We start from the raw sequence: 72,089 nt of genomic DNA, 5'->3' as shown, positions 1-72,089 counted from the left end.
GTTTTGGATATTCTATGAAGATGCATTTATCCGCTTTGGATTCGAGCTTATCAGACTGAAACTTTTTCACATAAGTGTCGAAACCCCAAACTTTCAAGAAACGACAGTTTAGATTTCTCTAAACCTCAGTCTATATTGTGTCATCTCAACGGAAATACGTGGTGCCCTATTTAAAGTGAATGCGGTTTTCTCTAATGCATAACCCATAAACGATAGTGGTAATTCGATAAGAGACATCATAGCATGCATCATACCAAATAGTGCGTGGCTATGACGTTCAGACACATCATCACACTATGATGTTCTAGGTGGCATGAACCGCGAAACAATTTCCACAGTGTCTTAAGTGCGTACCAAAACTCGTAACTCAGATATTCATTTCTATGATCATATCGTAGACAGTTTATCCTCTTGTTACGACGAACTTCACTCCGAAACAGAATTGAACTTTTCAATATTTCGGACTTGTGATTCATTAAGCAAATACTCTAGTATCTACTCAAATCATCATTGAAGTAAGAACATAATGATATCCACTGCGTGCCTCAGCACCCATTGGACTGCATACATCAAAATGTATCACTTCCAACAAGTTACTATCTTATTTCATCTCAATGAAAACAAGGCCTTGCTCATGTGGTATGATTTGCATGTCACTAGTGATTCAAAATCAAGTGAGTATAAAGATCCATCAGCATGGAGCCTCTTCATGCAATTTATACCAACATGACTCAAGCGGCAGTGCCACAAGTAAGTGGTACTATCATCATTACCTCGTATCTTTTGGCACCAATATCATGAACATGTGTAACACTACGATCGAGATTCAATAAACCATTGAAGGTTCAAGAAAATAGAGTAACCATTATTCTCTTTAAATGAATAATCGTATTGCAATAAACACGATCCAATCATGTTCATGCTTAACGCAAGCACCAAATAACAATTATTTAGGTTTAACACCAATCCCGATGGTAGAGGGAGCGTGCGACGTTTGATCATATCAACCTTGGAAACACTTCCAACACGTATCGTCACCTCGCCTTTAGCTAGTCTCCGTTTATGCCATAGCTTTCATTTCATGTTACTAATCACTTAGCAACCGAACCGGTATCCAATACCCTCATGCTACTAGGAGTACTAGTAAAGTACACATCAACATCATGTATATCAAATATACTTCTTTCGACTTTTGCCAGCCTTCTTATCTACCAAGTATCTAGAGTTGCTCCGCCTCAGTGACTGTTCCCCTCATTACAGAAACACTTAGTCTCGGGTTTGGGTTTAATCTTGGGTCTCTTCATTAGTGCAGCAACTGTTTTGCCGTTTCACGAAGTATCCCTTCTAGCCCTTGCCTTTCTTGAAACTTAGTGGTTTTACAAACCATCAACTATTGATGCTCCTTCTTGATTTCTACTTTCGCAGTGTCAAACATCGCGAATCGCTCAAGGATCATTGTATCTATCCTTGATATGTTATAGTTCATCACGAAGCTCTCACAGCTTGGTGGCAGTGACTTTGGAGAACCATCACTATCTCATTTGGAAGATTAACTCCCACTTGATTCAAGTGATTGTCGTACTCAGACAATCTGAGCACACGCTCAACGATTGAGCTTTTCTCCTTTACTTTGTGGACAAAGAATCTTGTCGGTGGTCACGTACCTCTCAACAAGGGCACGAGCATGAAATCACAATTTCATCTCTTTAGAACATCACTTATGTTCCGTGACGTTACAAAACGTCTTCGGTGCCTTGCTTCTAAGCCATTAAGTATTTTGTACTGAACTATCGTGTAGTCATCAGAAACGTGTATGTCGGATGTTCACAGCATCCACAGACGACGCTCGAGGTGCAGCACACCGAGTGGTGCATTAAGGACATAAGCCTTCTGCGCAGCAACGAGTACAATCCTCGGTTTTATAGACTCAGTCTGCAAAGTTTGCTACTATCAACTTTCAACTAAATTTTCTCTAGGAACATATATAAAAACAGTAGAGCTATAGCGCAAGCTACATCGTAATTCGCAAAGACCATTAGACTATGTTCATGACAATTAGTTCAATTTAATGATATTACTTAAGAACTCCCACTCAAAAAGTACATCTCTCTAGTCATTTGAGTGGTATATGATCCAAATCCACTATCTCAAGTCCGATTATCACGTGAGTCGAGAATAGTTTCAGTGGTAAGCATCTCTATGCTAATCATATCTACTATACGATTCATGCTCGACCTTTCGGTCTCATGTGTTCCGAGGCCATGTTTTCACATGCTAGGCTCGTCAAGCTTAACCCGAGTGTTTTGCGTGTGCAATTGTTTTCCACCCGTTGTATGTGAACGTTGAGTCTATCACACCCGATCATCACGTGGTGTCTCGAAACGAAGAACTGTCGCAACGGTGCACAGTCGGGGAGAACACAATTTCGTCTTGAAATTTTAGTGAGAGATCACCTCATAATGCTACCGTCGTTCTAAGCAAGATAAGGTGCATAAAAGTATTAACATCACATGCAATTCATAAGTGACATGATATGGCCATCATCATGCGCTTCTTGATCTCCATCACCAAAGCACCGGCACGATCTTCTTGTCACCGGCGTCACACCATGATCTCCATCATCATGATCTCCATCAACGTGTCGCCATTGGGGTTGTCGTGCTACTCATGCTATTACTACTAAAGCTACGTCCTAGCAATATAGTAAACGCATCTGCAAGCACAAACGTTAGTTTTAAGACAACCCTATGGCTCCTGCCGGTTGCCGTACCATCGACGTGCAAGTCGATATTATCTATTACAACATGATCATCTCATACATCCAATATATCACATCACATCGTTGGCCATATCACATCACAAGCATACCCTGCAAAAACAAGTTAGACGTCCTCTAATTTTGTTGTTGCATGTTTTACATGGTGACCACGGGTATCTAGTAGGATCGCATCTTACTTACGCAAACACCACAACGGAGATATATGAGTTGCTATTTAACCTCATCCAAGGACCTCCTCGGTCAAAACCGATTCAACTAAAATTGGAGAAACCGACACTTGCCAGTCATCTTTGAGCAACGGGGTTACTCGTAGCGATGAAACCAGTCTCTCGTAAGCGTACGAGTAATGTCGGTCCAAGCCGCTTCAATCCAACAATACCGCGGAATCAAGAAAAGACTAAGGAGGGCAGCAAAACGCACATCACCGCCCACAAAAACTTTTGTTTCTACTCGAGAAGACATCTACGCATGAACCTAGCTCATGATGCCACTGTTGGGGAACGTCGCATGGGAAACAAAAAAATTCCTACGCGCACGAAGACCTATCATGGTGATGTCCATCTACGAGAGGGGATGTGTGATCTACGTACCCTTGTAGACCGTACAGTGGAAGCGTTAGTGAACGCGTTTGATGTAGTGGAACGTCCTCACGTCCCTCGATCCGCCCCGCGAACAATCCCGCGATCAGTCCCACGATCTAGTACCGAACGGATGGCACCTCCGCGTTCAGCACACGTACAGCTCGACGATGATCTCGGCCTTCTTGATCCAGCAAGAGATACGGAGAGGTAGAAGAGTTCTCCGGCAGCGTGACGGCGCTCCGGAGGTTGGTGATGACCTTGTCTCAGCAGGGCTCCGTGCGAGCTACGCAGAAACGCGATCTAGAGGAAAAACCGTGGAGGTATGTGGTCGGGCTGCCATGGAAAAGTCGTCTCAAATCAGCCCTAAAACCTCCGTATATATAGGTGGGAGAGGGGGAGCCTTGCCTTGGGGCTCAAGGAGCCCCAAGGGGGTCGGCCGAACCAAGGGGGGAAGGTCTCCCCCCCCAAACCGAGTTGGACTTGGCTTGGTGGGTGGGAGTCCTTCCTTCCCTTCCCACCTCCTTTTTTTTTCTCTTTGATTTTTCTTCCAATGCGCATAGGGCCCTTTTGGGCTGTCCCACCAGCCCACTAAGGGCTGGTGCGCCACCCTCAAGGCCTATGGGCTTCCCCGGGGTGGGTTGCCCCCCCCCCTCCCGGTGAACTTCCGGAACCCATTCGTCATTCCCGGTACATTCCTCGTAACTCCGAAAACCTTCCGGTAATCAAATGAGGTCATCCTATATATCAATCTTCGTTTCCGGACCATTCCGGAAACCCTCGTGACGTCCGTGATCTCATCCGGGACTCCGAACAACATTCTGTAACCAACCATATAACTCAAATACGCATAAAACAACGTCGAATCTTAAGTGTGCAGACCCTGCGGGTTCGAGAACTATGTAGACATGACCCGAGAGACTCCTCGGTCAATATCCAATAGCGGGACCTGGATGCCCATATTGGATCCTACATATTCTACGAAGATCTTATCGTTTGAACCTCAGTGCCAAGGATTCATATAATCCCGTATGTCATTCCCTTTGTCCTTCGGTATGTTACTTGCCCGAGATTCGATCGTTAGTATCCGCATACCTATTTCAATCTCGTTTACCGGCAAGTCTCTTTACTCGTTCCGTAATACAAGATCCCGTAACTTACACTAAGTCACATTGCTTGCAAGGCTTGTGTGTGATGTTGTATTACCGAGTGGGCCCCGAGATACCTCTCCATCACACGGAGTGACATATCCCAGTCTCGATCCATACTAACCCAACTAACACCTTCTGAGATACCTGTAGAGCATCTTTATAGTCACCCAGTTACGTTGCGACGATTGATACACACAAAGCATTCCTCCGGTGTCAGTGAGTTATATGATCTCATGGTCATAGGAACAAATACTTGACACGCAGAAAACAGTAGCAACAAAATGACACGATCAACATGCTACGTCTATTAGTTTGGGTCTAGTCCATCACATGATTCTCCTAATGATGTGATCCCGTTATCAAGTAAGAACACTTGCCTATGGCCAGGAAACCTTGGCCATCTTTGATCAACGAGCTAGTCATCTAGAGGCTTACTAGGGACAGTGTTTTGTCTATGTATCCACACAAGTATTATGTTTCCAATCAATACAATTATAGCATGGATAATAAACGATTATCATGAACAAAGAAATATAATAATAACTAATTTATTATTGCCTCTAGGGCATATTTCCAACAGTTTCCACCTCCAACTGCCAGATTAGTTATCGGGGACGAGGAGAACCAACCACAACTATAGTGGAACTAACCACTCCTCCAATGGTCTGGTGTAAGCATTTCATGCACCAGGGCTTGCGGGGCAACATGCTTTAGTTTCTACCTATTCAAATATTTTAAACATACAAAAATATAGGAAACAGACGCAACATGAATATAGGTTACCACATTTCAAGTCCATATTTTCAATATAACTCAATAACAAGTCGACTATGTTACCAATAGTGATAATGGGATAAATTTAGGATGCCGATAAGAACCACACGTGTGGTGGCAGCAGCACCCGACCATAAGCTCCACAATCACAGATTGCATCAGGTCACCGTATGCATTCATAAGGGATTAAACTGATGATGTCAGCAGAAATCGTTCGTCTTTTCAATCTTAAAAATGTTTTATCTCTTTATTGTAAATGGTATAGCAACTTCAGTATAAACAGCATGGCAACTTTATTGTAAATGTTATAGCAACTTCAATATGGGATCTATTTTTAAAGAACTTGTCGACACGGATTGAATGATGAAAACAAATTTATAATTGGATTTTTTATTTAAGAGATAAAATATTTTGAAGTCCCAAACACCAAAAAAAATCGCTGATGACATGTGTTTGATGTGGGAAGATGGATTGTTATGGAGATGTGTGAACCATGTTGTCTCGTGCCACACATGTAAATATTATCATTTAGGTTAACTTTTACATATTATTCAGTTTTCAAATTTGTGTGTTTTTTTACTTCACCTCTGCCATGATCTTTGACTGAAAATTTATGACATATTTACAAGTATTATCTTTGTAATAAAAAAATTCTAATTTTCTAAAACTTTGTGTAAACTAGAATGGATGCGTTGGGTGCATACAAGTGCTGCTGCACCAGATATTCTCTACGGCGGTGGAAGATTACTAAATAGTAGGAACTAGAGATGACAAAGTGCAGAAAACTTTGGCCATATAAGAATCTCAAATGTGTTTATACATGTAGATAATACCTAAAAAGACAAGTTGGCTCTAAGTAGATTTTTTAGGGAGTATGCCCAAGGTTGGTTCTCCTTGCCATATTTTTTTTATAATAGGAACATTATGAAGTAGTTGTAGAATTTTACTATTCCCCCGATCCACATTAATTGTTGCCGTTGTAGTAAAACTTTATACTAGAGCAGCGAAAATTAATATGGATAAAAGGGAGTATACAATTTTCTTCCTTTTGACATAGCTTTGCATATTTTGTGCATGTATCTTCTTCTCACGGTAATATATTACCTTTTGCACCCGCTCTATGTGAGTATGGGACTGTTGAGAAGCTCAATGACCTGCATCCACCTCTTGAACCCATATTAATAACTTAGCCAACCCAGCTATATAATAAATCTATTTCACTCCATCCTTAACAAGTTGTCTGTTCTCCTTACCTAGTCAAAAGCCCATGTTTTACCATACTATCCAATATAGAGGGATGACGAGTTACAAGAGCAGGGTCAATAATGTATAATGTCCTATAAATTTTTTTGATGAGTTTTGTGATTGGAAGGATCAGAAAAAATTATCTTAGCTGACCCATCAGATTTGTAAGTATGAGGTGTCCACCACGTACTCAACCACTCCAAAAAAGACGAACAATCAAATACAAGCATCGACGCCCCACAACACAGTGTTGCGGTGAATCCAATGAGCACATCTAGCATGTCATGTGGCTGCCCATACTGCGGCTAGAGTCAGGAGCATCACCGCCAGCCCGCACACGACCAGGAGTGATGCGTAGAGGACGTGCGAGACAACGATTGGGAATAAAGAATGTTTTCGACATCACAGTTTAGAAGCCTTGCACGTGTATTTAGATCATCAGTTTAACTTATATAAAATGTATTGTTTAAAACAAAAATTATATCATTAGAAAATAGAACATCTAAAGTTTTTAATGATATTTTTTTATAATATATGTCTCTTATTAAGTTGGTCAAATTGACGACCTAGGTACATATGCCGGACTTGTAAACTGAGACGAAGGGAGTAGCATTATACCTAGTATGAATTTTCTCCTCTCATATATGTTGTACACATGTTGAGTACGTATATTTGTTGTTGTTTGGTCGCGATGTATGTGTTCAGACATGTTGAGCTAAGACTTTGTTTGGTAGTCTTTATGTGTTAAGATACGCTGAACAATTTCGAATCCAGAATAAACTTTTTAAATGATGAACAAAATTTGAACACTGTTTCAAAAATAAACATTTTTTGAAAACTAAAACAAATATTGAAATTCCGAACAACTTTTGAAAATTTTAACAAGATTTTATAATCCGAATAATTTTAGAAAAAACTGAAAAAATTGAAAATCTTAATATTTTTGAGAATTTTTACAATATTTCGAAATCTGAACATTTTAAAAATTTAAACAAATTTTGCAATTCCGAACATTTTTTGAATTTTAGACTAAATTATCAATTCTAGTCATTTTTGAGAATTAAAATGATAATTCGAAAATCTAGACATTTTTGAAATTTGGTAATATGAACATTTAATAATACACATTTTTTGAAAATAAAAAAAATGTGAAAATTTAAACACTTTCTAAAATTTTAAACTACTGAATATTTTTTGAAACATGTCTTCGCTCGTGCATGGTGATAAGCAAACAACTGTTGGGGTCTTCTTTCTTCGTGCATGCTATGAGGGTTTGAACCAAACTCGTGAATGGTGATGAGGCCACATTAAGACTACCAAACACCAAAATGGGTTGAGAAGTGAACTCTTGCCCTCATGCATGCCTCATGTACCCTACCAAATAAACCCAAAAAGAATAGGAAAGATGGGACCATTGAATGAGTAATTCATGAGGAGTGTGGGCATAATCTTGGACTAGCAGTGTTGGAATGTAGGCTATGGTGCCTCACAGACCTTTAATATATCCTGGACTCATGTGAGTCCGGGACAAGCATATGACAAGTTTGGCCCAATACACCTCTTGTTGCTTAATCACACGTTTCTTTTCTCCTAAGTTACCACCCTAGAAAAATGTCTCTACAAAATTGTTATCATATACATTTCTACTATTTAGTAATCCCTCTCCACCACTAGAAAATATCGGCGCATCAGGAATTCTTATGCACTCGATGCACCCAATCCATTTGACACAAAGTTCCAAAAATTCAATAACAAATTACGCCACACTTGATACTACTTTTAAGCTTGTCATAAATTTTTAAATCAAAAATCATAGGTGAGATCGGGAGCTTCTATTCAATGATGTTAGCGCCGCGGAACCTAACCGACTATCACTCCAGTGCCAAGTGAGCCGACTCATGAAGGCGCAGCGCACAAAATGATATTGTAGTGTGAAAATGCCCCCGAAAAATAGGCGCCATGAGGAATAAAAAGATGCCCTACATTCCTGCAGGTGTTTGGCTAACCAGTCAAGCAACAAGGGACGGAGAACATCGCTAATACTTTAAGAACAATGATATCCGCTCATACATGCTTTTCTTTAATGAAAAGTGAACAAATTTTGAAAGTTCTCATATGCCAAAAATAGTTCATGAACATGCAAAAAATATCATGAATTAGAAATAAAGTCACGTAATAAATAATATTCATGAAATTTAAATAAGTTACTAATTTGAGAAAAAGTTAACGAATTTGATAATTTTCATTGACTGTTAAAAAACATCAATTTTGAAAAAAGTTCATCGATTTTTAAAAAAGTCAAAAAAATTAAAATAAGTTGATTAAGATTTTATAGTTCATTGATTTTGAAAAAAAAATTCATCAAATTTGAAAAGTTCATTGGTTTGGAAGAAAAGGATATTTTTTTATGAAAATTAACAATTTTTAGAAAAGTGCATCAATTTTAAAAATGTTCATTGAAGTTGGAAAATTTTGTAAACTTTGGGGAAAATATAGGAAATAAATTAAGGTGAAATAAAAAAGATAAACTAGATGAAACAGGTCGTGGCAACTTTATTGTAAAAGTTATAACAACTACACTCTAAACATCATGACAACTTTTGGCCCAAAAATAGGATTGTCGAAACATATCAATGTAAGATGCAGTTTTGAAGATCTCATCGACAGGGATTTAACTACAAAACGGATTTATAATTGGATTTTTATTTTGAAATAAAAAAATTAAGTTCAGAAAACCAAAAAAAATCGTTAGTGACATGTGTTTGATGTGGCAAGATAGATGGTTATGGAGGCATGTGAACTATACGTGGGCATTATTCGGGCCGGACCGGGTTTTGGGTCGGAAAAAAAACAATTGTTGTAAACCCAGGACCGAGCCCGACTCGGCCCGATCGTCGGGCCTGAATATTGGACCCAAGCTCGTCCCGAGCACAAAGAAGCCCAACTGGGCCCGACCAACCCGACCCGCCCGTGGTTTAAAATCGATATTGCTCAAGCCCGAGCCGGGCCCGACCCGACCAATGTGCTAAAATTCCAGGCCCAAGCGTGGCCTGATGGGCAAGTTTAGGCCCGGCCTGGCCCGTGATTTTTTGGACGGGTCGGGTCGGCCCGTCCGGACCGGGCTGCCCATGGTAAGGTATAATGTGAACCATGTTGTCTCGTGCCACATATGTGAATGTTATTATTTATGTTAATTTAAAGGCAAACTAACATTACATATTATTGAATTTTCAAATTTATGTGTTTTTTACTTCATCTCTGCCATGATCTTTGACTCACAATTTATGACATATTTACAAGTATTATCCTTGTAATAATTTGTTTTCTAATTTTCTAAAACTTTGTGTAAACTAGAATGCATTGGGTGCATACAAGTCCTGGTGCACCAGATAATCTCCGCGGCGGTGGAAGATTACTAAATAGTAGAAACTAGAGATGACAAAGTGCAGAAACCCTTGTAAAGAAACCACATTAGTGGCGCACCTCAAATAATATTTCATTCTTCTAAACAATGGCCATATAAGAATCTCAAATGTATTTATACATGTTGATAACACCTAAAAAGACAAGTTGGCTCTAAGTAGATTTTTTAGGGTGTATGTGGAAGGTTGGTTGTCCTTGCCAATTTCTTTATAACAGAAACATTAAGAAGTGGTTGTAGAACTTTACTATTCCCCCCGATCCACATTAATTGTTGCCGTTGTAGTACAACTTTGTCCTAGAGCAATGAAAATTAATATGAATAAAAGGGAGTATCTAATTTTCTTCCTTTTGACATAGCTTTGCATATTTTGTGCATGTATCTTCTTCTCACGCTAGTATATTACCTTTCTTGCACCCGCTCTATGTGAGTATGGGACTGTTGAGAAGCTCAATGACCTGCACCCACCTCTTGAACCCATATTAATAACTTAGCCAACCCAAGCTATATAGTAAATCTCTTTCACTCCATCCTTCATAAGTTGTCTATTCTCCGTACCTTGTCAAAAGCCCACGTTTTACTCTACTATCCAATATAGAGGAATGACGAGTTACAAGAGCAGGGTCAATGATGTATGACCTCTGCTATAAAAAAAAATCATGAGTTTTGAGATTGGAGGGCATCAGAAAAAATTATCTTAGCTGACCGATTAGATTTGTAAGTACGTGATGTCCTCTACGTACTCAACCACTCCAAAAAAAGGAACAATCAGAGCTAAACATCAACGCCCCGCAACACATTGTTGCAGTAAATCCAATGAACACATCCACTATGTCATGTTGCCGCCGACACTGCGGCCAGAGTCCACGAGCATTACCGCCACCCTGCACACGACCAGGAGTATTTTTCATGTTAGCGGTACGTGCAACACCGTAGCCATACCTTCGATGATGATGCCACTGACGCGGTTTGTCTGGGCGATGTGATTGGGGCTGACCCGCCGACTAGCGGGGCGTAGTCGAGTCGGAGAGGGGGGGTGCCTCGCCTGAGCCGTTTCGACCATGCAGCCGGCCAAGCGCAGCCGGTTCCCATGAGGAGTCTGCCGTCCTGTGTATGTTTTTAAAGGGGGGCTGGAGGAGTCCTTTCGTTTGGCCTACCCGAGGGTTATCCCCCATCAATATGTGTTGAGACATGCTGAGCTATGACTTTGTTTTGGCAGTTTGTATCTGTTTAGATACGCTGAACAATTTCGAATCCAGAATAAACTTTTTAAATGATGAAAGAAATGAACATTCTTTCAAACATAAATATATTTTGAACATTTTTTTGAAATTTAAACAAAATTTGAAATTCTGGACAGCTCTTGAAAATTTTAGCAATTTTTTTAATTCTGATTAATTTTAGGAAAAATTAAAAAAACTGAAAATTTGAATATTTTTTAAAACATTTAACAAAATAAAAAATAAAAAATTCAATAAAATTATAAATTCTGATTTTTTTGAATTTTAAACTAAATCATAAATTCGAATCAATTTTTGAAAATTAAAATTAAAAATTGAAAATCTGAATATTTTTGTAATTTTGAAAATATGAACATTTAGTAATACACATTTTTCGAAAATCAAAGAAAATTTGAAAATTTAAATGCTTTTAAAAAATTTAAAATTCTAAACATTTTTTGAAACATGTCTTCACTCATGCATGCTGACGAGCGAACGACTATTGAGATGTTCTCTCTTCGTGCATGCTATGAGTAAATTTGAGCCGAGCTCGTGAATGTTGATGAAGCCCTATATAAAGACTACCAAATGCCTAAAAATGGGTTGAGAAGTGAACTCTTACCCTCATGCATCATCCCTCATGTACCCTACCAAACAAACCCAAAAAGAATAAACATGGGACCATTGAATGATTAAATCATGAGCAGTGTGGGTAAGGTCTTGGCTTAAGGGGCTCCTCGTAGTGAGGTTAGTCATGTTGGAATGTGGTCCGTGGTGCCTCACAGACCTTTAATAAGCCTTTAATATTTCCTTTCCTGGGATCGTATGAGTCTGGGACAAGCGAATGACAAGTATGGCCCAATACACCTCTTGTTTCTTACTCATACTCCCTCCGGTCCTTTTTACTCTGCGTATTAGATTTCGGTCAAGTCAAACTTTGCAAAGTTTAACCAAATTTATGTTAAAAAATATCAATATTTACAATACCAAATATATATACTATGAAACTACATTTCATAAAGAATCTAACAATATTGATTTGGCATGGTGAATGTTGATAATTTTTTTTATAAGTTTGGTCAAAGTAGAGATATTTTGATTTCAGACAAAACTTATATGCAGACTAAAAAGGACCGGAGGGAGCGCGTTTCTTTTGTCCCAAGTTGCCACTCTAGAAAATTTTCTCTACAAAAATTTTATCATACATTTTAACTGTTTAGTAATCCCTCGCCACTGTTAGAGAATATCTGGCGCATTGGGACTTCTTATGCACTTGATGCATCCAATCCATTTGACACAAAGTTCCAAAAATTCAAGAAAAAATTATACCACACTTGATACTACTTTTAAACTTGTCATGAAATTTTATATCAAAAATCAAAGCTGAGATCGGGAGCTTCTATTCAACGCTGTTAGCACCGCGGAACCTAACCGATACTGCGTGAAAATCCCCCCCAAAAAGATGCCCTACATTGCTGGAGGTGTTTGGCTAACCACTCAAACAATAAGTGACGGAGAACAGCGCTAATTCTTTAAGAACAATGATATCCGCTCATACATACTTTTCTTTAATGAAAAGTGAACAAAATTTGAATGTTCACATATTCCAAAAGAAGTTCATGAACATGCAAAAAATATCATGAATTAGAAATAAAGTCACGTAATGAAAGAAATTCACGAAACTGAAATAAGTTTACTAATGAGAAAAAGTTCACGAATTGACAAAAGTTACGGATTTGAAAATTTCCATTGATTTTTTAAAAAACATCAATTTTTAAAGAATTCATCGATTCTGAAAAAAAGTTCACCAAATTACAAATAAGTTCATTAAGTTTTTAAAGTTCATTGATTTTTAAAAACATCATCGAATTTGAAAAGTTCATTGGTTTGGGTTATTTTTAAACTAACAAATTTGAAAAAAGCACATCGATTTTAAAAATGTTCATCTAAGTTGGAAAAGTCTATAAACTTTGTAAAAAATATAAGAAATAAACTAAGGAGAAATAAAAAATAAAAAAAGATGAATGAAAAGAAACAGAAAAGGGAAGAAAACACAAAAACAAAGAATTTTTGCAGAAAAAATCGACAACTAAAAAAGTAAGAAAAATAGCTGGAGAAAAGAAATAAAAATGTCAAAACATGTGTTTTTTTTGGAAAGGATGCATCTGCCCGGCCTTAGAATGAGGCCCTTACAGTACAACAAGTAGCTAAGAAAGGACGACGAAAAGCAAAAGACAACACATAAGCAGACTAACAGTACAGATACAAGTCGGCGGCCATACATGCGGTGCTAACAAAAGAAAGCAAGCAGACGAGGGGCGGGGGCTATCGAAGTAGCCGGTGCGACGTGAGCTAGCGAAGTCTCTTATGAAGCACGAGAAGCGAGTACCTCCATGTGCCTTTTGTCTTGAGATCTTGCTAATAGTTTCCATAGCTGCAAGAAAGACGCCAATTTATATAAGAGGTTAGTCGGGTGTCGGATGAATTGCCCCTCAATCAAAGCCTTGTTTCTAGTGGTCCAAAGAGCCCAACCAATGGCCCCAAAGCCCAGCCATGCCATCTGTCGGTCTCTCCCATCGTGCTAATTGCGAGGCGGTAAAATTCAGAAAAACCACTCAGGTTCCAGGTGTAGCCGGTCACCTCTCTACCGGCGTCGACCTGGCCGCGTTCGACCGGGCGCAGGGGAAGTCCATGTGTTGGTTTCAAGGAGTTTATATGATGACCGAGGTAGTATTCAAAGTATTATCCAAAGATTGGTCATAAAGACACAAGGTTGATCAAGACTAAGCATAGGGTAAATCAAGATGATCAACACACAAAGTGTACAAGATGTACCGAGAGGGATCAAGTGATCCCATGGTATGGTAAGCGTTATCCATAACGCTTTTGTGTACTAACCCATGGTATTGGTGAGAGTTCTATGTAGGGTTAGGTGTGTTTCCATGGGTTTGCGTCAAGAGGAAGATCTCATTCAACCTATGAAGGATGAAATCGAGTGGTGATCGTCATCAAGATTGCGGTGTGCAAGTCAGTAGTAGAAAATGACTGATTTGTCCCGGTTCCAAAGGCCCATTAGTCTCGATTCTTGAATCGGGACTAAAGCTCAAAATCTTTAGTCCCGGTTCGCTTACGAACCGGCACCGAATGGTCTCCACGTGGCCGCTGCGCCGAGTCCGGGCAGGAGGTTCTTTAGTCTCGGTTGGTCACACCAACCGGGACAACATGGCATCCACGCGTCAGCATCTTGCCACGGCTGTTTTTTTGAATGGGCAAGGGGGTGGGTTTGGGGGGGGGGGGTTGGAGTGTTAATTTAATGGTTTCATATTGTGTTAGCTAGCTAATAGAGAGAAGTGTCCTCTTTTTCTCCATGCTTGGTCGAACAACAAGTTTTCGTATATCTATCCGACGCCATTACATATGTACAATATAACATCTTTTACAAATTTATCCAAAACATCATCTAATTAAGATCCAATGACAAATCCACATGGCATTCTCTGTCTTTAGGTATGACGTGGTCAACAAAGAATCCCGCCAATTCCTCTTGAATTGCTCGTATGCGATCATATGGTAGGAGTTGATCCCGCATCTCGCAGATCTAATTTAAAGAAGGGGGTCAATACATGCATATATATGAATAAAACTCAACACAATTGTGAATATTATTTACGTACTTAAAAAAATTTCTCACAGAAGATCCGCTCAGAGGTCGAGTGGCAAATGAACTCGCATACGTAGTATGCACATAAAACGGTGTCTTCTTTCTGATACATACACTTTACGAGAATAGAGTTCAATCAAACTGATAAGCAAGCATGGTACTGATATATTGATGAAAATTTGAATCAATTAGAGATGCGCGGAACTAGCTAGTACTACTTACTTTGGGGTGCGTAAATCACAACTCTTTGTTTAGACCGGGAACCATATTGGCGAAATTCGTCCAAACCCTGCGAGGCAAAGAAATGATTACTTGATATCAGAAAATTAACGAAAGTTGCATGCCAATATGGTCTCGATATATTAACTAAACTTACTTCTTGAGCATTGTTGTAATGTCCTCATAATCCTCTTCGGCTTTATGTCTCGAGTCTAAGACATTTACTACTGCCCTGCCAACATTAATGGATAGCAGAATAAAGTGGTCTCTGCGCACACATATATAACTCATCAATTACATTACTTAATTAACCTCGAGTAATCAAAACCGAGTTTCCAGGAAAGACAACAACACTCACTTGAAGTTGTAAGGAAAGATTATTTCCACTTCTTTTATGTATAAGGAACGAGTTTAGCAAGTTCTCCTCGGTCTCTTTGATTGAGTTTCGTACCGTCAATTCATTTACGACATCTGGGCTAATGAACCCAACTTCGACGATTCCTGCTTTTTTTAATTCGACGATCTTCAATCTGCATAATATATATAGTGAGGATAATTATATATACATGCAATGAACGAGCTGAGCTAGAGACTTAACTATAGAAGTAATACTTACACACAGTAGGAAGCCATGGGTTGTTTGTCAAGGCCAGTTGATTGTATAACTGAAATAACTCCTCAAATTAAATAGTAATCATGGGAAGTCCAATGAATTCGTGCTCTGGTTTCACTGCCACATACGTAGCTTTTTTCCCAGACTCCGTGCAGGTTTTCATGTACCACTCATGCAATCTGTGAATCATCGTTGTTAGAGCAGGATTACCAGGTTTGACGAGAGGCTTCCCGTGCACGTATTTATATTGTTCTTTTGTTACATCATCCCCAAGTAATCATCAGGATTGGTAGAGGGCACCATCTTCGGATGATTAGCGACGACGATATCGAGCTCGGGAATTGTTTTCCCACTTGTTCGTTCTTCTAACCTTGCATCACTAGAAGTAGTTCCCGACCGCACCGCTTGTGCATATGTCTTTTTAAGAATGTGTCATAGTTGGAATCCGGCGGAGGCGGTGGTGGACGCTGCAGTTGATCGATAGTGCGCTCCATTCTCACCGGATCTAGCTTCTCCTTCGGAGGTGGAGTTTTCTTTGCAAAATGGGCCCTCAATTCGGCACGACATATCTCCTCGGTTTCCTCCTTGGTCCTCTCATATGGTAACTTTTCCAGAGGCTTGAGAGATGGACCGAATTTCCCGCCTCTGCTTGTACTGCTAGCCGCCGGAGAGAAGGAGCTGTATCTCTTCCGCTTGAGTGAAGGAGGCGGACTGCTGTGACGCGCCGGACGAGCCGGAGCAGTGGCGTTTGTCTTCCAACGTTGCCGACGAGGCGGACTGCTCTGACGCGCCGGAGTAGGCGAAGGAGGAGGCGAAGTGCCCTCACGCGTCGGAGGAGCTGGAGAAGGAGGCGGAGTGCCCTGATCACTCGCCGGAGGAGGAGGGGGAGGAGGCGGAGTGCCCTGACTCGTCGTCGTTGGAGGAGGAGGCGGAGGCGTCCAGTTTGGAAGCTTGTTGAACTCCTTCTACCATAGACATGTACTCCCCACAACACAAACCAGTTGAATCTCCCCTTCACCTGTAGGGTGGTCAAGCTCGAGCTGCTCAAAATTCTCCATTACTTGCTCCACCTTCACAACATCATAGCCATGTGGAAGCGGAAGGCAGTGAAAAGTTTCGTTGGGTTGAGGAGGTTCAATAGAGCCGCCAACCACCATGAAAGTGAGGTTCCGACATTTCATCATAAGCTTGCAACATTGAGCCTCCGTGATAGTATCCACGGGGTAGCTAGGAGCCGTGAAGTCATGCTGAACGGGCTCCGTGGAAGCCACGTTGCTTCTCCGCTGAGATGGTGGGGTACGTTCTAGGGTAGCTTCGTGCTGCTGAGATAGTTGGCAGGCAGCTCACTGGCTGTCAAGTTCCTCTAACTTTTGCAGTCTTGCCTTGATATGTTGCATGTCGCTCAGCTCCACTTTACTCTTTCTCTCCCGGCTTCTGTAACCGCTTGTTTTAGGAAACCCAAACTTCCACGGAATGGAGCCTGGTGTGCCTCGTGTTCGTCCAGGGTGCTCAGCATTCCCTAGGGCCTCACTCAGCTCGCCATTCTCGTTGTTTGGAATGAACATCCCTTCCCACACTGTGGCGATACACTTCTGAAGCTTCATCATGGGTATGGCAAGTTGCTCGTTCGTCCAACAACACTTCCCTGTTTCAGGGTCCAAAGTTCCCCCAACCCCGAAGAACCAAGTCCTTGAACGCTCTGGCCAGTTCAATGTCTGTGGTTGGACCCCTTTAGCAATCAGACCATTCTCAGCTTTGTCCCAGAACGGTCGGGCTTTGAGGTAGCCACCTAACCTCGTGTGATGGTGATACTGCTTATTTGCGTCATTGTTCTTGTTTGTGTGTGACATTTTCTTACTCTTCTCCGATGACTTGTAGGCCACAAATGCAGGCCAGTTATCTCTTATCTTCTCAAATCGACCGACGAATTCTGGAGTCTTCTCGTTGTCGACAAACATTGATTTCAAATCATTCTTCCACTTCCCGAATAGATGTATCATCTTCTTAAGAGCACATGCCTTGACAAGTGGCTCTATAACTGGCTTATTCGGATCTTGCTCTGGCGGTAGGGTGAAATTTGCCTTCAGCGCGGTCCAAAGAAAATCTTTCTGCCTATCGGTGACATAATCACCTTCAGGGACGTCGTCACCCTTAGGCTTTTTTCCATTGCTTGACGCTGATCGAGATGTTGTTCCTAACAATAGCTCCGCACTGAGTAGAATATGCGTTCTTGGTCAGCTTGGGTTCAATCGGTAGGCCATCGGCCACGATTGCTATGATCATGAACTTTTCATCCATGCACAACCTTCTCTTCGGGCCTCGTCTCTTTACCGAAGTTTGGCTCGATCCAGAGGGCTATAAAAGAAGAAAGAATGAAGTGTTAATATATGTACATACCTTCGGGCTTAATTAATATATATACCTCGCCGGACTTTGCAACATCTCCCTCCTCCGTTCGGTCATCGGAGCCGTCATCATGGTCTCCTTCTTCCTCCGGCCTTCGGTCACCGGAGCCATCATGATCATGCCCTTCCTCCTCCATTGTTCGGTCATTCGAGTCGTCATCCTCTCCTTCCAGACCATCGGTGTCGTTGAGATACGACAAATAATCACCCACCATTATCTCCCCCAACAACTGTTCGCTTTCATCCATATATAGTTCGTGCACATAATCATCGAGCATTATCTCCCCCAAAAACTTTTTATATTTCATTTTCAAATGCTGAATAGTTCATAGGTTTCTGAAATTTTATATATTAAGATTTTGTTAAATCTCAGGTACCTCAAATATTTCAAAGCTAGCAACATACATATATAAAACAACACCGGTCGATCTGGCGAGCTACATTAAAATAGATAATTTCTATCTTTCTGATATTATCCGCTTAGTGCTACATGACTAGAATAGATAACTTTTTCTCTTTCACCTCAAATCTCGAATACATCTCTAGTATAATCTACATATGAACAACAATATGCATGGGCGGCGGCGGCTACAGGCAGAGCACGCGCACAGGAGGAGCTCACACTACAAGGAATATGCTACTACACGACGCTATTTTTCGTCGCTACATCGTCACGGTTTTTAATTTACGACGATCTCACGACGGAAAACCAAGCGTCGGAAACGGAGCGTCAGAAATGAACAGCAGCGACGCTTTGATCAAAATTGTCGTAACTTTTACGACGATTCCTGAATCGTCGTAGCCTTTATGACGGTCCTAAATCATCGTTGGCAATCTAACCAATCCTACGTGTCAAAATTACGACGAAATCAAAACGTCATGGGTGAAATCAGCCCAACCCATTTCATTTCATCACATGGGCTGGCTTTTTTTTGGCCTTTTCTTATTGGGCTTCTTTTGGGGCCTTAACATATTTACAACCACTTTTAGTGTTTTTTTCGAATTTTGATTTGTGGCCTTTTATTTTTTATTGATTTTCTTTTGTGGTCATTTTATTTTTGTACTGGTCCCACATGTCATGCTGATCTCAAAAATTAGTCCCACACGTCAGAAATTTCACATTATGTCAAATAAATATCATAACTTGGTCCCCTTGTCAAGTTGCCATTTCATAGGTATTCAAATCACATTCAATATTTCAAACAGGCTAGGAAGCAAATAAAATTCGTCCAAACCAACATTAAATTTGTCTATTACAATCTTTACACTACACCACAACCCAGATACACCTACTACTACCTTCTACTCCCTCCGTCCCAAAATAACTGTCTTGACTTTGTACTAGCTCTAATACAAAGTTGTACTAAGCTTAAGACAATTATTTTGGGACGGAGGGAGTATTACAATACATATGCTACTCTTTGTTGATACGCTTCATAGCTTCACACTTGGCTTTGTACTTCACCTGTGCAAAAAATAAGAATAAGATGTGAATTAACACTGCAGGTATTTAAATAACAGCATTTAAAAAAATGTGAACTAACACTGTAGGTTATCATATACAAGAATAGTAGGTTGTTTAAGTGCAGATGAGGTCGACTTCAAAAGCTCAAATTGCATCGACTACTATGTGCGACAGTTAAAATATACAAGAAATTTGTTCATATACAAGAATAGTTTGTTGTCTGCTTCCAGTGGCACCAAGTATAAACTAGAACCAGAGCTACTATCAATGTAACTACAGGATATGAAACCAGTGAATATCTAAAAACTAGTCACATAAGCGCACCACTTGCTACTCTAAGAACTAATAACAGCTAACCTAAGCTTATGCACATGTGTCTCGGTACAAGAATAACAATTACACTTAGCAATGGTAAATTCGAAATTCGTTTTGCTGCGGCGTACAGACATAGAACATGCCTAGGGGGAGTAACTGTAGATGGAGAAATCTTGGTGCTGAGGATGAACTAACCGATATTTTTTCCGAGAGGACCAAGATTTGTTTATATTTGATGATAAAGCAACAATAGTATCAGCACGAGTTACTTCTTAACATAATACAAGATCCACTGGGGCTGGGGTAGCAAAAATTACCTTTGAAATGTGTTCAGAAGGCCTAAGCTTTGTACTCGCCAACATGCAGCCACTTGGTTGATGACCACTTGTTCCCTTTGATAACAGGACAGTCCCCTGCAAGAATAACACGATGTAAAGAAATCAGTCGCCACATTGCTCAAGAATATATGCATATAATCAGGTCTCATAAATATTCTACTTTCTGCAACAAAAAAGTGTAACTAACAAGGGCAGCGAGCAGGCCACTGAACTAACTAACCGAACCCCCAATTCACACAACCATCCAACCGAACCTCCAATAGTAAAAAAAGCATGATAACTGATGAGCAAATAAAATTAGTTGAGTGGCAGGTTTGCAGAGACCACCAGAACAGATATCATGTCAATGGGCATAACTAAGCAACGATCCAACTGAAGCTTCGATAGTAAAAAAAGCATGATGATTGATGAGCAACTAAAATCAATTCAGAGGCATGTTTGCAGAGACCACCAGAACAGGCATCATGTCAACGAACATAAATAAGCAAGTAAACTACATCAGAAGATTCAAATAACCACAAAAGGCTAACATTAGCAGGTTGTTGACATAGCATACTAGTATGATTTGCAGTTGCTCAAAATCAAATCAATCCCCAACAGCAAACAACCTACACTTTCACACCAGAGCAAGCAATCCACTCCAACGAACACATAAAATCAGTTCAGTGGCAGGCTTGCAGAGACCCCCAAAATCCGCCACTAGACGAACAGAAGAGCTACTGTGTCAACGGACGTAACCGAGCAACCAACCATACATCGGAGCAGGATGTAAGCAAGCACAACGGGGCAGAGACGCACATGAGAGTACCCGTCATGAACGTTCAGTCATCCGACTAGCGCAGGAATCATCGAGCTGATGAACTTGCACGATGGTAGATTACAACACGAAGTGATCTGAGGAGAAATTAAGCTTACCGTCTCGAACATGTAGCTGCTGCTCTGTTCCTTTGTGCGCATCTCCTAGCGCATCTCGAGCAGCTGCTGGTCAAATAGCTGCTGCTGCAAGAAATGGAATTAGGGCATTAGCATGGGGCATTGAGGAATGTAGAACCTCATGGAGCGTATGCAGAAACTTTCTGGGTCAAAGAAACCATACAACTGTTGTTGTTTTCGATCTTGTGTGGAACCGACATTATTTTTTTGCTATGACGGGTTAACGCATTATGGAATTTTACTGACCAACGCAAAAGATATTAGTTAATTACTTACTTAATTATCAAGGATAGACAGTGCCGAAATTTTTCAGATGCATACATGTTGGAATTATGCCCTAGAGGCAATAATAAATGTATAGTTATTATTATAATTCCTGTATCAAGATAATAGTTTATTATCCATGCTATAATTGTATTGAATGAAGACTCATTTACATGTGTGGATACATAGACGAAACACCGTCCCTAGCATGCCTCTAGTTGGCTAGCCAGTTGATCGATGATAGTCAGTGTCTTCTGATTATGAACAAGGTGTTGTTGCTTGATAACTGGATCACGTCATTAGGAGAATCACGTGATGGACTAGACCCAAACTAATAGACGTAGCATGTTGATCGTGTCATTTTGTTGCTACTGTTTTCTGCGTGTCAAGTATTTATTCCTATGACCATGAGATCATATAACTCACTGACACCGGAGGAATGCTTTGTGTGTATCAAACGTCGCAACGTAACTGGGTGACTATAAAGATGCTCTACAGGTATCTCCGAAGGTGTTAGTTGAGTTAGTATGGATCAAGACTGGGATTTGTCACTCCGTGTGACGGAGAGGTATCTCGGGGCCCACTCGGTAATACAACATCACACACAAGCCTTGCAAGCAATGTAACTTAGTGTAAGTTGCGGGATCTTGTATTACGGAACGAGTAAAGAGACTTGCCGGTAAACGAGATTGAAATAGGTATGCGGATACTGACGATCGAATCTCGGGCAAGTAACATACCGAAGGACAAAGGGAATGACATACGGGATTATACGAATCCTTGGCACTGAGGTTCAAACGATAAGATCTTCGTTGAATATGTAGGATCCAATATGGGCATCCAGGTCCCGCTATTGGATATTGACCGAGGAGTCTCTCGGGTCATGTCTACATAGTTCTCGAACCCGCAGGGTCTGCACACTTAAGGTTCGACGTTGTTTTATGCGTATTTGAGTTATATGGTTGGTTACCGAATGTTGTTCGGAGTCCCGGATGAGATCACGGACGTCACGAGGGTTTCCGGAATAGTCCGGAAACGAAGATTGATATATAGGATGGCTTCATTTGATTACCGGAAGGTTTTCGGAGTTACCGGGAATGTACCGGGAATGACGAATGGGTTTCGGGAGTTCACCGGAGGGGGGCAACCCACTCCGGGGAAGCCCATAGGCATTTGAGGGGGTCACACCAGCCCTTATTGGGCTGGTGGGACAGCCCACCAATCCCCTATGCGCCAAGGAAGAAAAAATCAAAGGAAAGAAAAAAAAGGAAGAAGTGGGAAGGGGGAAGGACTCCCTCCCACCAAACCAAGTAGGACTCGGTTTGGGGGGGGAGAGTCCTCCCCCCTGGCTCGGCCGACCCCTTGGGGATCCCTTGGACCCCAAGGCAAGGTCCCCCTCCCTCCTCCTATATATATGGGGCTTTTAGGGCAGATTTGAGACGACTTTCTCACGGCTGCCCGACCACATACCTCCATAGTTTTCCCTCTAGATCGTGTTTCTGCGGAGCTCGGGCGAAGCCCTGCTGAGACAAGATCATCACCAACCTCCGGAGCGCCGTCACGCTGCCGGAGAACTCTTCTACCTCTCCGTCTCTCTTGCTGGATCAAGAAGGCCGAGATCATCGTCGAGCTGTACGTGTGCTGAACGCGGAGGTGCCGTCCGTTCGGTACTAGATCGTGGGACTGATCGCGGGATTGTTCGCGGGGCGGATCGAGGGACGTGAGGACGTTCCACTACATCAACCGCGTTCTCTAACGCTTCTGCTGTACGATCTACAAGGGTACGTAGATCACTCATCCCCTCTCGTAGATGGACATCACCATGATAGGTCTTCGTGCGCGTAGGAAAATTTTTGTTTCCCATGCGACGTTCCCCAACAATACATACATGAAGATGTTGTCCATTTAATTTGCTTCGATACTAACCAAACGTTCAGTGTACATTTCTGTGGTGTGCAATGAAAACAAAACAAGATATTGCTAAATCATTTATCTGCTACAATGAAAGCATGAACATAAGTTGCTTGTTGCACGAAGACTAATGTCTGATTCTCCTTTAACCTCAGTAAGTAAAGGTAAAGCGAGCAAATGGTTGTATTGCTCACTTTGTTTTAGGGCAGCTGCACTGCATGGTGCCCCAACCTGGCTAGTAGTATGTACTACTATTTGTAAATTCAAACATGCTAAAATCCTAAATGGCTAGGGACACAGAGACATTTGAAGAGCTAGTTAGCCCTCATATGTAACTTTTTCATGTATTTTTCTTCATCTAGCTGCCCCATCGCAACAATCATCATTCCCGATGCCACATCATATCCAAGTATCCAGAAAGAGTAGGATATCCTAGTCAGTACAACATGTTTCCTTATAATTACACAACATATAATGTAACGGAGCGGCCGGAGGTGGTGGCGTGGTGCGGAAGGGAGCGACCAGAGCTGGTGGTGGTGGGGAGGAAAGGAAGGAACGCTCGATCGGATCTAGAGAGGCGGCTCGATCGCATCTGGAGAGTGAGGAAGGGTAGGTGGGTGGTTAGGGTTTTAGTTTTTCAAAGAGAGGCTCCACCGTTGGATGTGTGTTGATGGATGGCTTAGATCGCGTCCAATTGGATGATCCGGGTGAAGGTAGTTTCTCATCTCTCGTTGGCCGGCTCAGAACTTGATTTTTTTTACCCAAATCTCTAGAAAAAACTACAGAAAATATCAATTATTTGTTGCCCAATTGGACTACATCACTTTTTCCAAAATAATATACCACTTGAGTATCAAGATGTTTTCGTGGCTAGCTAGCTTGGAGGCACATTGGCCACACAAACATATAGCAGGAGCGTGGCCAGAAGCGACGACGCTTCGACCGAGAAGAAGCAACCCGCTGACCCAGCGGCGGATCACGACATCCACCCACGTCCGAACAAAGACAAGAATCTCTCCCTAATAATAAAGCAAATAGAGTTTCTGGTCGTCCGTCATTAATATTTCCCTCAAAGTTGACTTAAATTACCCACTGTGCCACCCAAAAGTAAAGAAAAATGCTTTGATTTTTTTTCCAAAAGTCGCGGCGTAGTACTTTATTCCAAGGAGATGTTACTATAGAAGCAGCAACCGACTAGCGCTGTAGTGGTTGAGGCATTGCACTTCTAGCCACGCGAGCAGGGTTCGATCCCCCATCTTGCACATGACTCCGTTGTTCTTTTTCATTTTTTTTCTTCTCTTATTCTGTTATCTTCCTTCTTTACATTAATTCGGGGTTTTCAAATTTCAAATACGGCGAGTTTTAAAGAAATGTTTGAGAAATTATAAAATGCATCAGAATTTAATTTTCTAAGGAAATTATAAAAGTTTCATGGATTCAAAATATATTGATGTATTTGTAAAATTGTTTGAAATTGCAAAACAAAATCACAATTTGAAAAATAAATAGTCGGGAAATAAAATCATGTTCTCGATTTTGAAAAAATGATCATTTGTTCAAAATATATTCGGAAATCTACAAAAAGTGTCCATCAAATTTTACAAAATATTACAAAAAGTAAAAAAACACAAATTCTAAAATTTGTTCCCGCATTTTCAAAAAAGTTAAGCGATTCAAAACATGTTTGTTGAGTCAAAAAATGCTCATGAATTCAAAAACTTTTCATGCATTTCAGAAAATGTTCGTACACAAAACAAAAAGTCAAAAAATGTTCGTACAGAAAATACATTTCAGAATATACACACAAAACATATTCGGGAATCTGCAAAAAGTGTCCATCAAATTTTAGAAAATGTTCACAAAAAAGTAAAAAAAACACAAAATTTAAAATTTGTTCCCCAATTTTTAAAAAAGTTATGCGATTCAAAACATGTTTATTGAGTAAAAAATGCTCATGAATTCAAAAACTTTTCTTGCATTTCAGAAAATGTTCGTACACAAAACAAATGTTGGTGATTTTCAAATAAAAATGTCAATTCAAAAACTGTTCACCGATTCAAAGCCTTTTATGTCTAGGATTTGATTAGATTTTCGAAAGTCTTTATATGTCTAGACATTGGAAGTAGCTCTTGGTCGGTGAGATTTGTTTTAAAAAAAATCTCTTACGCAGCATAATGACAAATGTGACATGCAGTAGCAAGCTCATAGCCCTTGGATTTAGCGCGTTGAATGCATTGTCATCACGTGAACATCGCGACCATCATCAACGAGGGTGGGAGAGAAAGTTAAGTGCCAACATGATGAGTCATCATGTTAAAATCACAGGATGCTCATATGTGAGGGTATTGTGTCAATCCTTAAAAAAATATTACGCTTTTTTGGCTAGCGTATAATGTATATATTTCTCCCGTTGCAACGCACGGGCATATTTTCTAGTCCGACTAAAAGAAATATAAATAAGACTTCCTTCACAAAAGTGCTATTCTGAACAGAATAGGAAAATGAATATTGCTGAATTATTTTTGAACTATGGAATGAAGGGTTTTCACATATTTGAGGAATATATGATCCAAAGTATTTATGAGAATTTTTCGAGAATTTTTGAAATGATAGAATAGTAGGGTGCTTCACAAACTAGGATGAGGTGGGATAGAATGGACCCACGAGTGACATGACAACATAGTTAGAACATGTTACGACATTTTTATAATCATCATAAAAGTTACGACGATCTCATCTTATGCGGTTATGACGTTTTTGACTCACATTGTCGTAATTTATTTGTAGATTTGATACCCTCAAACAGTTCACGACGATCTCGGATGAAATCATCATAGATTTATGACGAATTCATCAACGACATATTAAAAAACGTCATGTATGAGCATATTTCTTGTAGTGTCACCGGGGCCGACGGGCTCGGGGCGGCGGCGACGACGGGCTCGGGGCGACGGCGATGACTGGCTCGGCGCGATGGTGACGGGCTCGGGGGCGGCGACGACGACGTGCTCGGGGCATCGATGGAGGCGAGGAGGACTGGCTCGGGGGCGACAGCGACGTGCTCGGGGAGATGTCGACGGGCTCGGGGACGGCGGCGATGACGAGGAGGACTGGATCGGGGGCGGCGACAACGAGGACTTGCTCGGGGGGCGGCGACAAGCAATGGGAGAGTTTTTGGGGAAATTTCAACAACTCTCGCCTATATGCGAAAACCTTCTGTCCCGGTTGGTGGCCAGAACCGGCACCAATACCACCCTTCCGTCCCGGTTGACTCAGGAAACTGGGACTAAAGGTCAATTTTCAGTTACCAAATGATGGGGAAGAAGATACCTTTACTCCCGGTTTGCGGAAACAACTGGGACGAAATGGTGCCATTTGTCCCGGTTTGTCCCACCAACCGACAATAAAGTCCTTTTCTGGTCCCGGTTTGTGCCACAAACCGACACGAAAAGCCTGTGCCTCGCACAGCCGCGGTGTGGTTAGATGTTTAGTCCCACATCGCTAGCCGAGGGAGATGTGTAGGGGTTTATAAGCGCTTGTGCGCACAATGTCTCGAGCTCCTCTCATATGCAGGCTTCCGGGCCTAATCTATCACTGGTTGTGGGGTTTTCTGCGGGCTTGAATCCTGGTCCAACTGTCTAGTTGGGTTTCTAGTCGTATTCACGCCGTGGTGGCCCATTAGTTGACATTTTTTTAAAGAATATAGTTTTTTGTTCATACTTACTGTTTTTTAGTGATTCTTTCATTTTTGAAATTATTTGAACTCCAGACCTTTTGTGTGTTCAAAATGTACCATTCAAAGCCACATCATCAATTTTCAACTAATTCTGACTTTATTTGGTATTTTTCATGCATTTATTGATTTTTTTGAGCTAAATGACCCAGAAATTCAAAATCACTACAAATGAACTCTGAATAGGTTGAAAGTTGGCATGGTATCATCATTTCACCCACATAGCATGTGCTAAAAGTTGAGAGGGTTGCGGCAAAAACTGGACGCACTTAGTGTACAAATAGGACAATCTCTTTCGAAGTATGAGGGTTTCATACGAAAACTCATCTGTTACAAAAGGGATTTCATTTTTTGGAATTATTTGAACTCCAGACCTTTTGTGTGTTCAAAATGCACCATTCAAAACCACATCATCAATTTTAAACTATTTGTGACTTCATTTGGTATTTTTCATGCATTTATTGATTTTTTTGAGCTAAATGACCCAGAAATTGAAAAGCACTACAAATGAAATCTGAATAGGTTCAAAGTTGGCATGGTATCATCATTTCACCCACATAGCATGTGCTAAAAAGTTTAGAGGGTTGTGGCAAAAACTGGACGCACTTCGTGTATAAATTGGACAATCTCTTTCGAAGTATCAGGATTTCATACGAAAATTCATCTGTTACAAAAGCGATTTCATTTTTTGGAATTATTTGAACTCCAGACCTTTTGTGTGTTCAAAATGCACCATTCAAAGCCACATCATCAATTTTCAACTATTTCTGACTTCATTTGGTATTTTTCATGTATTTATTAATTTTTTTGAGCTAAATGACCCAGAAATTGAAAAGCACTACAAATGAAGTCTGAATAGGTTGAAAGTTGGCATGGTATCATCATTTCACCCACATAGCATGTGCTAAAAAGTTGAGAGGGTTGCGGCAAAAACTGAACGCACTTCGTGTACAAATCGGACAATCTCTTTCGAAGTATGAGGGTTTCATACGAAAACTCATCTGTTACAAAAGGGATTTCATTTTTTGGAATTATTTGAACTCCAGACCTTTTGTGTGTTCAAAATGCACCATTCAAAACCACATCATCAATTTTAAACTATTTGTGACTTCATTTGGTATTTTTCATGCATTTATTGATTTTTTTGAGCTAAATGACCCAGAAATTGAAAAGCACTACAAATGAAATCTGAATAGGTTCAAAGTTGGCATGGTATCATCATTTCACCCACATAGCATGTGCTAAAAAGTTTAGAGGGTTGTGGCAAAAACTGGACGCACTTCGTGTATAAATTGGACAATCTCTTTCGAAGTATCAGGATTTCATACGAAAATTCATCTGTTACAAAAGCGATTTCATTTTTTGGAATTATTTGAACTCCAGACCTTTTGTGTGTTCAAAATGCACCATTCAAAGCCACATCATCAATTTTCAACTATTTCTGACTTCATTTGGTATTTTTCATGTATTTATTAATTTTTTTGAGCTAAATGACCCAGAAATTGAAAAGCACTACAAATGAAGTCTGAATAGGTTGAAAGTTGGCATGGTATCATCATTTCACCCACATAGCATGTGCTAAAAAGTTGAGAGGGTTGCGGCAAAAACTGAACGCACTTCGTGTACAAATCGGACAATCTCTTTCGAAGTATGAGGGTTTCATACGAAAACTCATCTGTTACAAAAGGGATTTCATTTTTTGGAATTATTTGAACTCCAGACCTTTTGTGTGTTCAAAATGCACCATTCAAAGCCACATCATCAATTTTCAACTATTTCTGACTTCATTTGGTATTTTTCATGCATTTACTGATTTGTTTTGAGCTAAATGACCCAGAAAATGAAAAGCATTACAAATGAACTCTGAATAGGTTGAAAGTTGGCATGACATCATCATTTTATCCCACATAGCATTTTGTGTTTGCGCCAAGTAAGACCTTTGGGATGGTCTACGGTGTTTGAAATTTAATTTTGCTGAAAAAGCAGAAACTTTCGACCTCAGTGCTGGAATTTTTAAAATTCACTGGAACGTGCCTTTGATCTCAATTTTTTACACAAGATTCATATACAATTTACCTAGATTGTCTTAATTTTTTATAATTTTTGGAGTTACATAAATATTTGAATTATACAGATTACTTCCGACTATTCTGTTTTTGACAGATTCTGTTTTCTTTGTGTTGTTTGCTTATATCGATGTATCTATGGATTGTATCGGGGGGTATGAACCATGGAGAAGTTTGAATACAGTAAATATTACACCAATATGAATAAAGAATTAGTTCACAACAATACCTAAAGTGGTGACGAATAAAGAAAGGGCTAAATAACCATTCAAATTTGGAAACTCTATATAATGCCACAAACAGAAACTATATATATATAAATTGGTCCTAGAAGTACATAATAATACATGCAAGCAGTACATAATAATAGCTAGCATACATATACATATATATATATATATATACAAGTGTTCGCCATTCTGAACACTACTAGTCTAAATCTGAATCTGCATCAGAATGTACCAAAGCTAGTTCTTCGAGGTGACGCTGACCATATCTCACGGTCCTAATCTTGAGGTACAACTCGTATGCAACGTATGCATCTTTTGCTGCATACTCAAGGTTGATAGGGTCAAGTGGGGTCTTCCCACACTTCCTGTGCCGAGCCTTCGGGAAAGCCTTGTTGATATCATGGTACTCCTCGTCGATCAACGCGACAGCCATATCAGCCATCGAAGTCCTTAGATAATCAAGTTGGAATAGGCCTTGGACTTCAATGTGGCACACAGCTGGTATCTCAATACCAAATTTGCGCCTCATATTTGTCTTGTCGTTCGTTATGTCAACGCTAGTGAATCGTATGCCGCTGCAAAGGAAGTCCATGAGTTCTGTACATTGCTTGTCACTAGTGCAACATCAACAAATTAAAATAAACAAATGTTACATACTGCTGTAACAAGGAAAAATGTTTCAATACAACTAAAGAGAAATTTACCATAAAGAAACTGCATATTGCTATCCTATGCAATTCTCATATTGCTATCAAATGGAACATATAAAGAAACTTCATATTGCTATCAAATGGAACCTAGAGTAGATCAATACATGCAATTTTCAAATCCTTGGATCAAAGAAAGCCTATGTTGTAATATATCCAATGGAACCTAGGGAGATCAATATATGCTATCCATTGGAACCTAGGGAGATCAATATATCCAAAGTTGTAACACATATTGCTATCCTATGCAATTTTCATATTGCTATCAAATGGAACATATAAAGAAACTCCATATTGCTATCAAATGGAACCTAGAGAAGATCAATACATGCAATTTTCACATCCTTGGATCAAAGAAAGCCTATGTTGTAATATATCCAATGGAACCTAGGGAGATCAATATATGCTATCTGATGACCCACAAGTATAGGGGATCAATCGTAGTCCTTTCGATAAGTAAGAGTATCGAACCCAACGAGGAGCAGAAGGCTCTGATAAACGGATTTCAACAAGGTAATAACTGATAACTGCAAGCACTGAAAGTAGCGGTAACAAGTGATTGTGTAGCGAGGTGAAACATAGCAAGCAAAAAGTAACAAGTAACAAGTAGTAGCAACGGTGCAGCAAGTAGCCCAATCCCTTTTGCAGCAAGGGACAAGCCTGAACAAAGTCTTATAGGACAAAAGACGCTCCCGAGGACACACGGGAATTTCTGTCATGCTAGTTTCATCATGTTCATATGATCCGCGTTCGTTACTTTGATAGTTTGATATGTGGGTGGACCAGCGCTTGGGTACTGCCCTTACTTGGACAAGCATCCCACTTATGATTAACCTCTCTCGCAAGCATCTGCAACTACAAAAGAAGAATTAAGACAAAGTCTAACCATAGCATTAAACTAGTGGATCCAAATCAGCCCCTCACGAAGCAACGCATAGACTGGGGTTTAAGCTTCTGTCACTCCATCAACCAATCATCTACTTACTACTCCCCAATGCCTTCCTCTAGGCCCAAATATGGTGAAGTGTTATGTAGTCGACGTTCACATAACACCACTAGAGTAAATACAACACACAACATATCAAAATACCAAACGAATATCAAATTCACATCACTATTATCAGCATGACTTATCCCATGTCCTCAGGAACAAAAGTAACTACTCACAAAACATAATGATAATCATGATCAGAGGTGTAATGAATAGCATCAAGGATCTGAACATAAACTCTTCCACCAAGTAATCCAACTAGCATCAACTACAAAGAGTAATCAACACTACTAGCAACCTTACAAGTACCAATCAGAGTCGTGACATGAAGATTGGTTACAAGAGATGAACTAGGGATTGGAGAGGAGATGGTGGTGATGAAGATGTTGATGAAGATGCCTCCCCTCCAATGAGAGGAGTGTTGGTGATGACGATGACGATGATTTCCCCCTCCGGGAGGGAACTTTCCCCGGCAGGATCGTCCTGCCAGAGCTCTAGATTGGATCTGCTCAAGTTCCGCCTCGTGGCGGCGGCGAAACCACGAAAAAGCTCCCGAATGATTTTTTCTGGACCAAAACCCTTCATATAGCAAAAGAGGGGGGCTAGTGGGCTGTCAGGGAGCCCACAAGCCCCCACTCCGCCACCAGGGGGGTGGCGGTGGCAGGGCTTGTGGCGCCCTGGCAGCCCTCCTCCGGTACTTCTTTCGCCCAGTATTTTTTATATAATCCCAAAAAAATCCACGTAACTTTTCACGGCATTTGGAGGTGTGCAGAATAGTGGACTAAGATTTGCTCCTTTTCCAGTCCAGGATTCCAGCTGCCTGAATTCTCCCTCTTCAAATAAACCTTGCAAAATAAGAGAGAAAAGGCATAAATATGGTACCACAAAGTAATATAACAGCCCATAAAGCAATAAATATCAACATGAAAGCATGATGCAAAATGGACGTATCAACTCCCCCAAGCTTAGACCTCGCTTGTCCTCAAGCGAAAACCAAGTTCCATAAACATGTCCACATGTTTAGGGACGAAGGTGTCGATAAAACATAATACGGACATGAGGGCATCATGATCACACATAGAACATCATGTTGGGGAACGTCACATGGGAAACAAAATTTTTCCTACGCGCACGAAGACCTATCATGGTGATGTCCATCTACGAGAGGGGATGAGTGATCTACGTACCCTTGTAGACCGTACAGCAGAAGCGTTCGTGAACGCGGTTGATGTAGTGGAATGTCCTCACGTCCCTCGATCCGCCCCGCGAACAATCCCGCGATCAGTCCCACGATCTAGTACCGAACGGACGGCACCTCCGCGTTCAGCACACGTACAACTCGACGATGATCTCGGCCTTCTTGATACAGCAAGAGAGACGGAGAGGTAGAAGAGTTCTCCGGCAGCGTGACGGCGCTCCGGAGGTTGGTGATGACCTTGTCTCAGCAGGGCTCCGCCCGAGCTCCGTAGAAACGCGATCTAGAGGAAAAACCGTGGAGGTATGTGGTCGGGCTGCCGTGGAAAAGTCGTCTCAAATCAGCCCTAAAACCTCCGTATATATAGGTGGGAGAGAGGGGACCTTGCCTTGGGGCTCAAGGAGCCCCAAGGGGGTCGGCCGAGCCAAGGGGGGGGGGAATGTCTCCCCCCCCAAACCGAGTTGGACTTGGTTTGGTGGGTAGGAGTCCTTCCTTCCCTTCCCACCTCCTCTTTTTCTTTTTCTTTCTCTTTGGTTTTTCTTTCTAATGCGAATAGGGCCCTTTTGGGCTGTCCCACCAGCCTACTAAGGGCTGGTGCGCCACCCTCAAGGCCTATGGGCTTCCCCGGGGTGGGTTGCCCCCCCCGGTGAACTCCCGGAACCCATTCGTCATTCCTGGTACATTCCCGGTAACTCCGAAAACCTTCCGGTAATCAAATGAGGTCATCCTATATATCAATCTTCGTTTCCGGACCATTCCGGAAACCCTCGTGACATCCGTGATCTCATCCGAGACTCCGAACAACATTCGGTAACCAACCATATAACTCAAATACGCATAAAACAACGTCGAACCTTAAGTGTGCAGACCCTGCGGGTTCGAGAACTATGTAGACATGACCCGAGAGACTCCTCGGTCAATATCCAATAGCGGGACCTGGATGCCCATATTGGATCCTACATATTCTACGAAGATCTTTATCGTTTGAACCTCAGTGCCAAGGATTCGTATAATCCCGTATGTCATTCCCTTTGTCCTTCGGTATGTTACTTGCCCGAGATTCGATCGTCAGTATCCGTATACCTATTTCAATCTCGTTTACCGGCAAGTCTCTTTACTCGTTCCGTAATACAAGATCCCGCAACTTACACTAAGTTACATTGCTTGCAAGGCTTGTGTGTGATGTTGTATTACCGAGTGGGCCCCGAGATACCTCTCCGTCACATGGAGTGACAAATCCCAGTCTTGATCCATACTAACTCAACTAACACCTTCGGAGATACCTGTAGAGCATCTTTATAGTCACCCAGTTACGTTGCGACGTTTGATACACACAAAGCATTCCTCCGGTGTCAGTGAGTTATATGATCTCATGGTCATAGGAATAAATACTTGACACGCAGAAAACAGTAGCAACAAAATGACACGATCAACATGCTACGTCTATTAGTTTGGGTCTAGTCCATCACGTGATTCTCCCAATGACGTGATCCAGTTATCAAGCAACAACACCTTGTTCATAATCAGAAGACACTGACTATCATCGATCAACTGGCTAGCCAACTAGAGGCATGCTAGGGACGGTGTTTTGTCTATGTATCCACACATGTAAATGAGTCTTCATTCAATACAATTATAGCATGGATAATAAACTATTATCTTGATACAGGAATTACAATAATAACTATCATATAAAGAATGGGGTATTGCACTAACAGTAGCTCCCATATCACATAAACCATGGTAACAGTGATCTCCTATCTTGACAGAAACAACGGGCAGGACAACTACAGGTCCGTGTTTGTCTTTCGCGTGAGGTTTAGCAATTCTAGCGGAGTCCTCATGGAATTTGATAACATGCCTATCTATGTCTTCGGCTAAGAGATCTTTCATAATAGCAACACTAGGTCCAACTCTAATCTCCTCAGGGGGTGCAAGTGGCCTAATGTAACCCTTACGTATCACATTTGGAGCTTTAGAATAATCCTTTATCCTAGCAGGGTATGGTGGTTTCTCAGTGTAAGCACAAGGAACAACAGGATCACTAAAAGCAATGACTTTCTCCTCAAATAGATTGGTTTTGGCTATGTTGCTTTCTACAGGAGGATGATATTTAAACCACTTCTCTTTGGGAAGATCAACATGAGCAGCAAAAGATTCACATAGAGAAGCTACTATCTCAGAGTCAAGTCCATACTTAGCGCTAAAATCTCTAAAAGTGTTTGTCTCAACAAAAGATTTAACGCAATCAAACTGGAAATTCATACCTGACTCCTTACCTTCCTCTAGCTCCCAATCTTCAGAGTTGCGTTTGATTCTCTCCAATAAATTCCACTTGTGATCAATATCCTTCTTCATAAAAGAACCGGTACAAGAAGTGTCAAGCATGGTACGATCTTCATGAGAAAGTCGAGCATAAAAGTTGTGAGTGATGATTTCTCTCTGGAGCTCATGATTGGGGCATGAATATAGCATTGATTTAAGCCTCCCCCAAGATTGAGCTATGCTTTCCATATCACGAGGCCAAAAGTTATAAATAAAGTTATGATCACGATGTACTAAATGCATATGATAGAACTTTTGATGAAATTCCAATTTCAACCGATTGTAGCCCCATGATCCAGTATCATCACATAGCCTATACCATGTCAACGCCTTATCCTTCAAAGATAAAGGAAAGAATTTTTTATTTACCTCATCCTCGGGAAAACTTGCAAGCTTAAATAAACCACAAACTTCATCTACATAGATTAGATGCAAGTCTGGATGTGAAGATCCATCTTCTGTGATAGGATTAGCCAGCAGTTTCTCAAGCATACCCGAAGGAATTTCATAAAAGATATTTTCAGTAGGTACCTCAGGTTGAGGAAAAACTCCTCGTGCTTCCGTTCGTGGTGAAGATACCCCGAACAAACTCCTCAAAGGAACAGTTTCCATAGTGACAAGTGACAATAAATTTCAGCACAATATATAAATGTTTCCTTACCAATTTCCACTTACCAACGGTGCTTCACTCCCCGACAACGGCGCCAGAAAAAGTCTTGATGACCCACAAGTATAGGGGATCAATCGTAGTCCTTTCGATAAGTAAGATTGTCAAACCCAACGAGGAGCAGAAGGCTCTGATAAATGGATTTCAGCAAGGTAATAACTGCAAGCACTAAAAGTAGTGGTAACAAGTGATTGTGTAGCGAGGTGAAACGTAGCAAGCAAAAAGTAACAAGTAACAAGTAGTATCAACGGTGCAGCAAGTGGCCCAATCCCTTTTGCAGTAAGGGACAAGCCTGAACAAAGTCTTATAGGAGGAAAAACGCTCCCGAGGACACACGGGAATTTCTGTTATGCTAGTTTCATCATGTTCATATGATTCGCGTTCGTTACTTTGATAGTTTGATATGTGGGTGGACCGGCCCTTGGGTACTGCCCTTACTTGGAAAAGCATCCCACTTATGATTAACCTCTCTCGCAAGCATCCGCAACTACAAAAGAAGAATTAAGACAAAGTCTAACCATAGCATTAAACTAGTGGATCCAAATGAGCCCCTCACGAAGCAACGCATAGACTGGGGTTTAAGCTTCTGTCACTTCAGCAACCCATCATCTACTTACTACTCCCCAATGCCTTCCTCTAGGCCCAAATATGGTGAAGTGTTATGTAGTCGACGTTCACATAACACCACTAGAGGAAAAACAACATACAACATATCAAAATACCGAACGAATATCAAATTCACATGACTATTATCAGCATACCTTATCCCATGTCCTCAGGAACAAAAGTAACTACTCACAAAACATAATCATAATCATGATCAGAGGTGCAATGAATAGCATCAAGGATCTGAACATAAACTCTTCCACCAACTAATCCAACAAGCATCAACTACAAAGAGTAATCAACACTACTAGCAACCTTACAAGTACCAATCGGAGTCGTGAGACGAAGATTGGTTACAAGAGATGAACTAGGGATTGGAGAGGAGATGGTGCTGATGAAGATGTTGATGAATATGCCTCCCCTCCGACGACAGGAGTGTTGGTGATGACGATGGCGACGATTTCCCCCTCCGGGAGGGAAGTTTCCCCGGCAGGATCGTCCTGCCGGAGCTCTAGATTGGATCTGCTCAAGTTCCGACTCGTGGCGGCGGCGAAACCATGAAAAAGCTCCCGAATGATTTTTTCTGGACCAAAACCCTTCATATAGCAAAAGAGGGGGGCTAGTGGGCCCTCAGGGAGCCCACAAGCCCCCACTCTGCCACCAGGGGGTGGTGGTGGCAGGGCTTGTGGCGCCCTGGCAGCCCCCTCCAGTACTTCTTTCGCCCAGTATTTTTTATGTAATCCGAAAAAAATCCACGTAACTTTTCAGGGCATTTGGAGGTGTCCAGAATAGTGGACTAAGATTTGCTCCTTTTCTAGTCCAGGATTCCAGGTGCCTGAATTCTCCCTCTTCAAATAAACCTTGCAAAATAAGTGAGAAAGGGCATAAATATGGTACCACAAAGTAATATAACAGCCCATAAAGCAATAAATATCAACATGAAGGCATGATGCAAAATGGACGTATCACTATCTAATGGAACCTAGGGAGATCAATATATCCAATGTTGTAACACATATTGCTATCCTATGCAATTTTCATTTTTCTATCAAATGGAACATATAAAGAAACTCCTTATTGCTATCAAACGGAACCTAGAGAAGATCAATACTTGCAATTTCCATAACCTTGGATCAAAGAAAGACACAAAACTTACCTCTCCCATTGGAAGATCAAGACATGTTGTTTGAAACACAGCTGGATGACGGCAACACCTTGATGGTTGGGCATGAATTCCAGATCAAGCCCCATGAACGGCTCATGCTCCGGTGCGGCGTCAAGCCACTCACGGAACGGTGACAGAAAATTTGGCACCACCCTGCTCTCGTTCGTGTACCCGCACGTGAGCCAGGTAGTGCCATGTGCGCGCACCTCTCCAACTAGATATGTCATGGTGGAAGAAGAATGGAAGAAGAGAGGGGAAGAGGAGAGGAAGAAGAAGAACAGAGGAGAGGAGAAGAACAGAGAATAGCGAGAGACTCTCCTTCGGTTGCAGTTTTAATCGCTCGAAACGAAGCGGGAGGATGAACCATTTGGACCTTTAGTCCCGGGTTGGACGACAAACCGGCACTAAAGGGGTGATTCGAAGGGTCACCACCCCAGTTTGATCCACCAACCGGGACTAAAGGTCCATACGAACGGTTGCACAAACGCCCGCCACCACACCTTAGTCCCGGTTTGATCCACCAACCAGGACTAAAGGGGATACGAACGGTTGCCAGCCTATTAGTCTCGGTTCTTGACTGGAACCGAGACAAAAGGGGTGAGACGAACCGGGACCAATGTCCCATGATGCCCGGCCGGCGCCCTGGCCTCATGAACAGGGACCAATGTCACCATAGGTCCCGGTTCATATGTGAACCGGGACTAATAGGATTCCAGGACCTGGACCAAAGCCCTCTTTTCTACTAGTGAGTACAAGTGGAGCATCACGAAGATATCATGCTTGAAGCTTGCCATCCATTGTGGTGGAAATGCACTTGTGAAGATGTGCTGAAGAGTGGCTCACCCATAATGAGTATGGGGGAGCAATCAACTAGTCTTCATCAAACCAACGCAATCAAGAAAGGTGGTCCATCTTGAGGAAGCCAAGATCATCATCACTCGGGTTCCAGGTGCAGCCGGTCACCTCTCTACCAGCGTCGACCTCGCCGCGTTCGACCGGGCGTAGGGGAAGTCCATCTGTTGGTTTCAAGGAGTTTATATGATGACCGAGGTAGTATTCAAAGTATTATCCAAAGATTGGTCATAAAGACACAAGGTTGATCAAGACTAAGGAAAGGGTAAATCAAGATGATCAACACACAAAGTGTACAAGATGTACCGAGAGGGACCAAGTGATCCCATGGTATGGTAAGCATTATCCATAACGCTTTTGTGTACTAACCCATGGTATTGGTGAGAGTTCTATGTAGGGTTAGGTGTGTTTCCATGGGTTTGCGTTAAGAGGAAGATCTCATTCAACCTATGAAGGATGAAATAGAGTGGTGATCGTTATCAAGATTGCGGTGTGCAAGTGCAAGTGGAGCATCACGAAGATATCATGCTTGAAGCTTGCCATCCATTGTGGTGGAAATGGACTTGTGAAGATGTGCTGAAGAGTGGCTCACCCATAGTGCGTATGGGGGAGCAATCAACTAGTCTTCATCAAACCAACGCAATCAAGAAAGGTGGTCCATCTTGAGTAAGCCAAGATCATCGTCATCTAGCTCAAGAGGACTAGGTGCAAGGTATAGGTTTACCCTTGATAGGTTTTTGCTATTTTAGGATAGAATGTCGTATTGTCAAGGGGGGATCTCAAGTGAGTAGCTTGATCGTATCATTCGTTGAGAGCTCAAACCATTTGCATCCTTGCATCATATTTCTTGGTTCTTGTTTGGTGTTTCTCTTTGTGAGTTTAGAGCTTATGGTCATCTTCATGAAAAGCTTGAGTTCATCGAAAATAGAGTCCATATGCATCTTGTATTATGTTTTCGATGTTGGAAGTTTTTGCCGGTTCTTCATTCATACAGGTCTCACATCTCTATATCATTGTCATTTTCATAACTGCATGTTCTTAAGATTTCCAAATGGGGCCTTAGAGAGATTGTATCAACCTTTTCCCTAGACTTTCATCTTCCCCGTACTTTTATCGAGAGAGAACAGCTAGAAGGCAGTTTTTCATGCCCAAGATGCGACCCTATCCTCAATTTGGCATGAAGGCCTCGTCAGGGATAGAAGCGCATCTCGTCGTGTCGCAAGAATGGATATCGTTACAAGTACGTGTACTGAAAAGAAGAGATATATAAATAGAGTTGGCTTACACTCGCCACAAGCTACATCAGAGTCACAACAGTACAATACATAATCATCATGAAGAAGAGCAAGGTCCGACTACGGACGAAAACAAACGACAAAAGAAGAACGACGTCCATCCTTGCTATCCCAGGCTGCCGGCCTGGAACCCATCCTAGATCGATGAAGAAGAAGAAGAAGAAGAAGCAACTCCAAATGAACAATCAACGCGCTCGCGTCAAGTAAGCTTTACCTGTACCTGCAACTGGTGTTGTAGCAATCTGTGAGCCACAGGGGACTCAGCAATCTCATTTCCAAAGGTATCAAAACTAGCAAAGCTTACTGGGTGAAGTATGGTTAAGTGGTGAGGTTGCAGCAGCGGCTAAGCATATATTTGGTGGCTAAACTTACGAGTACAAGAAATAAGAGGGGGAAGATCTACGCATAACGGACGTGAACTACTGTTGATCAAATGAATGATCCTGAACACCTGCCTACGTCAGACATAACCCCACCGTGTCCTCGATTGGAGAAGGAACTCACGAAAGAGATAGTCACGGTTACGCACACAGTTGGCATATTTTAATTAAGTTAACTTCAAGTTATCTAGAACCGGTGTTAAACAAAGTTTCCACATTGCCACATAACCGCGGGCACGGCTTTCCGAAAAGATTTAACCCTGCAGGGGTGCTCCAACTAGTCCATCACAAATTACCACAAGCCGCATAGAAATCCTCTATCACGAAGCTCGCGATCTCGTCGGATTCCCTAGTGGAAAACCTCAACTCTCAGAATACCCAAAGCATCACCGGAATCCCGATGCACAAGATATCTCATCAAAGGTAAAACTAATCCAGCAAGGCCGCCCGACGTGTCGACGTACCCGATAGGAGCCGCGTATCTCGTTCTCAGGACACGACGGATGGAACTAGCTATGAGTGCCAAACCTCGAGTTTCCTCGCGGTGGCCCCGCAGGCAGACCGTTTGGGACCAACACCATCAGCACTGGCCCCCCTGTTTATGTAAAATTACTCCTCGGGTAGCGCTAACTCCCTATGCATTTCAGTATTAACATAATTATTATGTTGGGCAAATGTAAAACCAATGTTGGGCCTTGCCAGACCAGCTTTAATCTAAAACGAATTATCAAGGGGGTCCCCATAACAACCCCGATCGTGTTAGGAGCGCTCAATTATGGAACATAACACCCGTAGCCTAAACTAAGGGGCAAAGGTGGAACAAAACACCAGGCTAGAAAAGCCGAGCCTTCCACCTTTTACCAAGTATATAGGTGCATTAAATTAAATAGCATTAATATGTTGATATGACAAGGAACCCATGTTTTCACATGGAAGCAACTGCAACTGCAACTAGCAACGCTACACAGGGTTAAGCAAGCGGTATCATAGCCAATCAGTGGTTTGCTAGGTTGAACAGGTTGAAGGTTTTCATGGCATTGTTGAGAGGCTGATATTTAACATGTGGTAGGCAATGAGACATAATCGATAGAAGCGATAAACTAGCATGGCAATGATAGTAATGGTATCTGGGGAAATGGTCATCTTGCCTGAGATCCCGCTTGGAAGGAGAATGCCTCCGTGAAGCAGACGAACCGACGTAGTCGAACGGGTCCTCACAATCCGGCACGCTGCGGAACTCTATCGAGACGAAGCAAACCGGAAACACAAATCAACACACGGAATTCATCACACGATGCACAACACATATGATGCATAAGCAGCTGAATACATCCAAGTCACGGCATGACAATTCACGACAAACAACACTACACATTAAGTGAAGTTCAATATGCAACGAGTTGCATATTGACGAAACTCCACATACGAGTTATTTAGTTCTATCCCGATTAGGTACACAGCAATATTAAATGTAATTAAACATGGCAAGAGGTGAAGCACAATTAAACTACCTATCTAGGCATTTTAAATGAGGTCGGATATGACATATAGCACCTCCGAAATGACCCCACGTGTTAAATCTTAATTCTGTCCAGATTTGTCCTAATCACATTTTAGGTTTGTTAAACGGAAAAATAAAGTGGTTCACGTGATTCTACTCGCCGTTCTGGTCCATTTACATATATGGCACATCTCCAACGGAGCTACGGACAAATAGTTTCGACCTAAACCGTTTTCAACACGTCGACACGCAAACCGATGCAAACAGCACACTAAACAGTTCTAATTATGCATGAGAGTTGGAAATTCTTGTTCTACTCAAAATTCTAGCCGAGTTACATATTTGAGTCACTCCGATCCGATGCACGGTTTAGAAACTACGCTCGTTTGAAAAACAATGCCTTTTTCTGAAATTAGCAAAGTCCCTAGAAATTGGAAAAAAACACGACGTAAAAAAAGAACAATGGACCGAATATGCTACTAGTGAGCCCAACAGGCATGGCGCAAGTTAACTAAACAACGCGCATGGCAGATCTTAGCGGAGTGGTGGCTGCGTGTGCAAAGGAAAAAAAAACCAAAAATATGGGGTGTCTGGGATTCGAACCCCAGACCCAATGGTTCACGCGCAGATCGGCTACCAGCTAGGTTAGCAACAAGTTGTGAACAAAAGCAACGCCGAAGCTTTCTATTAAGCGCACATTCGGACTTCTACAGGAAACGAAAAACGCAGGCACAACCTGCAGTGACGGGCGCGATGCGGGGCTTCAGTTCGTCAGGGACGAGCACAGGGTAGCGCGTGCTACTGGAGGGGCGGCTCCGAACGTCGGGGATGGGGCGCTAGGTCGCGGATCCGTCCGCAAGGCACCTGATCCAAAGGGAGTTGGGGTGGAGGTCCCATGGCAGGGTGCTCCATCGACGCCATGAGCGAACCTGAAGCTCCTGCCCATCAGAGAAGACATGGAGAGTGGGGAAGGTTAGAGAAAGAGAGGAAGGAGGGCAAGAATAAAGGAGAGGGCGCTATGAGGCCGGCCTGTCAGCAGGGTTGATGACGGGGAGGCGCTGCTGGAATCGTGGCTCACTGGCCAACGGTGGCGCCGGCTCCTGACTGGAACAACAAGGGGCGGTGGAGCTTGGACGTTGGGCACGAAGCAGAGGACAAAGGACCGCATCGGGAAGCCAGCGACGGTCACCATGGTGATGCAGAAGCTTGGGACGGGGCTCTTCCATAGAGATGTTGTTGCCTGAAGAAAGTAAGAAAAAGACAGGGGTAGATTCAGAGAAGAAATAGGGAGGGAAGAAGAAGTGAGAGAGGGAGGAGGAAGGAGGCGTGAGGGACTGGCCTGATGGCTGGCTCACGGGGGTTGGTCGACGGGGTCGCGCTGGAGGCCGGGGTAGCAGGGTGCAGCGGGAGCTGCAGCTGTTGGTCGCCGGCTCGGGCAGAGGAGCTCGCCTGCTCGCGCTAGGGGGGAAAACAGAGGAGGTCGCGGGTCTCGATCTCCTCGTGGTCGTCCATGGAACACAGGGAGAAGGTTGCAGCAGGAGGCCGGAGGCTGCGGGGGTTGGTCGGGCACGGAAACAAAGGAGGTGGGTGGCCGCGCGAGGAGGATTGGATGGGACAGATCGCTAGGTTCTAGGGTTGGATGCTATATATATATATATATAACTGGGTTAGGGCTAGGTTCATCTGGACCCTCCGATTTAGATCAGATGGTCGAGATAATTAGGTTTGGGAGTGCAATGGACAAACCGATGACGATTTGCGGTAAAACGGGGTTGATCCGGATCCAACGGTCACGACCGCCGGGTTCGGGTTCCGGGAGGTTTTCGGACTAGGCTGCGCGTAGGGTCGATGCACTGTGCAGAGGGGCTAGGCATAGAAGAGGGGGAAACGGGCAACCCGGTGACAGAGTTTAAAACACCGAAACGTCCGACAATTGACTGGTATAGTGCCGCTATATAATAAACGGCACGGGTAACAAACGAGCTCCGATCACGAGGAAATTTGACAGACGGCCTACCTACACTAAGTAAGACCGCACGCCAAGTTCCAGCTCAATCGGAGAAAGTTTTATACATGTTATAAAAACAAGGTCTTGACGATGCCGCGGCGCGTGCGTGTGTGGTTGTTCTCAAAACGCTCAACGACGATAACGGAGAGAACCAGCAAATAATAACGGGTGCAGGTTTTGAAAACGGGCAGCAACGGGATGCCGATGCAATGCATATGATGCGAATGATGCGATGATGATGCCACAAATAAAATAAGCCACACGACGAAAACGGAATAGAAGGGGAATCTTCTGGAACGTCGTTCTCGGGCTATCACACAGTTATACTTATTGATAGTTAATTTTGGGGTGTTTGCATAGACTTCTGAGTGTTGGAAATATGCCCTAGAGGCAATAATAAATTAGTTATTATTATATTTCTTAGTTCATGACAATCGTTTATTATCCATGCTATAATTGTATTGATTGGAAACACAATACTTGTGTGGATACATAGACAAAACACTATCCCTAGTAAGCTTCTAGTTGACTAGCTCGTTGATCAAAGATGGTCAAGGTTTCCTGGCCATAGGCAAGTGTTGTCACTTGATAACGGGATCACATCATTAGGAGAATCATGTGATGGACTAGACCCACACTAATAGACGTAGCATGTTGATCGTGTCATTTTGTTGCTACTGTTTTCTGCGTGTCAAGTATTTGTTCCTATGACCATGAGATCATATAACTCACGGACACCGGAGGAATGCTTTGTGTGTATCAAACGTCACAACGTAACTGGGTGACTATAAAGATGCTCTACAGGTATCTCCGAAGGTGTTCGTTGAGTTAGTATAGATCGAGACTGGGATTTGTCGCTCCGTGTGACGGAGAGGTATCTCGGGGCCCACTCGGTAATACAACATCACACACAAGCCTTGCAAGCAATGTAACTTAATGTAAGTTGCGGGATCTTGTATTACGGAACGAGTAAAGAGACTTGCCGGTAAACGAGATTGAAATAGGTATGCGGATACTAACGATCGAATCTCGGGCAAGTAACATACCGAAGGACAAAGGGAATGACATACGGGATTATATGAATCCTTGGCACTGAGGTTCAAACGATAAGATCTTCGTAGAATATGTAGGATCCAATATGGGCATCCAGGTCCCGCTATTGGATATTGACCGAGGAGTCTCTCGGGTCATGTCTACATAGTTCTCGAACCCGCAGGGTCTGCACACTTAAGGTTCGACGTTGTTTTTATGCGTATTTGAGTTATATGGTTGGTTACCGAATGTTGTTCGGAGTCCCGGATGAGATCACGGACGTCACGAGGGTTTCCGGAATGGTCCGAAAACGAAGATTGATATATAGGATGACCTCTTTTGGTTACCGGAAGGTTTTCGTGCATTACCGGAAAAGTTTCGGGCTCATCGGTAGTGTACCGGGAGTGCCGGGAGGGGTGCCGGGGACCATCGGGAGGGGTGTCACGCCCCAAGGGGTCTCATGGGCTATGGGAAGAGATAAACCAGCCCCTAGTGGGCTGGAATAAGTTCCCACTAAGGCCCATAAGGTTTGAGAAGGAAAAAACACAAGGTGGAAAGAGTTTCCAAGTGGGAAGGTGGAATCCTACTCCAAGTAGGATTGGAGTAGGACTCCTCCACCTCCAATTTCGGCCAAACCTTTAGGTTTTGAGGCTGCCTCCTCCCCTCCCTCCCACCTATATATACGGAGGTTTTAGGGCTGATTTGTGACGACTTTTCCACGGCAGCCCGACCACATACCTCCACGGTTTTTCCTCTAGATCGCGTTTCTGCAGAGCTCGGGCGGAGCCCTGCTGAGACAAGGTCATCACCAACCTCCGAAGCGCTGTCACGCTGCCGGAGAACTCTTCTACCTCTCCGTCTCTCTTGCTGGATCAAGAAGGCCGAGATCATCGTCGAGCTGTACGTGTGCTGAACGCGGAGGTGCCGTCCGTTCGGTACTAGATCGTGGGACTCATCGCGGGATTGTTCGCGGGGCGGATCGAGGGACGTGAGGACGTTCCACTGCATCAACCGCGTTCACTAACGCTTCTGCTGTACGATCTACAAGGGTACGTAGATCACTCATCCCCTCTCGTAGATGGACATCACCATGATAGGTCTTCGTGCGCGTAGGAAATTTTTTGTTTCCCATGCGACGTTCCCCAACACTGAGATGGGTCCGGTTGAGGAAACACAACCTCAAAACCACCATATGCACACTGATTGGTTGTCCTTATATAGGTTACCTGCACGGGGGGGCTAATTTTGACCCGTTGTTTGGTTGCCCGCATTGCATTAGGCACACATAGGACACATTGTTTGGTTGCACCCTCCATTAGGTGCTCTAATCACTTCTCACTAGTAGAGACCTTACCACACAATATCTTAAGAGTATCGCTCCTAGCTACAAATCAAATTACAGTTCATCCTAGCTACTATCAAATAGTAGTACACATTATTAAGAGTCGATTGCTTGAATGGGAGAGTTCATCATGCATCCCTTCCTCTTCCTCTTACCTCTTTCGTTGTTGTTGTTGCTCTTCTTCTTCTTCTTCCTCAGATCCTTGCCTGAGCTCTGTTATCCCACATTGCCTGTGCCCACTCCATTATTTTGGTCTTCCAGGCTTCGTTGTCAAATGCATCCACACCATGGCCATCGAGGTCATGATCATCAAGCGTCACATGTTCCTCCACAAGCACCAGTTGATCAAAACCCCACTAGAGGATCTTGTATGCAAAATTCAACATGCAATAACAAGCTTAAGTTGGGTGGGATAAGGGTGGAATGACTTCTGATCCAGGATCTTGAACCTGTTCTTTTGAGCTCCAAATGCCCTCTCAATGGTTACTCTAAGGCTACAGTGTCTGAGATTAAACAGCTCCTATGGAGTCCTAGGGTAGTTCCTACTAGAGAATTCGTTAAGATGGTACGTAATCTTCCTGAAGGGTGGAAGAACACTTGGTTTACATTCATAGCCAACATCTCCTAGGTAGAACTTGTCGTGAAGGATGTTGATCCATCAGGATGAGTCATGCTGTCATTGAGTATGTTAGCATCATGTGCTGACCCTTCCCAGCCTGCCGGCACATATGTGAACTTCATATCAAAGTTAATAGAAGCAAGAACATTCTGGCTTGTGTAGTGCTTCCTCGTGCTAAATGATGCAAATTGTGACCTAGACACTATGGCAACGACATGAGTACCATCTATTGCCCCAATGCAATCCTGAAATGGCAATAGGAGTCTGTGTTAGTGCTCACCTTGAACAATCCTAGCATATGAAGCAATGAACTACATACTGCATTTCTCACCTTGAAGTATGGATACCATCTTTGGCTCGTGCGGATCTTGCTAGGAGTCCGGCCAGATGGTGACTTGATCATCTCTCCTCTCATATCCCCAACAACATACAAACACTTACTTGAAGTACCTTGAGATGATCTCCATTGATTTCTTGGACGTGTTGTGGATAACCCTGAATCTCTGGTTATGGCCAACAACATGAAGGAACATGTCCACTTGCTCTTCCACATTGGTGTGGATGCTATCTTCTAGTAGCCCCATGGTCCTGAAGATCTGGACAAATCTGGCAAATGGTGCTCTCTTCCTTCGAAGTATCCACCGAGCATCTGTGTCGTTGCGCTTGTATATGTAGTTCAGATTGGAGATCCTCTCCTGCTCCCTCATAAGCATTGGAGCATATCTGATGAGAGGTCTCTTGCCACGACGAACAACTCTGTTGTGCATGAACAAGACCCATGCCTGAATCACAGATATGAGCGCTGCTTCCTAAACTTTCAGCCGCATCTGTGCATTCATAACCTACTCCACATTGAGGGAGCATTGAGCAATGCAGAAATCGATCCTATATACCTTGCCTAACAGGCTAACAACGGAACCAAACATGGGAGAGAGAGGGTGTTGCTTACCGGCATCGGAGACGAGGACAACAAAGGGGGGGGGCATGGCTGAATCAACCACGAGCAGACGATGACCAAAAGGAAGAGCAGAAACAACTCCTACTCCGGATCTGGCGTCGCTGCCGCCTTTTGCACAGATGTGAGTCACCGCTGCAGGAGGTGCCGAGGCTGGAGGAAAAGGTTGTCCTAGAGGTAGCGGTGACCGAGTAAATGGGTTAATGATGGGGGGTGAGCCTAGATTCGGCGCCATGCCTCCGCGCCCGATTTCCTTCTCCCGCCATCCCTACGCGCTTTCGCCCTACCACCGCACGTGCGAGCTTGCGCCGCTCTCAGCCTGGTTGGGTAGAAACCGCCGATTCGACAGTTCCTAGTGAGTCAGGCCGACGGGTGCTTTAAGCTTTGTGTCGATGCCAGCAGGCGCACCGCGTTGCCAACTAAACATACATTTCGTGGCCTAACTGAACTTGGTTGGACCGGATGCAGGCAACCAAACGCGCTCTAAAACACCATGATAGTAAAAACCTTCTGACGTGGCATCGCTCCTTGGAGGCCGAAAAGTTCGCTTTTGGGAAGTGTAATTTTTTCTCCACTTCCATTGCAACGCACAGTCTTGCTTACTAGCATAGGTTAAGAAAATGTGATCTACATGAAAAAACCAGTCGATTTTCATATAGCCCACGTACGCACAACAGAAATTGAACAAAAACGAAAACTGATGAAAATGTATTTGGTGTAAGTCAGATACACAAGACATCATGGATCTTGAAACAAAAATCAACGAGAGAATATATTCAACTTACACACATAAAAAAAGAAGAGTAGAAAAGGGAGAATATATATTCAACTTACATATCGCCCACGCGGAGAAAAAAATGAGTGTCTGTCCTATTCGGACAGCTTGATGTTAGCAAATCCATGAAGAGAAAATTGGATATTACTTAGGTGCCCGTCACAGCAAGGCGACGACCTAACTTTTGCTGTCACGATCGCTCGATCCATCCCGGTTGAATGGCTGTCTCCACATCCATCCATTCAGAAAAGCGTTGACCAGTAATGCGCTGCGTTAGTGTGTCACCACCGACGCAGAGACCGACCCGGTCCTAATAGTCGGCCATTGCCAACAGTTAACTCACTCCATTCATGGATTTTTCTCGGAATGTTTTTAGAACACGTCTAGATGTTACGTTACGTAGTTATTGCACATCTAAATAATTAAATTAAACATGAAAAAAATATCCACACGAATCTTTACACAAGATCAATGATATATGACATATATGTACAATGGTTATCTCATATCTAGATGTGTTTTAGCAAAATCCTTTTCCTAATTTCAGTACTAATCTATGGCTTAATTGTGCGATACGTTTTGGGTTAAATACACGTCCAAGATAACTTAGTTTTGTTGGAGGTATGAGCTAGCTAAGGCATGGTGGGAACTGGCCCGTCGTTGGTTGGATCCGTCGTTTGCTTGCGGTATGAGAGATGACCCAGCTCGCTCCCTCAGCCTCTCAGATGATCCATCTTGCGACTACACACTTCACTCCATCGATTTTCCCGCGATCTTAAACAAGTGAGCATGGAGGAGATTTTTTGAGTACGTGCATTCCTACGTGGCAGGCAACAACACCACGTACTACTCTACTAGTAGTACCCAACAAGAATAATAATCCACATCCATGGACCAGTCCGCACCATCTATCTAGAAGTTGACAGGATCAAGTGCCGCCACACACACAGTCTCCAGCCATTAAGATACAAGAGACTTGCATGCATCTCGTCAATTATGGCTGCGCATGGAGCCATCAGCCATAGACCAAGCAGACCACCCATCACCCATCACTCACTGCCCGCTCGCTCTATAAGAATCTCGCACGCACCCACCAACGAGCGCATGCATGCAAACAAATCACTAGCGAGCCGCATACGTACATCACAACGAAGCGCGGCACGCAATGGCGCCCTCCTCGTCGTCTCCACTGCCGGCGTCTCCGCTGCTCGTACTGCTGATGGTGCCGCTCCTGCTCGCCATGGCGCGTCCGTGCTCCGGCGTGGACGCCATCGGCACCTACTGCGCTAAGAACGGCACCAGCGCGGAGACGCAGGCCAGCATCGACCAGGTCCTCGCGGCGCTCGTCCCGCGCGCCTCGGCGGCGTACTACGCCACGGCCACCGCCGGCCGCTCCTCGTCCGCGGTCTGGGGCCTCGCGCAGTGCCGCGGCGACGTCCCGCGTCAGGACTGCTCGCTCTGCCTCGCCGCGGCGGCCAAGGAGGTCGCGTCGTCCTGCCGCGGCAGCTCGGACGGGCGCGTCTTCTACGACTACTGCCTCCTCCGCTACTCCACCGCCAACTTCATCGGCCTCGCTGACACGGGGTACACGCTCATCCTCCTCAACACCCAGAACGCCACCGGCGTCGACCTGGCCGCGTTCGACCGGGCGCAGGGGAAGCTCATGTCCCGCGTCGCCTCCGAGGCCGGCGACGCCGCCAACAAGGGCCTGGCGACGGACACGACGCGACTCGGCAGCGATGGTGGCGGAGCCAAGACGACCATCTACGGGCTCGGGTGGTGCACCAGGGACATCACGGCGGCCGACTGCGGGCTGTGCGTGGCGCAGGCTGTGGCCGAGCTGCCCAACTACTGCCGGTACCGGCGCGGGTGCCGCGTGATCTACAGCAGCTGCATGGCGCGCTACGAGGTGTACCCCTTCTTCTTCCCGCTCGACGGCGCCGACAAGTCGGCCGACGAGGTCGGACAGTGCGACAAGATTGTCTTGAACGCGTGATGTATTTGTTTGTGGAGTACAAACTACGTGTAGTCAACTACGGTGCTATCTACGAGGGCACTCCAGCTCGTTGTGCGTACCTGGTCCTGGTGGTGGTGGCGAATCCATTTGTTAGTGTATGGCTAGCTCGTAGCTAGCCTTGAGCCTTGTGTTTGTTTGTGTACATGTTTGCTCGTCAAAATATAATTTCGCGCAAACCACCATTGTGTAATTTTCATATTTGCAAAACCACTATCTACCTAGAGTAATTACTTATTTGAAAGTAGTTGAATGCAACTTTGACTTGTCGGCCAGTTTTCTCTTTTTATTTTTGATGGAAAAGCTTACTTTATTAATCAAAGTATAGATACATCATCAGCCAACTAAATTACAATAAGGTCACGCGGGGCATCAATTCAACGTGATGGATTATTAGCATGACTCTATCTAGCCAGCTCATGAGCAATAAAATTTGACTCTCTAATACAATGCTCAATAGTAAACTTCCTAAAATCTTCTAAAAAACTACGACATTCATCAAAGGTTGACGCTGTTGCCATAGAATAGTTTTCATTCTGCATGATTGTATCCACTACGGTAATATTATCCAATCTCATCACCAAGTTTTGACATCATGTATCTTTTTCTAGCTTCAGGCCTTCGAGAAGTCCGCCGAGAAGACATCTCCAACATGTTCTTATCTTATCGTGGACACCGACATAAAAGATCCCCGGTAATCACAAATGACAACACCACAAGACCCTTTATAATCTCCTTCTGTGAATGAAGCATCAACATTTAGGACTAGCTGACCTGCTAAGTACGCCGACCATCTATTTGTCTTGGGTGTGGTTTTTTGCTTGTGTTCCGCGCACATAGTTGGTCGTTAGAGCAACCACCGCCATCGCCATTCCTTCCGGAGATAGTATCACTTCCCCTCACACATACTTTCTTCGTTGCCACTATAGGAACCAGCAACATGTGGAAATGAGCTCCGCTAGCTCGACCACTCCAGAGTATTGGCGTCGATAAGACTCATTACAAAGAATGAGTTCTAGGACCGCTGAACCTGCACGATCAATTAAAGAAGCAAAGTTGATATCAGCTGCAATCCTCAACGCTTCCCACATTGCTTGTGATCTTGTACATTGGAACAACATATGGAGTAAATCCTCGACATTGGGGTACTCCGGCATGGGACTCCATTATGCAAGAATCTCCAGATATTTTTTTCTTTCACTGGAACTTTCACACTCCATAGCTTCTTCCAAACTGGATGTGGCGTTGTGGAGTAGCGAGCTAGGCCACCATCCTCTGTATCTTAATTTGCTTCCCATTGCTTATAATAGGCAGAACGTGTAGAAAACATGCCACTCCTCGTGATATGCTAAGCAACATAGTCTTTTGTATCCACCTGATATAACGGGATTTGCGGGATACCTCCATCATCTATGGTACGAAAGTTCTCCCGGATCAGCACCTCATTCCATTCTCCCGTGATTGAATCAATCAACTCATTCAGTTTGGTAAGAACTTGGTTCCCTCGTACAATTAGGATTTCCTTAGATGCACTGTTCGGGATCCAGCAATCAGCCCATATATTTATCTCTTCTCCATTTCCTACCGTCCAAATACACCCTTCTTAAAGGTTTGGACTTCAGCCCGGATGTTCTGCCACACATAGGACGACCCCTTCTTTAGTTGCCACTTGAGAATATCTCCTGTAGGGTAGTACTTGGCTCTTAGGACTCGAGCACATAGGGTTCCAAAATTTTCAGTTAGCCTCCAACACTGCTTTGCTAGTATTGCCAAGTTAAAACTATAAATGTCTCGGAATCCGATTCTTCGTCTCTCCTTTGGTATACACATTTTTAACCATTCAAACCAATGCATCCTTCGTTGGTTGTCCTCATCACCCCACCAATACTGCGACATTGCATGAGTGATACCTTACAGATTTCTTCGGGAATTTAAATACACTCATCGCATATGTTGGGATGGCATGGGCCATCACTTTCAGCAAAGCTTCTTTACCTCCAAATGAGAGAGTCCTCTCCTCCCAGCCATTCACCATTGCTTGTATTCTTTCTATAATGTGTTGCAGTCCACACGGTCCACCCCTATCATGGATCGTAGACCCAAATATTTGTCTGAAATAGACTCTATCATAATATTAAGAGTTTGACATATTTCAGCCTTCACCTCCATGTTTGTGTTGGGACTGAAAAAATAGAGCATTTCGCTTCACTCACCATTTGACCTGAGGCTGCACAATACCCCTCTAGAATCCCACGCATGGTGAATGCATTATGAGCATCAGCCCTCATGAAAATAAGAGAGTCATCACCAAAAAGTAAATAGGAGATCGTTGGAGAATCTCTACACACATGCACACCATTAAAGTTACCAACCTCTTCCTCATGAGCGATAAGGCTTGACAGTCCTTCAGCACACAAAAGGAACGTATACGGGGAGAGAGGATCCCCCTGTCTTAAGCTCCTCGTTGGTAAGAACTACAGAGTTTCATTTGAGTTGAAACAGAATTTATACTTGACTCATCTCACACAAGACATTACCATTTGAATCCACTCAAAATGAAATCCCGGTTTGGCATTGTTGTTAGAATCTAGATTCTGAATCGGATCGGAGCTCCATTGGTAGGATCGTAAATCGTACAATCTTAACTACGAGTATCGTAGAAACTTATATTCTATGAACAAAATCGTAGAATCGGAGGGGCTAGTTTGCATCGTAAGATTCTGAGACTTGAGCCGCAATTCTGACAACTTTGCGGTTTGGCAAGCAGGGCCTCCAAAAATACACACTCAATTCTATCGTAGGCCTTATGCATATCTTGTTTGATTGCACATGTTCCAAATTTGCCTTTCTTTCTCTTGTTCATCATATGTAAGCACTCATACGTGACTATTACGTTATCAGTTATTATGCACCCTCGCACAAAAGTACTTTGGGTCTCACTTATTATACCTAGAAGAAAAACCTTTAGGTGTGCCGCAAGCACTTTTGAGATCACCTTATAAACCACATTGCATAAACTTGTAGGTCTGAACTGCGTGATCTTTTCTGGGTTTTCCACTTTGAGGATCAAGACAATAGTGGTAGAGTTCCAACCTTCCAGGATCATACCTGTATTAATAGCTGTAAGGATCTCCATTGTTAAATCTCCTCCAAGCACATGCCAACGTTTTATAAAAGATAGCATGCAAGCCGTCATGTCCCGGTGCTTTCAAATCTCCAATATTGAATAAAGCTTCCCTAACCTCCTCCTACAAATAAGGTGCCATGAGTTCATCATTCATATAGCCCGTAACACGCCTTTTAACTTTATTGATAACATTCATCATTGGTACATTAACTTCAGCGGTAAAGAGATGCTAGAAGTACTCTCTAATCAAACTGCTCCCAGCTTCATAGTCCTATCCCCAAACACCTGATTCATCAAGCAACCGCTTAATGTAATTTCTTTTCTTCCTGGCCGTTGCAAAGTTATGAAAGAAATTGGTATTTTGATCCCCAATTTTAGCCAATTGGCATGGCTACGTTGTACCCAGTAAATTTCTTCATTATCTAGATTTTCTTCTGTCTCCATTAGCAAGATCCGCTACCTATGTCCCGCCTCGTCAAAGATAGGGCCCGACCGCAGCGCTTCCAAATCCGCCTTTAGTTCCTTTAAGCGCCTATGGGGCGCCTTCAATATCGAGCGATCCCATTCATGCATAGTGCATGAACGCTTGCAGTGCGCTCTGCAATGGGTGCCATCGGATTTGTTCGCTCCCAAGCATCACACATTCTCCTCTTGTAGCCACCTAGATTTGAAACAACTCTGATGGGTTCGTTGATGACCCCTCTGTATCACCCTCCATATCAATAAATATCGGTCGATGATCAGATTTTGCATCGCCCAACCAGTTTTCTCCTAGCAATGCTGTTATGACCGATTTGCTTACAAATATAATCTTTGCCAAATCCTAGTCGACTAAAATTTAACAAACTTTTCTTGGTCAAGTCGCTTAAAATAATTCCAATTTTTAATAAATGTTCACAAATTTTACAAAAGATTCTGAACATCCGAAAGTGTTTCCAAATTTCAAAAAGATACTATGAGGAAAAGGAAAAAAAGAAATATACCCAGAAGAAAACGAAACACAGAAAATAACAAATGCAAAAAAAGTTCTCCAAGCTTTCCAAACCGGTAGGAGGCAGCCTATTAGTGCATGGCGCGCGTGCACGTTCGCCCCTACCCGAACCTACATGCGGAATAAGTAGGATCTGTCCTGCTTTTTTTTTTTTTTTTGAGACAAAAGGCAGCTCTGTATATTCATTCAGAGATTTGTTCAGTACCAGCAATGTCCCTGATAAAATCAGGAGACACATTAAACCAGCAAGACCCTACATCATGTTCAGCTGACTTTGCTACAACATGAGCTGCCTCATTACAAGGACGACTAACATGAGCAAAATTACATGACATAAACTTTGGAGCCCTTCTCTTAATATTAAAGACTATGGCGCCTATTTGAGATCTACCCTTCTTTCCACTTTTCACCTTGCTTACCAAACTAGCGCAATGAGAAGCTACAATAATCTGCTGGAAGCCAGTTTCTTCACCGAAGGTTAAAGCATGTCGCATAGCGATAGCTTCGCCCAACTCTAGGTTATCCACATAATCAACAAATCTTCTGCTTGCAGCTAACACTAGACCAAGATGGTTGCGGATGACAACACCAATGCCTATGCGTTTGGTCTGGGCAAAACTCGCAGCATCAACATTAACCAGGACCGACCTAGCCGGCGACGGAGACCACTTTGGGATTGTCGTCTGGTGCTCACGCCTAGTGGATATAGTCGATCTAAAATTGTACAATAAGATGAATTCAACATAAGTTTTGATCTTGCCCATCACGCATGAAGAATGATGCACTTTTCACCATTTCTTATTATGGCACCCTCGATTTGACCGTACGCTAATCATACACGCAAATGCATACGACCAAACTTAAAGACTCACGGAAAGATATACAAGCTTCATATTACAAGCCAGGGGTCTCAAAGGCTAGAATACAAAAGCTCGAGAAACACACGAGTCAGCAGAAGCAACAAATATATGAGTACAGACGTAAACCATGGCAATGCCTTAGAGAAGGCTAGCATAAAAGATACAAAGATCAAACGAGGCGATGCCTCCTACCTTGGAACCTTCTGAACTACTCCAGGTCGTCAGCGTCCTTCACGTAGTAATAGGCACCGTCGGGGTAGCAGTCGTCGTCGGCGGGATATGCCATCTTCTGGGCTCCATCATCTGGTCGCAGCAATTGCATCAAGAGGAAAAGGGAGAGCAAAGCAATGGTGAGCACTCATCCAAAGTACTTACAAGACTAATATCAGAGCTATACTAAGTATGCATCAGTATCAAAGGAATGGGGGTTATATGTGGACTGACTGCAGCAATGCAGGAATAGAGAGAGGGGACTAGTCCTATTGAATACTTGCATCTTCAGCGTCTTGCAGCAATAGACGAGAGTAGAGCAAGTAACGTAATTAAATAATCAGATTGTTGCATCAATATTAATTAAGGTCACACCCAGAGATTCTTCCTCGACTCCGTGCAAGAAAGAAATCCCGGAGCAAACATTCCAGTTAAGTAACAGTTCAAGTTGTATAAGATCGGGGCACAACTTCAAGTCGTGTTGTACCCGTGGACATGATTATTCGAATAGTTAATTTTAATCCCTCCAGGGGTGCACCACAGTACCCAACACACTTGATAAACTCTAGCCGGACACACTTGCCTGGGTCATGCCCGGCCTCGGAATATCAACACGTCGCAGCCCTACCTAAGATCAACAGAGAGGCTAGCCCACCGGTCTAAATCCTATGTGCGCAGGGGTCATGGGCCCATCACCCTTTGCGCTCCTGCACGATGCAAGGGCGGTGGATGCCAGTCCTAGCACCTCTTATACAAGAACAATGCTTATCCGGGCCACTCGGAAGCGCACCTCTCCATTGCTGACGTCCGAAGAGCTTCGGCTAATACCACGACGTCGAGTACCCATAACTTCTCCCATGTGAACGTTAGTGCGAAAAGGTCTCCCGGCCAACTCAGATCAAATACTCAAATCCATTAGCATTTTAATTAATCTCGAGGATGTGTGGCAAGCCAAGACTGCCCCGCCACGCCTCGTCACATTCACGCAGGAACCCACCCGCAACACACCTTTCATGTTCCGAGTACCACAGTCAAGTAACTGTGTGGTTGTAACATCAGAGGGATCCAAGGTATCACCCTCGATGGATTTTGAACGATGTAACCGTCAAGGTGGCCAGGGAGGAATCACCCTCGATGGACCACGCTTGAAGGGTTGTATGACAGAGCCGTTATCGAAGGTGGTGAAGGAGGAATCACCCTCCGAGAACCACCGCCGGTCAACTACACTACAGAGCTAACATCAGGAGTACGTATCGAGGTGTCACCCTCGGTACTCGATAGTAGCTTTGAAGAGTCGTACGACTAAGGGGGGTGTGAGTACTGTGAAGGGTCTTGGCTCGTCGATCAGATGATCGAGACTTGATGAAAAAACAGGGGCAACTGGACTAATGGTCAAAGGCGATCACTACTCCACCTATACTAAGCAGTTTAAAGTGCGGTAGAGTAAAGTAGCAGTTCATCAAAAACAGGCTATGCATCAGATATAGGAGCTAACTACAACAGTAGTAAAATCTAATGCAAGTATGAGGGAGAAAGAAATAAGTGATATAGGAATGATCAAGGGGGGTTTGCTTGCCTTGTTGCTCTGCGACAAAGGGTTGGTCATCAGGTGGGTAGTCGTATCCGGCAGCAGCGTTAGTCTCGGGGTCTACCGGAGAGAACAGGGGGAAGAAATAATAAATATAACGCACAAATGCAACATGATGCATGACATGACAATATGCATGGCTGGGCATGAGCTAACGCAGTATTATTCTTCATGGATAGATCGGGAAAATATCTCACGATATTTCCCGGGTCTGTGGCTACTACCGGACATGCGAAAACGATGAAAAAGTTCCATGTTTGTTATGATAAAGATACGCGACACACGAACGGATAGCGTATCCGGGTTCAACTCATTTTCCTGATCAAGTTTCAAGTATAAAATATTTTCATGTGGGTATGAATTAATTTATATTAAATTTTAAAGTTTATTAATTATTTAAGAATTAAATAGATTTAATTAAATTCATTCAATAGCTATGACATCAGCATTATGTCATGCTGACATCACTCAACAGTCCTATTGACTTGCAATTTGACGAGTAGACACATTTTAATTAGGTTTATTTAACATTAATCAGATTTAATTAAGGGGGGTTGGGCCCACATGTCAGTGTCACATTAGGCTAAACTAATTATTTAACTTAAACTAAGAGAGTCATTAATGCTAATGACCTCGGCCCACATGCCATTTTTTCTAATAAATTAACCATATATTAGTTAAAATAATTAATCTTAATTACTCTTAATTAACTATATAATTATTATTTTTACTTCATTTTTTGTTCTTTTTAACTCTTTTAGAGGGGGTGGGCCCTCTGTGTCATGCCCACAGTGGGATTTTTGCCCCAATAAACTAATAGGGGGGGTGTTAATCCCCCTGGTTAACAGGAAGAGGGACGGGGGTGGGGGGGCTCGAGGACGAGCCGTGGCCAGCAGCCCCCATCGAGGCCAGCGCCAGCGTGGGCAAATGCGACGGCCAGAGGGCCAAGGCGTGCGTGGGGGGGGCATAGCCGGGGTGGGGGTGAGGTGCGTGGCAGCGGTGAGCACGACGCTGGGAGAGCGGCGACGCGGGCGCGTGAGCCGGGACGCAACCAGGGGGCGTGCGAGAGGGTGTGGCCAGAAGGGCCACAGGCCAGGCGGCGCGTGGGTGGTCGCACACGTGCAGTGGCGAGCGTGGCCAGGGTGCGGTGGCGCGGAGCCGGGCACGGCGGCGAGGGAGGCACGGCCGATGGATTGCGGGGCTCGCCGAAGCGAGGCCACCAGAGGAAGGGGGAGGAAGAGGAGAGGAGGAGAGCCCGCTGAGGCTCACCGGCATGCAGGGGATCGGGTCGGGGAGGTGTGAGGAAGCCGACGGGGAAGCGATCCGGTGAGGATGATGGAGAGGAGGACGACACAGTGAAGATGAGGCGACCGGCGGCAACGAGGCGACCGATGGGGACCGACGGCTCATCGGGGTGGTCGGTGCGAGGGTGAGGCGAGGTAGGCAGCCACCATAGGGAGGGGCTCCGTGGGGGAAGGGGGAAAAGTGAGGGGCTGGTGGGGGGATTAGGGTTGGAAGGGGATTATATACCACGTGGGTACAGGTGGGCCGGTTGGGGTAGCTGGGACCGGGCCAATGGGGTGAGGGGATTTCCCTTTTTATTCCTTTTCCTTTTCATTTATTTATATATATATTGTTTTATTCATTTTTAGGACCAATTAGCTTTAGTAAAAATGTGAGAATTGCTCCATTAAATAGTATGCAATATTTAGTACTATCACAAAAGTTTTGGGAGTTTTTAGAATTTAGTTGGAATTGATTTAAATCAAAGGGCATTTATTAATAATTCTTAGCCTGAGTTTTAATTGTTTTGAGGTACTTAAGGATATGATAAAATGTTGGTTCAAATCTTATAAATACTTAGGAATTATTTGCAACCTAAGCATGATTTTTAATTTGAAGTTAGCAGAACTTCTATATCCACTTTTGAAATGAATTTGAATTGCAAAAGAATTTGAATCAGAGTTTGAATCCAACCATGATCATAACTGAGTTAGCAAAAAGCATTAGTTTAATCTTAGCCATCATTGTAGCTTAATCACAGTGATTACTGTAGCATAATCTGGGATGTCACACTTATGTTGTTACGATTCTCCCAAATGTGCCAAATTGCTAGAGCAAGAATAATTGAATGGAGACGTGATGCATTAGAAATCTAGTTCAATAACCATTGTTGCATATGGACAAAACTATTCAGATTTAGTGATATATCGAATGATTTCTTTAGCTCCGCCCATATTTCTTTCACATAGTGGCAAAGCAGAAAACAATGTTCCATTGTTTCAAAATTGTTATAGCATGTGCAGTCATACTTTGTTGGGATTGATCGCTCGAGGAGCAGGACACCGGTAGGAAGGCAATTTTGTTGGGATTGATCGCTGAGCAGGACACCGGTAGCAGGTCATTTCCTAGAGCGGCTCGAGCGGAGACCTAGCTTTCGTCGCCGCTGCCACCCCCATTCTCCCTTCCCTTCGCTGTCGTCCGCTCACGCCCACGGCAAAGCCCGTCGGCAGGATCTGCTCGGCTGCGGCCTCCCCTGGGTAGCTTGGAGGTGGGAGCGTGTGGCCGTGGGCACAGAGGACCGAGCTCCGGGCAGTGTGATTGGAGGCGCCTCGGCGTGGAGGTCCAGGGCTCGTTGGCAGCGCGGGCGTGAGTGGACGCGGTGTCGGTACCGGATGCACGGGAGGCATGAATCTGGCTTGTATGGGCGCTGTTGCAGGCCATCGTCGGTCCGTGCAGCATGGGGCTGTGGCGTGGCGCGACAGAGCGCTGCAGTGGCACAAAGAGGCGATGCCGGAGGTGTGTGCGTAGGGAGGGGCATGCGTGCAAGGCCTGGCTGCGCGGGGCGGCTGGGAGGCCCACGATGCGATGGTTTGGGGGACGTGGTGTCGCTGGTGTTCGGATCGTGGCAGCCATGTTCGGAGCGGCTGCACGGGATGCGACAAGGGCGTGGAAGGTGCGCATCATGAGGCACGGGTGGCGGATCTGCCCCCCCCCTCACCAACCCCGCGGCGCGGTTGCTGCCCTAACGGGGCCTATGGTGGAGGGAGTTGAGCGGCCTATACGATGCTTGAGCGACGGCTTCCGTCGTGACAGGCGCGGCCGGTGTGTCTGCGTGCTCTCGCATCGCGTGGACGCCCCTGGGATGCGCGGATCGGAGGCCCATGGCAGCGAGGAAGTGCGCTCCAGCAGCGTGTGAAGCGGATCCGGTCTTCGGCCGTCGGTGATCTCCGTGAGGTGCGGTTGGCTGCGACGGATCTTGGTGCTTCTTCGTCGATGGACAACTTCAGCAGTGGTAATGTTTGATGGGTTTGCCGATGCCAATGCGGGATGATGTGCGGCTGAGGTGGTGTGGATCTTGGTGAAAACCATGTCTTGACCTAGTGTCGTGACCATCAATGTTGGCGGCTGTGGTCGTCGTAGACCTTCATGAAGGCATCCTGGCTTTGTTCTCCCAACCCTCCTGCGTGGATCTGGCCATTTCGGCCTTTCCGTGAGGAAACCTTGATTTGTGATCGGACGATGACGGCGCCTTGTTGTTGTTGTATTCCCTCTTGGGGGCTTCGTCTTGGGAGCTTGGCGTCGGCGAGCGGCACCGTTGGTTGGCGGTTGGCGGCGGGCGTGGCGCCCAGGCTTCTGTGGCAACGATGATGGTGGGAGCGATGTCGGCGACGCGACAATGGTTGCGGTAGTCGGCTCTTCTTTGGCATGTCCATAATTTTACCTCGGCTTATTTGTTGCTATGGAGTCGAAGCTGCAGTGGCAGGGCCCTGTGATTTACGATGAATGGCTGCAGGTAGCCCATTCGGCGATCTCCCGTGACGCCAGCCGTGCCTGGTTTTTCTTGCAGTTTTTTCCATGAGAGTCAGAGTTGTGTCGTCTGGTCGTATGTGGTTGAGATTTTGACATAGATCTTCATGCAGCTTCACGTGTCCACTATAATGTGGATCATGTGTCACGCAAATTATATCTTTGAAATAGTATTCACACTCATGTGTTAGGCAAATTATATCTTTGTTCTATAATTTAAGTCCCACCACCTGTCTAACTAATGTCAAAGTTAAATCTAAAAACATGCATATTGGTTATAAACTGGAATAAAGGGAGTAACTTTTATTATCGTTTGCTAAGATGCTTTGTAATTTCTACCAAAAGTTTTATCAATTTCTTAGTTCTAACACAAAAATATCTAATACGAACTACTATTTCTTAAATACACATTCGTAACTTTCTAAGTAACTTGATTAAGTCATGCCATAAAAAGACTCTGTTTAACTCCTAATTAAGTTTTTTACTGCATAACATCTCCCAGATTAATTACCATGAGTTACTGATAGCACCAGAGTTGCTGAAATCGAATTCATGACATCTCCTACCTATAAAAATCACCCAACACCTCCTGCTCCAGCATCACGAGCAAACCATCCTCCTCTCAAGCGCAGCAACCAAATTCCTTCTCGTGCTAGCTGTTCAGCAATGGCTCGTCTGATGGCAGCGTTCGCCACCCTCCTTGTCGTCCTCGTTGTCGCTGCCGCTATCACGCCCGCACACGGCGGCCGCCCTCTGGTGTCTGGCAGGAACGTGCAACCCATCGACGTGCCCTTCTCGACGGTCGAGCCTCCTTCGTCGTCCAAGCCGGCGGGCGTTGCGGCGGGGCTCCATCGACACTTCGACATCTCGATGGTCGAACAACCAGCGGATGGCCCCGCGGCGGCGTACTACTATGGGATCGACTGCGACTACAAAGTGCCTATCACCGGGCAGTAGGGGCGGCCGGGCGGGGAGTGTGGTGATCAAGCATGCATGTAAGACGTAATCAACAGTAGCTACGGCTCAATTAGCATGCGAGTGGTTATTTGGGGAGTGTGGTGATCAAGCATGCATGTAAACGACCTTACACATATCATCCATGAATGAATGGCTTATAGTAATTCAATCGCATGATTTTAACTACAAACTTTGCTTCGGTACACCCCTAGAAAAGTTTACGGATTTCGATCCAGATTAATGGGGGGAGATTAGAACAAAGGTGGAGATTAGAAGGAACCCTTTCAATCAAAAAAGGGTAATGTAGTCTTTTGCATCATAATCAGTCTATTCAATAAGTTTGATCTAGAGGATAATATGGCGATACCTTTTTTAAGTAACTTTAAGATTCATGCAAACTTTTAAGGAACTGTGTACCGAAGCAAAACTCACTAATCACAATGTCATTTTGTGATGCTTGTAATTTTGATTTTATGAAAAATATAATAACCTCACTTTTGCTCATTTGTCACATTGCCCTGATGATTCACGTGTGATGCCTCACGATCTTGAGTTCGTCAACATGGGCTCGGGAGCAGCTGTAGCGCGATTGCCGAATTTGTATTACTGTTCTTGATTTTATCTTTTATCTTTCTGATATCAGTAATATCATGTTCTATTTTCTTAATTTGTGCACACTTTTATTTGCAAGATATGCAACCACGTGCCGTAAAAAAAATCAACAATTCTTGTCGGGAGTCATTGGCTTGCTTGTCGTTGCAGAAGGATAGAGTTGTCTGATTAATTAGCAGAGCGAACATAAAACATGTGTAAACGCTATTCTTCATATACATTTTGTGAAGGTTGCAAGTTGGAGTCTTTTTGGATGAATCATTGGTTGCTTAACTTTGGCCCTAATTAAAGACTGTTTATGCTAACATGTACTTCATCTGTCTTAAAATAAACATCTCAATCTTAACATAACTTTGTATTAGAATTAATATAAAATTAAGACAATTATTTTTAAACGAAGAGAGTAGTTAGCACCGGAAAGACAAGTTGGCCCTAACTATAGTTGGAAGGTTAACACTGTGCAACCTCTGCCATGCTTTGAGCTTGGGCCCAAGTGCCTTGAAAACAAAGCCTGCCGTAGCCATCAGTTGAAGTTGTCGAGAACTCTTCCTATAAAATTTCCTTCCTTGTGACGTATATATATATATACCAGTATAAAGAAGGCATAATACCACATGGGTTGTCCGACAATGACCCTACCCACCTCCTGAACCCATAGCAATAACTTAGCCAACGCAGCCCATATATACTTCTCTTTCACTCCTACATGCTCAAAACTGCTTATTCTCTTTTTCTAATCATAGCATATAAATGTTGTATATCGGACAATACTGGAAAAGAGAGATGATGAGTTACAAGTGCAAGACAAGTTACATATGGACTTGCTATCAAGCAAACAGTGATGCGTTTTGGGAATGGATGGCGTCAGAAGAAATTATCTTAGTTGCGCGTTCTTTGTCCGTTCATTTCTACTCTGACTAGGATCAGGCTGGATGTCTTCCAAAGAACTTCCGGATCCATGGGACACCACAGCATGCAGGAGGATACACTCTGGGCATCAAATTCGACCTGACTTGTGATCAAGTAGCATGTCTGAGTTTTTTTTTTTTGGAAATGGAGGCTTGACCTCCGGCCTCTGCATCAATCGATGCATGCAGCCATATTATTAAAATAACAAAGTATAATTCAAGTTTCAAAACAAATTGCATCTCGCAATGAAAAAAATAAAAATAAAAGAGCGAACTGCCACATCCGGCGAAAATAATAGATTCCGATGCCTATACACCTAGTCTATTGCTAACATGTCATCCAAATCGGTTGAAGATAACCCGTGCGGCCATCTCCCATCGGTTGCACCCAATATCCATAAGCTCCCTGGAGTCCACATGACTGAGTAATGACCACGTATGGATCCAATAAGTTGCTCTGTAAATGACCTGCAAAAAGTTATTGAATTTGTTGCCATTAAAAATCAAGTCATTCCTGGTGTTCCATATAGCCCAAAATAGAGCACATACTCCAATCCTAATCAGTCTAGAAATTCGCACGTCTACTCCATTGAGCCACGTTGCGAATATCGCATTAATGCATGTAGGTGGGGGCACATTAAAAGCTATATGCACCGTGCGCCAAAGTAGTTTTGCAAGAGGGCAATGTAAGAACAGATGTGTTATTGTTTCATCCTGGTCACAAAAACAACATTTAGCTCTGCCTCTCCAACTACATTTAATTAGATTATCTTTGGTCAAAATCACACCTTTGTGCAAAAACCACATGAAAATCTTGATTCTTAGGGATACTTTGACTTCCCAAATGTGAATTGATCTAAGAAAAGGTCATGTGTTAATCAGATCCGTATACATGGACTCCGTATACATGGACTTCACAGAGAAGCTGCCATTCCGAGATAATATCCAACGAATCTTATCCGGTTGGACAGATAATTGTACGTTCATAATCCTTCTTACCAAATGCAACCATGCCTCCCAACGTACTCCTACTAACGACCGTCGGAAGTTTATATTAAGAGGAGTCGATTGTAACACTGTGGACACATAGTCATGCTTACGTTGAACAATATTGTAAAGCATGGGGTATTGTAGTGCTAGCGGAGTATGTTCAAGCTAAGTATCTTCCCAAAATCTTGTTGATGCACCATTCCCTACAATAAATTTCACCCTCTCGAAGAAATTGATCTTAATCTTCATTAACCCTTTCCAAAAAGGAGAGTCATCAGGTCTAGCAGTAGCCTGCGCTAGTGATTTTGAGCTCAGGTATTTATTCTTAATTATTTGAATCCACATTTCTTCTGTCTCTGTGGATAATCTATACAACCATTTACTGAGTAGACATCTGTTTTTTACTTCCAGATTCTCTATGCCCAATCCCCCTGGTCTTTGGGTCTGCAAATTATATCCCAATGCGTCAATCTGTATTTCTTCTTATTATCATCACTTTGCCAAAAGAACCGCGATCTGTAAAAATCTAATCTTTTTCGTACCCCTACGGGTATCTCAAAGAAAGACAATAAGAACATGGGTAGGCTTGTTAACACCGAATTAATTAACACCAGCCTTCCTCCATAGGACATAAGCTTACCCTTCCAGCAGCTTAATTTCTTTTCAAATCGTTCTTCAATGCATTTCCACTCTTTAATTGTTAGTCGCCTATGATGAATCGGAATCCCGAGGTAGTTAATTGGAAGTGCTCCTATTTGACATCCAAATAACTGTCTATAAGCATCCTGCTCCTCTTTTGCTTTTCCAAAGCAAATGAGTTCACTTTTGTTAAAGTTTATTTTTAACCCTGACAGTTGTTCAAATAAACATAACACCAATTTCATATTAATCGCTTTCTGCATATCATGCTCCATGAAAATAATTGTATCATCTGCATATTGTAAAATGGAAATCCCCCCATCAATCAGATGTGGAATTAAACCACCTACACGACCCATGTGTTTGGCCCTATCAATGAGTATCGTCAACATATCTGCTACTATGTTAAACAACACCGGAGACATTGAGTCACCCTGCCTTAACCCCTTATGCGTTTGGAAGTAGTGACCAATGTCATCATTTACCTTCACTCCTACACTCCCTTTGTTGATGAAAGTATCAACCTGCTTTCTCCATCTTTCATTGAATCCTTTCATCCTTAAGGCTTATTGCAGGAAAGACCATTTGACTTTATCATAGGCTTTCTCAAAGTCCACTTTAAAAATAACTCCGTCTAGTTTTTTCTGTGCATTTCGTGGACCGTTTCGTGCAGGACAACCACACCCTCCAAGATGTGTCTCCCTGGCATAAACGCCGACTGTGTTGGCTGAACCACAGAATCTGCTATCTTCGTTAATCTATTAGTGGCAACCTTTGTGAAAATTTTGAAACTGACATTAAGCAAGCAAATCGGTCTAAACTGCTGTATACACATAGCATCCGCCGTTTTTGACAACAGCGTAATTGTTCCAAAGTTAAGGTGGAATAACTGTAATTGTCCATTGAACAAATCTTGGAACATAGGCATGAGATCCCCCTTAATCAGGTGCCAACACTTTTTATAAAACTCTGTCGGAAACCCATCAGGTCTCGGCGCTGTATTTTGTTTCATGCTAGTAATTGCTTCATACACCTCTTTTTCTGTAAACGGGGCTGATAAAACCTCATTCTCCTGTTCATTGAGTTGAGATATATCGTTAACCTTGTTTTCATCTAAGGATATCGACGACTCCCTAGGTGCACTAAAAAGACTCTTATAATATTCAGAAATATAAGATTTTAAATTCTCATGTCCTATAATTGTTCACCGTCAAATTCCGTGTCAAGAAAAAAATCTTATATTTCTGAATATTGATGAAAAAAATCTTATATTTCTGAATATAAGATTTCTCACTATGTCTGAGCTAAGCTGAATGAGCTATTGAAGAGGATCTTGATGCCATTCTCTACTACCTTGTCCAGAAATATAGTGAGTATCAAGAAAAAAAGAAGGCAACATCAGTTCTGGCAACCCGGCCACAACTCTACCAATACTTTGCACGTAAGAATATTAGAAGGAGTACATTACATATTAAAAAATAAATGAAAGTTACTACACAGAAGCTAAAAATTAAGTGGTCATGTTAACTCGTGCAACTCAGTGTTGCTGCTGCTCGAATTTATTTATTTATTTTGGAAAGAAGAATATATTAATATCGCGAAGATATTAATTACACCCGGCCTGTACACCAACAAGATGTATTAAAGACATCCAGGATACACACAGCCTGAAAAGAAAAGAAAAAAGAAAGGGAAAAAATAAATGCCTCGTCACAGTGATCAACTCCTCTCAACAGCAACACGGAAACCACCACCAAAGACAACACCCGGAAAACATAAGAGGTCTCCAAAACGACGTTTTCAAGAAGGAAACATCGCACAAGCGCCTCCGTAACACGATCCAAGATCTTAGATCTTCACCATGAAGAAAGTTCGAGCTCTCAAAATAATACCTTCAGCAAGGCAATTATCAGACATAACCAATAAAGAGCAGACCTTAGGTTAGCAGTTGTCGAAAACTGTTCCTATAAAATTTCCTCCCTTGTACCAGTATGTTTTTCCGAACACGGGGCAAAAGCTTCGCTCGCTCCATTAATTAAGAATAGGATTATTGCTTAGTTAATTATGAAAAAATGGGTGAAAACCTGTACAATCACAGCCAAGCCCACTGAAAAACACCATCCCATGGCCCTCCCATCTCACACAAATCAACAGCGACCCACTTTGCCAAACTAGCCAGCATCCCACCATATTGTTGATGAGAAGAAGTCACGACTACTATAGGAGGAGCAGATCCGGGACACTCCCGCAATGTGAAGATGCATGCCCCCCACCCCCACAAGACACGTGCTCAATGCGACTCATGATACACCGACAAGCAACGTGACACGAGGTCAAACACACTCGTACTTGTTGAACTCTCGGTGCCACCACCCTGTCGTTCCCTACATGTAGACGTCGTCAAGGTTCTTCCTTCTGCCTCTGCCTCTTGCCTTTGCTCGTGTACCGGGGTGAAAACCCAAATTCCTCCAGATTGGCATCATCATGGAGGTGTCGCCTTTGGTGAGCGTGGGAACATGGTGGGCCCGTCTTGGTTGGGTGGTGTCCGGTGGCAGTCTCGATCGGGATATTCCGGGGAAAAACACAGACCTGGATCTACCGGATCGGACGATAACGGCGCTGAAGGCTTCGTTCTCCCTTCTAGGGGCATCGTCTTGGAGCAACTGCTGGCTAGAGGGGACAAGAGAAGGGGCGGTGTTACATCTACCACAAGGCCGACGAAGGATCATCTCGGTGGCATGGTGTTGTGGAGTTTTGGCGACGGGTGCATGTGGATGGATGCGTGCAGGTTGATGGCGTTGTCTGACGTCATGGTGATGTCAACGGCAGACCTGGCAAAGTTGATGCGTCCATTCTTGCTCTGGAGATAGATCGGTGAAAGACGATGGTGGTGGCCTCTAAGAGTGCGACGTACCGATGTGTGCCCCAGCCCAGCAACAAGGCTTGGTCGGGGCTTCCGGCTTTAGATGCTAGACTTTGGTGTGATGTTTGTTTGATATTCTGTTCGGATATTACGCACCCCTTCATCAAGTGGATAAGAGTAGCAAAAGATGTTGCTAAGATGATGACTTCAGACTGCCTGACGTATTATTTTGTAAGAATTTTATGAATAATTAATAAAATGACTGCATGCATTGTTGAGATGCAGATGCAGAGGGCAGGGGCCATCTTTAAAAAAAAGGAAAATACCACACTTTTTGCATGCTTTGCACATGTTGATGCTGCTGTAATAGCTTCTCTCGGTCTCAAAGCATAAGACTATCGACAGAAGCCTCAACAACTCCACCCATCTTCCACCCATATTACTAACTCAGCCAACCCACCCGCAAAAAAGACACTCAACCAACCCATCCCTTATATATATGCAACTCTTCCGTTTTGAACTGCCCAAGGTGTGTATTTTTCTTATCTAGTCCAAAGTCCAGGTTCTACACTAATATTTTAATCTCAACATAGAGATTTTGTCGGTTGAACAATACTAAACAAGAGAAATCGTCTGTTGCAAGAGAAACAACAGTTACATATGAGTTTTTGTGTTGTTGCGTGGAACATATATGAGCCTACTATCAAGCAAATGTTGACGAGTTTGAGAATGGAGGGCATCAGAACAAATTATCTTAGCCAATGCATCAGACTGGTTATCCTGTGCTTGCCTACTTGACTAGCCTGATGCTTTATGTCTGCTGTCTTGATGGGTCACATGTACTAGCATACCTCACAGGATACATTTCGGACATTGCAATCAGATTTCACTGTGATCCACTCATACGCCTAAGTTACATAGACGGAGTGAGCAAGATGTATATCATTCTTCTCTTGTTTCCATCTAGAAGGCTCTTTGCCCTGCCCAAAATTGTAATTGGACAACATGCATGTGTAAAATATACACATACCAAATCAAAAGAGTTAAATTAAGGTTCATAGCAAGGATAAAAAAAAATCTAGTAATAATTCTTTGTATCGAGCACACAAAAAATAGGTTTGTATAGACCAGAGAACCATAGCGAATGGTTTTATTTCACAATTAGCATAAATCAATGTGTCTTATGTAATGGGTTATTCTTTTCATAAGTACGGTATTGTTTCCATTGACTAGAAAGTTGCTCCTACTAGTAGAATAATAATAAAAATCGACAAAAAATAAAATACGTTTACACTGCATTGAAACACTTTCTAGTTCAACTAAAATTTGCATGCTACACATTATATTTTCATTTCCGTCGACCAAAAAGGTTGCTTTCGTGTCAACCGGAGATCATATCAGTAAGAAAATAAACATGAACTTTATATTCAACCTAGAGAAAATGTGCTTCAAATGAACAGATAATATTTGCTTCGAAGGAACAAATAACTGTTTGAGTGTCATATTAAATTGCTTCTGACGTTACAAAGATTCTTCCTACCTGTTACTTCCAAATGAAAATATAATTTGTTTACAAGGAAAATGACACATAGTTGCAAAATATGGGTATCTGCTTTCGTACAACGGAAGATTGAGAGAGCTAGGTATTGTGTCATGGAGGGAGGTTGTCGACGAAGTTAGCTGCGGGGATGTACGTCGGAGCATGGCCGAGAGGCGGTGGACGCAATCGCCGATGGGGCTGTTGAGTGAGGCAGCTTAAGGAAACACTAGCAGGTGGAAGGCGCGGCGGCACGCCGCACCCGTGTTTGAGTGATTTGGTAAGGATGATTTTTAGTTGCATTTAAAATGGATTTTATGGAAGAGATTACATTGTAAAGCTGCACTGTTGATTTGTCATAGCATGGATACATGTCCATCATCTTAACATCAACTCTTGGCCTCTTTAATGAAGCAATGGGCCTAAAAACCCATTGCCTTAACGTAGGAAAGCCTCTTTGAGTAACACATGGACATTGACCTCTCCACACTAAATTAATCAAGTGTGTATTCTTATGCATGTCTGGAAGTCTAAAAGTATATGGATCTTGTGCTTTTAAAAATATTTGGGTACAACTAAGATTTCCCCCTCCCAATGGCTTCTGTTATGCGCAATAATTAATGAAGTTTATACGCTCACCTTACAACTTCTTATACAATAGAAATATACCTATGCTCCTCTGTCCTACAACTTTACCAATTCAGTTTGACCATTCATACCACCAATGGTTTCGTCTTCATCGTTTTTCTTGGGTGTCAATTATATCTATAGAACATATGGGCCGCCACCCACATTGAAACTTATGTAGATGTCAGCATCCATGGAAGTAAAACAAAACATAGAGGTTTGCCTTGTGCTGGTGGATCTTTCACCTGTGCGCCCAGAGGTCTGAAACTATTATACATGGTTGCTTGGGCCAGGGAATCCGCACCGTTTGTACTATGGTGAAAAAAATGGTGGTGAGATTACTCGGTTACTTCATCAATGGCTAGCTATGACGAAGTGGTTCTTGGTTGTTGTCTTGGGAGGTGGAGAATTTGCTGGACATAGGATTCTTCATAGAAGCATGATGATCCCAAATAAGGATTCTCTTATCATGATTTACAACAGATCTTGCAGCAGGAACAAAAGGAGTAGCAGCAGGGGGTGAGTAAAGGACTAAAAACAAACAGGAAAAAAATGGCAGCAATGATAATGTAACTTTGTTATCTCCATACGGTGAAAGTTTGAGAAAATCTTGTTTACTGATAACTCAGGGGATACTTGTGCAGAGACAAACATATCAGAAAGTAAATGGACACCATTGTTCTTACTCCAAAAACCAAATAATAGCAGTCATAGGCATCATGGTTATTCTTGGTTTAGTAAACTTCAGAAAAGATTGAAACAAAATAACCGAGCCTTTATTGCAGGCAAGCAACGATCTACACTTGTTGACGTATTGTTATTCTCGTCAATGACTCATACAGTCTGACGTATTACAATAGCTATCTTTAAGAAATAAATACCTTGAAACTGGTACTGTGACATGACATCTAAGATAGTAATGTGTGTCATCTTATGGTCGTCCCTTTTTCCAGCAATCCTTGTAGCTCATGTAGCACCAATCTCTTGTGGAGATAAATTCAGAAATCTGAATTGCGAGCTCATACTGTGTGTCCTATAACAATGAAAAACATGCATAATGGACTGTAAATATTGGAGATGCAAAAGAAAATGTACATAGTAAGCAGTATCTGTTACGGTAATTATTTAATGGTCCCTTGTACGATGATATTGTTGGATCACTATAGTATGTGCCATAGTAGTTGTGTCAGTAGTATAATATGTGTCATAGTAGTTGTGTCAGTAGGTTAATGTTAATTTTGGCTCACGCCTTACCACTCTATTTGGCGAGGCATGTTATTGGTTCTTCATATGACACTAACACATTATCATTTTATAAGACAATAATACATTATCATTGTGGGCTTTGCATCACAGTGATATGCTAATACGGCTGAAGATGAATATTTTTTCTAAAGAGACTGAGCCATAATCATTAATTCAACAACATTTGCAAATTTCTATATAAGTTGTTTATTTGTTCACGTAATGGGGCATCAATGGACATTATTAAATGCTAAAAGTAAATTATATATTGGTTGACTTGAGAGCATGTCATCTCGATCAATGCACTCCTTTAAGGCTGAAGTAGATCAAATTGTGGGAAGGAGAAATTCTCCAGCTGAGGAGCAACTGGCTTTGCGAACGTCCGTTCGGTGATTCACTGATTTGTATTTCTGTTTCGCACTGTAGAGATCGGAACGCTCAACCCTATACATTGATTCTTCTTTTAGTTGATGTCTCAATTAGTTGATAATTTTTGCTGTCAGTAACCTTTCCATTGTAACCTGTGAACCACATATAGAGCAAAATAAAAGATCTTGAACTCATAAGCACGATGTAGTCCGTGTTGTAAAACCTTGCGATCTACCAGAAGGAAGTCAAACTCATAAAGCACGGTAGAATCTGGGCTCGAAATCCTTGGAGCCAGACTGTGTTTCCAATACTTGGACTGCATGGACACATCCCTTAATAGCGGTTCTTCCAATGTGTCGACTTGTTGGAAGCTGCAATATAGTGCCTGCATGACAAAACATGAAATAGAATTGCAGGCATGTAGTTGAGACCTTGTTGGAAGCTGCAGTATATTTGCTGCATGACAGAACATGGAACAGAGTTGCAATATATTGTCTGTCTATTGTATAGTACATCCAGTAATTTTATCAGGGAAACGGTATATCCAGTAATTAATACCATAGGGCCGATGCTTTCTCATGTATCAGGATGAATGGAGCAGGTAGTTTCGTCAAACTATGTACTTACTTTTTAGTACTGTTTTGGAAAACAATTTATCCAATTACAATACTCACTTTTCAGATTATATCTATATCATAGAGCTACAAATTTTAACTTGTGCTTCACAGAATTACATACCTAAGTGCGCCATTTTTTGTTAATAAAATCTGAGCAAAGTACCCTCCAAATTCGCCTCTTTCTCCTTGTCGTAGCCTGCATCAACACACAAATCAATATGGTTGCATCATTAGAAGGCACGGTCAGGGTAGCGTGCCGAATAGCAAGGCATCAGGGGCACCACGGTTAAATTAAATATGTGCGTATCCAGCGCGTAGCAGGGAAGAGAAATCAAGAAGGAACACAACGATCAACAGCCGGCTCCAACATGGTGGCACGGTCGAGTTGA

The 72,089-nt window shown here is 43.1% G+C and overlaps 2 protein-coding genes across 2 annotated transcripts; one reads left to right on the top strand and one right to left on the bottom strand.

Moving 5' to 3' along the window:
* Positions 1 to 48,734: 48,734 nt before the first annotated feature.
* Positions 48,735 to 50,008, top strand: LOC123452551 (cysteine-rich repeat secretory protein 55-like). Its single transcript, XM_045129214.1, has one exon. The coding sequence runs from the start codon at positions 48,902 to 48,904 to the stop codon at positions 49,730 to 49,732; it is 831 nt and encodes a 276-aa protein (XP_044985149.1). The 5' UTR covers positions 48,735 to 48,901; the 3' UTR covers positions 49,733 to 50,008.
* Positions 50,009 to 54,645: 4,637 nt separating this feature from the next.
* Positions 54,646 to 59,347, bottom strand: LOC123397199. The gene is made up of 4 exons (XM_045091841.1): positions 59,016 to 59,347; positions 57,796 to 58,019; positions 56,515 to 56,586; positions 54,646 to 55,031 (listed from the first exon to the last, which is right to left on the bottom strand). Exons 1-4 carry the CDS (start codon positions 59,345 to 59,347, stop codon positions 54,937 to 54,939), a joined length of 723 nt encoding a protein of 240 aa, XP_044947776.1. The 3' UTR covers positions 54,646 to 54,936.
* Positions 59,348 to 72,089: the final 12,742 nt, after the last annotated feature.

The sequence above is a fragment of the Hordeum vulgare genome, chromosome 5H (genome assembly GCF_904849725.1).
Source record: "Hordeum vulgare subsp. vulgare chromosome 5H, MorexV3_pseudomolecules_assembly, whole genome shotgun sequence".
In the NCBI taxonomy this organism is placed as follows: Eukaryota; Viridiplantae; Streptophyta; class Magnoliopsida; order Poales; family Poaceae; genus Hordeum; species Hordeum vulgare.
This window is presented reverse-complemented; position numbering and strand designations above follow the sequence as displayed.

What these genes read in the sequence shown, in the direction of transcription:
- LOC123452551 (XM_045129214.1), top strand. Translation starts at nt 48,902, where the DNA reads ATGGCGCCCTCCTCGTCGTCTCCACTGCCGGCGTCTCCGCTGCTCGTA.
- LOC123397199 (XM_045091841.1), bottom strand. Translation starts at nt 59,347, where the DNA reads ATGCCCCTCCCTACGCACACACCTCCGGCATCGCCTCTTTGTGCCACT. An exon ending in ACCCGATCCCCTGCATGCCG is followed by an intron (nt 56,587 to 57,795) that starts GTGAGCCTCAGC and finishes TCTCTCCGGTAG; the next exon opens with ACCCCGAGACTAACGCTGCT. An exon ending in CTTTGTCGCAGAGCAACAAG is followed by an intron (nt 55,032 to 56,514) that starts GCAAGCAAACCC and finishes TGCTGCGACCAG; the next exon opens with ATGATGGAGCCCAGAAGATG.